Genomic DNA, 72089 nt, shown 5'->3' with positions numbered 1-72089 from the left:
AAAATGGATGACTATTTACAAAAATATAAATATCCCAGATTAACCAAAAAGAAATAAATTACTTATGTAGACCCATTTCAGAAAAAAAAAATTAAGAAGTCATTAATGAACTCCTTAAGAAAAAATCTCCAGAGCCAAATGGATTCACAAGTGAATTCTACCAAACATTTAAAAAAATAATAAATTTCAATACTATATAAACTATTTGGAAAAATAGGTAAAGTAGGAATACTGCCAAATTCCTTCTATGACACAAATGTGGCACTGATATCTAAACTAGGAAGAGCCAAAACAGAGAAAGAAAATTGCAATGTCCCTGATGAATATTGATGTAAACATTTTAAATAAAATATTAACAAAAAATATTACAGTAACTTATCAGCAGCATAAAAACATTATGACCAAGTAGGATTGATACCAGGAATGCAGGGTTGGATTAATGTCAGGAAAACTATTACCATCAATAACAAAACTAACAGAAATCATGTGATAATTTCACTGGATGCAGAAAAAGCTTTTGACAAAATACAGCACCCATTCCTTTTAAAAGCACTAGAGAATGTAGGAATAACAGGAATTTTCCTTAAAATAACAAGCAGTATCTCTGTAAGACTAACAGCGAGCATTAAAGCTGGATGCTTTTCCAGAAGATTATGGGTGAAATAAGAATGCCCATTATCATCATTATTATTCAACTTTGTACTAGAAATGTTGGTGTTAGAAATAGAAAAGAAAAATAAATTAAAGAAATTAAAATAGGCAATGAGGAAATAAACTATCACTCTTTGCAGATGATATGATGACATATTTAGAGAATCCTAGAAAGTAATCCAAAAACCTACTGAAAACAATTAACAGCTTTAGCAAAGTTGCAGGATATAAAATAAGTTCACAGCAAATCATCAGCATTTCTATATATTACTGACAAAGCCCATCATAAAGAGCTAGAAGGATAAATTCCATTTAAAATCACTGTAGAGAAAATAAAATACTTGGGGGTCTAGATGCCAAGATAAACCCAAGAACAATATGAACACAATTATCAACCAGTTCTCAAACAAATAAAGTCAGATCTAAAACAATGGATAAATTGATCATGGATAGGTAAAGTTAATATGATAAAAATGACAATTCAGTCTAAGTTATTCAGTGCCATACCAATAATACTGCCAGAAATATTATATAGAACCAGAAAAAATAATAACAAATTTCTTCAAGAAGAACAAAATGTCAAGAATATTAAGGTAATTAATGAAAAAAAAATATAAAGGATGATGGGCTTAGCAATACCAAAGATAAATCTATACTACAAAGCCACAGTCATCAAAATCATTTGATAATGGTTCAGAAATAGAGTGATGGATCAGTGGAATAGAATAGATACATATAACTCAATAATGAAGACCTGTAGAAATGTAGAATTTAATAAAAGCCCAACTCCAGTTTCTGGAATAAGAAGTCACATTTGACAAAAATTTCTGGGAAGGCAGAAAAATAATGTCAGAAACTTAGCACAGACCTACATCACATACCCCTTACCAAAATAAGTTCAAAATGCATTCATAATTTGGGCAAAAGTGATGGTATTATAAACAGTTTAAGATAGCAAAGGATAATTTACCTATCAGATCTTTGGAGAAAGGAAGAATTTATGGCCAAAGAAGAACTAGAGAACATTATGAAAGGCAAAATGGATAACTTTGATTAGATTAAATCAAAAAGATTTTGCACAAACAAAACCAACAAGCAAGATTTAAAAAGAAAGTACAAAGCTGGGGAAAAATATTTTCAGCCAGTATTTCTGATAAAGGTTTCATTTCTAAAATATTTGAATAATTGTTTCAAATTTATAAAGAATACAAGTCATTTCCCACTTGATAAATGGTCAAAGGAAATCAACAATTTTCTATTGTTGTAATGATGAAATTAAATCCATCTTTAGATATATGAAAAAATGATTTCAATCACTATTGATTAGAGAAACGTAAATACAAATAAGTTACTACCTCATGAGATGATTGGGATATTAATGCAGTGTTGGTGTACATTGTTGGTGGAGTTGTGATAGGATCCAATTATTCTAGAGAGCTTTTTGGAACTATGACCAAAAGGCTATATATAATAATGTGCACACCTTTTTAACCCAGAAGTGACACTACTAAGTCTGTATCCCCAAGAAAATCATAAAGGAAAGAAAAATAGTTTTGCCCACATGTGCAAAAATATTCATAGCAGTTCTTCTTGTGGTAACAAAGAATTGGAAAATTAGTAGATTCCTATCTATTGGGGAATGGCTGAGTATGTTGTGGTATATGAATGTAGTATATTTTTGTTCTATAAAAATTATGAACAAGCTGATTTTACAAAGACCTGGAAAGATTTACACAAATTGATACTTACTTAAACAAACAGGACCAGGAATATATTGTACACAATAACAAATAGTATTTGCAAAGATCAACTATGAAGACTTGGTTCTTCTCAGTGGGTCAGTGATCCAAAGCAATACCAATAGATTTTGAACATAAAACTCCATCTGCATACAGAAAAAGAACTATGGAGACTGAATATAAATCAACATGTTACATTCACTTCTTTTTTTTCTGTTTTTTCTTTTCATCTCTCCCAGTTTTTTCTTTTGTTCTGACTTTTCTCTCCCAACAAGACGCATAAAGCAATATGTATTTAAAATAAAATTTTTAAGAAAAAAATTGAAAATAAATAAAAACCCAAAAAAGAATTTTGAAAATTATCTTTACATGTAATTGGAAAATGAAATCCTATTTATTATATCCTATAAAAAGGGTGTATTCTGAGCAATCACCACATTCACCTTCCATTAAGATGCATGCCAAAGGATTTCTCAATAGCAAAATGGTCAGTGAAGGCAAAAAAAGAAGTAGAAAAAGAAAGAATCATAGTTTTATGAATGAATTACAAAATCAGGGGTAAGAATGAAGACTAGTTGATGAAGATCAAATTATAATTCAAGGACATCTGTGGATAAGTAAGTAACACAGACATAAAATGATGTGCTAGAATAGAGGAAAGGAAGAAAGAAGATAAGAAATCTAGAGAGAATAGAACTAGAGGCCCAAGGGTCCATCAAGCAAAAGTTTATTGTCATAGGGAATTAGAGATCTTCCCTTCCCTCAACCCAATCCACCCACTCCGCAGATGCAACTTATGCCTCATTTCTATTAGGCACTAGATAATGCTCCACAACACATACTTTTCTCTGAGGAAACTCAGGGTTCCAAACCACTGAAACTCTTGAAACTATTATCTCCTTAAAAGTCACTGATCAGGACTAAACTTCTATTAATGCATCCTAAAAGTTTGTTACAACTCTTTTTGGATTGCACAAATCACAGCTGACTCATATTTTGTTATAGAATCCTTAGTCTTTGGGTTTTCTCATAAATAATTCTTTTTGTCTTTATGCAAATATGAAACCTTGAATTCAAAAGCATCTGGGTGACATAGACCTGGAATTCTGGACAGGGACATTTGTTCCTAAGTTCCATAGGGACTTGTATATCCTTTTTGCTTTGTCCTCTGGATTCCATAGGCCTCTTCATTTGCCCCAAAGCAAATCCTACTAAATTATTACAAATAGTATCCATGCCTTTTCTGTTTCAGTGTGAACTAAATATACAGAGAGTTAACTATAAAATCAGAATGTAAATCCTAGTACATTTGGGAAATCACATAGAAAGAGAATTCCTGTTGCTACTGCTAGACAGAAGTAGCAGATCATGTACCTATCTGGGGGAAGCTCTTTACATGAAATACTACTTTTTGATAAGTTTTATTTATTAGGCTACAGAAAAAAATCCATTATAAACAAACCTAGAATCATGATGTCATATACTTATACTCAGAAGGGACCAATGCAGTCAATTAATCTAATTTCTATTAATGTAATGAATCCTCTATGATGTCATCAATCCATGGTCATGCAACCTTAACTTCAAGAATGCTAGGGATTGGAAAATACACTATTGTTCAAGGAATCTATTCAACTTTTGGATAAATCTCATTGCTGAAAAATCTTTATGTGAAGCTTAAATCTGAAATTCTTATTTATTAATCCTTGTTCTAGCCTATAAGACAAAATAGAACAAATCTAATTCCTTTTCTATATGGCAATTTCTAAGTATTTTTAGATTACCAGAATATCTCCAGGAAGTTTTCTCTTATTCAAGGTAAATATTTCTCATCCTTTCAACAAATTCTCATGAAGTAGCTTTGAGTGCACCTAAAACCAAATTCATTATTTTATCTTTATTCTGATTAGTGGTATTTTGGCTCTTAATCAGGATACTAAACTTCTATTAATGCACCTAAAAGTTTGTTACAATTCTTTTTGTATATCACAAATACGAATCACAGCTGACTCATATTTTGCTTACAGAATCCTTACTTGTTGAGTTATTTTCCCATAAATATCCTTCTTTCTATCTTTATGTAAATATGAAACCTTGAATCCAAAAACAACCAGGTGACATATTGGTAAGTTATTTGGACCTGGAATCAAGAAGACTGAATTCAACTCTGGCATCAGATACTAACTAGTTGTATGACCTTAGATAAACCACTTAACCTCTATCAGTCTCAGTTTTCACAACTATAAAATGGGAATAATAATAGCAACTACCTCTCACAATTATGAGATCAAAAGAGATGATAATTATAAAGTGTTTAGAATAGTGATTAATGCATAGTAGACATTTAATAAATGTTTCCTTCCTTGCTTTCCTTCCTTTCTCGTTCTCTCTCTTTTTTGTTCTTTCCTTTCTATGTACCTCCCTCATTTTCTTCCTTCCTTCCTTCCTTCCTTCCTTCCTTCCTTCCTTCCTTCCTTCCTTCCTTCCTTCCTTCCTTCCTTCCTTCCCTTTTTGTAGAGGGTCACAGATAATGGGGGAACTCTGGGTAAGGTATATGACCCTTCAGCCCAGAGTGAACCTGCTGACAACGTCCTATTCGGCTACTCATCTCCCTTTGGTGATTCTCACCCTTCCTGAGAAGTCAAGGAGGGCCTGACTAACTGTGTTTTACTTGAATCAGTAAGGAGAATTTACATATCTGTATCAGAGTGCTTATAGTTAACACATGTTAAGTATGCTGTGGTAATGTGGTGATGTAATGGTTCTACCATTGATACATGCTCAGTGTAGTGATGTAATCCTACTAAGGTATTTATTGGTTGAGTGGACTTGAAATAAAAGGACTCCATCTTTGACCATCCTTGTGGGTCCCTGTTTCATCATTCCTCCACTAAGACCAAGAACTTGGGCTGGTCCCAAGATCCTCCAGAGAACTAGTCTGGATGGTATATTTTGGCACCCCAATCTGGGGGCTCTAGAAAGCATACTATATTTTGGCACCCCAATCTGGGGGCTCTAGAAAGACTCTACACCTCCTTCCTCTTTTTCTTTCTTTCTTCCTTCCTTACATACTTTTTACTTTCCTTCCTACCAGGTATAGGACTATACATATAAGTGACATAATGGAGTTCATGATTTGGGACTGAGTTCAAAACATGCCTTAGATACTTGCTAAGTAAGTGTTTAAAAGCTAATATAAAAGATACTTAGATACTCCATTAAAGTCTTCATTTCAGATAAAAATTGGTCTGTTAATTTAGTTTTCTTGTTTCAAATGGTTTGAAAGATTGTCAAAGGATTTCTTGAAATCCAGTTATATTTACTGCCTTAGTAATTCTGTTGAAAGTGAGAAGTATATGAGTTTAACCAAACTAATTCTCCTCCCCCTCAATATTTTATCCATCTCATAATGTATTCAAGTTCTTCTTTGGCCACAGATTCCTTCATTTTCTGCAGATATGAGATATAGACTAAAATATATTTTCCAATAAACTTTCTAAGTTTTTTTCCATCCTCCTCCATCCTTCCTCCATGAGACAGAAGTCTGATATAAATTAAATATGTGCAATCCTTGTAAACATATTTCCATATTTGTCATGTTGTACAAGAAAAATCAGACCAAAAAAAGGGAAACACTCCAAATTGCTCGGCAGAATGGTTGGATCAGTTCACAACTACACCAACAATATATTAGTGTCCCAGTTTTCCCACATTCCCTCCAACATTTATTATTATCTTTTCTTGTCATCTTAGCCAATCTGAGAGGTATTTAGTGGTACCTCAGAGTTGTCTTAATTTGCATTTCTCTCATCAATAGTAATTTAGAGCATTTTTTCATAAGACTAGAAATGGTATTAATTTCTTTATCTGAAAATTGTCTGTTCATATCCTTTGACCATTTATCAACTGGACAATGGGTTGTATTCTTACAACTTTGAGTCCATTCTTTATATATTTTAGAAATGAGATTTTTATCAAACTCCTAGAATGCAAAATTTTTTCTCCACTTTTCTGTTTCCCTCCTAAACTTGTCTACATTGTTTTTGTTTGCACAAACTTTTTATTTTGATTTAATCAAGATTATTCAAATTGTGTTTCATAATTATCATTAATTATACTTTGGCCTTAAAAGCCTCCCTTCTCTACAGATCCAATAGGTACACTATCCCTTACTCTACTACCTTACTTTCAATATCACTCTTTATGGCATGACTTATTCTTAATAAAGTCATGCTAGCCTAGTGATCACTGTAGATGCTCAAAGATAATCTGTTTTTTAAAATACTAGAAATAGACACAAACCTCAGAAACCAATGGTTTGAAGCATCCACATTTTTACTTGTTTTGGAGACCATGGCAATATTTATCTACCCTACTATTTTGACATTTTTCCTGCCTTAAGATTCTTTTAAAATAAAAGTGTCTTGGTTATTTGAAAAGCCCAAAAGGATTTTGCATTTCAAAATACTTCATAAATTATAATATTTATAAGGCATAGTAAATAGTATCCTTTTATTGTAATGAAATTTTCCTTAATGAGTAGGATTCTGAGCATCAATTTTTTTGGGTTTCAAGAGTGAACTTAATTTTTTTAATCTAAAGCCTTTTATGTTCAAAACATATGTGTAGATAATTGTCTACATTCAACCTTGCAAAACATTGTGTTACAATTTTTTTATAGCTTTTCTTTTTATTAAAGATTTTTATTTACAAAATATATGCATGGGTAATTTTTCAACAGTGATCCTTGCAAAATCTTATGTTTCAAATTTTCCTCTCCTTCCCCATCCCATCACCTAGATGGCAGGTAATCTAATACATGTTAAATATGTTAAAATATATGTTAAATGTAATATATGCATACATATTTATACAGGTATCTTGCTGTACCAGAAAAATCAGATCAAGAAGAAAAAAAACTGAAAAAAAATGGAAGCAAACAACAACAGAAAGAGTGAAAATGCTATGTTGTTGACCCTCAGTTCCCGCAGTCCTCTCCCTGAGTATAGATGGCTCTCTCATCACAAGATTATTAGAACTGGTCTGAATTATCTCATTGTTGGAAAGAGCTACATCCATCAGAATTAATCATCATATAATCTTGTTATTGCTGTGTACAATGATCTTCTGGTTCTTCTCATCTTATATAACTCAGTTTATGTAAGTCTCTGCAGGCCTCTTTGAAATCATCCTGCTGATCATTTCTTATAGAACAATAATATTCCACAACATTCATATACCATAACTTATTCAGCCATTCCCCAACTGATGGGCATCCACTCACTTTCTAGTTTTTTGCTACTACAAAAAGGGCTGCCACAAACATTTTTCCACAAGTGGGTCCCTTTCCCTCCTTCAAGCGCTTTCTGGGATATAAGCTGAAAAGAAACACTGCTAGGTCAAAGGGTATGTACGGTTTGAGAACTTTTTGAGTGTAGTTCCAAATTGCTCTATAAAATGGCTGGATCCATTCACAATTCCATCAACAATGTATTAATGTCCCAGTTTTCCCACATCCCCTCCAATATTCACCACTAACTCTTCCTGTCATGTTAGCCAATCTGAGAGGTGCATAGTGATATCTAAGAGTTATCTTAATTTGCATTTTTCTGATCAATAGTGATTTATAGCACCTTTTCATTTAACTAGAAATGGTTTTAATTTCTTCATCTGAAAATTGTCTATTTATCCTTTGACTCTTGAGCAATTGGAGAATGGCTTGAATTCTTATAAATTTGAGTCAATTCTCTATATATTTTAGAAATGAGGTCTTTTTCAGTACCCTTAAATGTTAAAATGTTTTCCCAATTTATTGCTTCCCTTCTAATCTTGTCTGCATTAGTTTTGATTGTACAAAAACCTTTTTAACTTAATATAATCAAAATTTTCTATTTTGTGATCAATAATGATCTCCAATTCTTCTTGCTCACAAATTCCTTCCTTCTCCACAGATCCAAGAGGTAAACTCTCCTATGTTCTAATTTGGTTATAACATCACTCTTTATGTCTAAATCATGGACTCATTTCGACCTTATCTTTGTATATGGTGTGAGGTGTGTGTCAATGTCTAGTTTCTGCCACGCTAATTTTCAATTTTCTCAGCAGTTTTTGGTCAAATAATGAATTCTTATCCCCAAAGTTGGGGTCTTTGGATTTGTCAAATACTAGATTTCTGTAGTTATTGACTAATTTGTCTGGACATAACTATTCCAATGATAGACTACTCTATTTCTTAGCCAGTACCAAATGGTTTTGGTGACCTCTGCTTTATAATATAGTTTTAGGTCTGGCACAGCTAGGCCACCTTCACTGGAATTTTTTTCATTAATTCCCTTGAAATTCTTGACCTTTTGTACTTTCAGATGATCTTTTTGTTATTATTTTTCTAGCTCTCTAAAATAATTTCTTGGGAATTTAATTGATATAGTACTAAATAAGTAGATTAATTTAGGTAATGTTGTCATTTTTATTATATTCACTTGGCATACTCATGAACACTTGATATCTTTCCAATTCTTTAGATCTGCCTTTATTTGTGTAGAAAGTGTTTTGTAGTTATGTTCATAGACTTCCTGACTTTCCCTTGGCAGATAACCTCCCAAATATTTTATATTATTGACAGTTATTTTAAATGGAATTTCTCTTTATATGTCTTGCTGCTGGACTTTGTTAGTAATATATAAAAATGCTGATGATTTATGTGGATTTATTTTGCATCCTACAAGTTAATTAAAGTTGTGGATTATTTCTAATAGTTTTTAGTAGATTCTCTGAGGTTATACCATCATGCTATCTTTAAAAAGTAATAATTTGGTTTTCTTATTACCTACTCCAATTCCTTTAATCTCTTTTTCTTCTCTTATTGCCAAAGCTAGCATTTCTAATACAATATTGGGTGGTAATAGTGATAGTGGGAAACCTTGTTTCACTCCTGATCTTATTGGGAATGGTTCCCAGTTTGTCCCCAGTACATATGATGCTTGCTGGTGGTTTTAAATAGACACTACTTATTATTTTAAGGAAAAGCTCATTTTTAATAGGAATGAATGTTAGATCTTATCAAATGCTTTTTCTTCATCCATTGAGATAATCATATAATTTGTGTTAGTTTAGTTATTGGAACACAGAAGCAGCAACTCTCTGCCTCCCCACAACAGCTCCTTGCCCTGGGCTGCCTGTGCTGCAGTCTGGGCTTGGCAGACTGTCCCCTTGCCTGATTAAACAGACCTGTTCTGTAGTTCTTTCATATCTTCTTCTAGAAATGTGTTATACTCCAAATTTTTGTATATTCTTATGCTTCAAAACCAGTTTAGAGGCTTAATCTGCTGTTGGTTTGAGAGGAAGGTCTGAGGGAAGTCACAGAAAGTCGTGTCTGCTCTCTGCCATCTTGGCTCCCAGGATCACTTTTTCTGTTGGTGGGAACTAGAAATCCAATAGAACTGATGATTGATGTCTCTGTACTGAATTAGTTTATGAAAAAAATGCCCCTTGTAAAAAAGAAAGTGAGGAACATTGTGCAAGCTCTTAACTCTGTCTCTTTCTTCTCCCAAATTTTGGGATCATCCTGAATATTGTATTTTTAGTTGGTAATTTCAGATCATGGGGTGTTTAAAATTGGAAGGGGCAAGGAAAGTGAAAGACTAATCACTACTTAATAGTAGGAAATATAGAACATGAACAATTTAACTCCTTTCTTCTCTTGGGAGTATAAACAGCACAGAATCAGGTACTTTCATTATATGTGACATTTACATGGATGTAGACCAAAGAAATAATTTGGTTTATAGGATTATTCATTGCAAAGAATCCATTCTAATCAAACCAACAGAACACTGTTACTAAGGGCCATCCACTGGAGCATGGAAATAATTTTCTCATATAGAACTCCTCTTTGTAATAGTATTCAGTGTAATCAGATTTTGCCAGCATTTACTTGGCACACACTGCCTAGGCTTCTGGGTAACCATTATGGCCTGTCATTTGACTATCTAGACAATTTTAATACTGCTTATTGTTTACTTGATAGATTAATGACATCCTTGGAACTGCTGAATTCTGTAGTGTGTTGAAAATTCATGGCGAGGCTTTGACAAAGATGCTACTACAGATAAGATGTTATTAAAAATGTTATGAAAAAAGTCAAAGATGGTACAGCAACCAATTTAAGAAAAAACAACACCCTTCAGCAGCTACATTGTTGATTTTTTAATAAGAATGCATTGCTTACATACAGATCTGACTCTCTAATCTACCATCCTTTGGACATATATGCTTTGATTTCCCTTTTCTGGTTGTAAGGATAGATTTCATAGGATCTGAACACTGGAAAAAGAACTTAAAAGTTATTTAATCAAACCTCTCTCTTAATGAAGAAAACCTCTCTATCCAATTGTACTGGTTCTACTATTGTACCCATCAGTAAATTGTAGACATTTTGAAAATGATCAAGAGAGGCTGGTTTAACATCGCCAAACTAAATTTTAAAAAATGAAATCCTTTTAAATTTGGTAAAACTCAATTCCAACCCCCAAATTTTAATTAGTCCTGATCCACTTTTTTATTCTGGAGAAGTAATCTTACTATTCTGGACCTCAATTTCTTTATCTGCAAAATATGAAATATTCATAGCTGCTTTATTTTTTAGAATAATTATAAAGATCAATGATATCTTGTATGAGCAAGTGTTTTTGAAAAGCTGTTATGCACTATGTAAATGTAAATTATTATTATTCTATATATCCATTTTTAAAGTCATAGATAGATAGATAGATGAATATCACTTTTTTATACAATCCTATTTATGCAACACCAAGGCCTCTAATCCCTTGACCTCTTAATTATCTACCAGGACATCTCCATTATACTAGCCATTCTTTCTTCTCCTCACTTTGATTCCTCAATGAACCATTTAACCAACCAATCTCCTGTCACTCAGATACCTTCCAACACTTTCTTCTCCTTTATCCTTTTCTTATCCAACAAAGAGGCCTTACTCTTTCTATTTGTTCAAGTGATTTAATATCATCTCATCTTCTCCAACAAATTTCCTCTTCTGTCATACACATTCTTTCACTTATTTTCAATCTTTACCTGTCTATGGTCTCATTTTTTACTGCCCATAAACATGTCTATTTTTGCTTTATCTTTTTTTTTTAAGCTTTTCATTTTCTTTTTTCCTTTATTTCCTTTTTTAAAAATTGAAGTTTGTGTTCCAATTTCCCCCTTCTCCTCTCCCCCTTCCCTAGATTCCCTAAGTAATCGAATATATGTTAAACATGATAAAATATATATGTAAATCCAATATAGGCATATGTATTTATAGGCTTATCTTGCTGCACAAGAAGAATCAGATCAAAAAGGGAAAAAATGAGAAAGAAAATAAAATTCAAACAAACTACAACAACAAAAGAAGTAAAAATGCTATGTTGTGATCCACACTCAGTTCCTACAGTCCTCTCTCTGGGTATAGATGGCTCTCTCCATCACAAGATCATTGAAATTGGCCCAAATTGTCTCATTGTTGAGAAAAGCCCCAGCCATCAGACTTGATCATTGTATAATATTATTGTTGTTGTGTACAATGATTTCCTAGTTCTGCTCATTTTACTTAGCATCAGTTCATGTAAGTCTCTCCAGGTATCTCTGAAATCATCCTGCTGATCATTTCTTATAGAATAATATTCCATGACATTCATTTCCAAAACTTATTCAGCACCAGCTGATGGGCATCCACTCAGTTTCCAGTTTCTTGCTACTACAAACAGGGCTGCCACAAACATTCTTACACATACAGGTCCATTTCCCTTCTTTAGTATCTCTTTGGGGTATAAGCCCAGTAGAAATACTGCTGGACCAAAGGATATGCACAGTTGATAACTTTTTGAGCATAGTTCCAAATTGCTCTCCAGAATGACTGGATCCATTCACAATTCCACCAACAATATAATATATTAGTGTGGTGTTTTTCTTCTTTAGAATAATAATGGTTCTCTCTGGGAGCAGGTTTCTTGGGGAAGTTTTCTGGAGGCAACCTTAGTTTCAGTTAAGCTCAATAATCACTCCAAATACAGCCAGTGGATAAAAGTTCAGATCTTTTATTGCTTTCTCCAAAATAGTCCCATTAGCTTAGAGGCCTATCTCTCTGCTTGGTTCCAAAAACTCCCTCCGAATGTCTCCAAATCCAAAGGTTTGTCCTTCAGCCTCCAGCCAGCACCAAAGTGGAAGATGCAATGAATCTCTCTTGCCTCAGAAAGAGGGCTTGTGGGCTTCCTCCCAGAGTGCTCCTCTCCGACCCCTGGGAATGTTCCAAAGTAACTCTCTTGAAGTTCTAAGAGTTTCATATATATATATATCTCCCAAAGATTGACTCCTCCCGAGGGAGAGCTTAAGGGAGGCATGAATCTGGATATCTCATACTAAACCCTGAAATCTCCCAAAAGCATGAACTCCAATGAGTACTTAAATACTTCTTGCTTATATGAGCTCTCTAAAGGTGTTAAATGTTAAGCATTGTTTCTACTAGTTCTACTTAGTATCTTGTTTCAGTTTCTGGCCCAAAACATCTTGTAAGATCAGATCAATCATACTGAACCATGCTAAATTAGATAATTATTGTCTCTATCAACTCTAATGACTTAACAGTTTGTAAAGATTCCAACATATTAGTGTCCCAGTTTTCCCACATCTCCAAAATTTGACATTATCTTTTTTTGTCATCTTAGTTGATCTGAGAGTTATGTTGTTGTGTTAATTTGCATTTTCCTGATCAATAGTGATTTAGAACACCTTTTCATATGAGTGGGAATGGTTTTAATTTCTTTGTTTTTTTTATTTTTTTTGTTTTTTGCTGAAGAAACTAGGTTGTGACTTGCCCAGGGTCACACAGCTAGGATGTATTAAGTGTCTGAGGCTGGATTTGAACTCAAGTTTTCCTGACTTCAGGACCTATGCTCTACCCATTATGCCATCTAGCTGTCCCTGGTTTCAATTTCTTCATGTGGAAATTGTCCCTTGGTATCCTTTGATCAATTATCAATCAGAGAATGTGTGCTCCATCCTTTAAAAAAATAAACCCTCACTTTATTCTTCTATCCCTACTAAACTTCTTCTGCCCTTTGTAGCCAAAGTCCTAGAAAATGTTATTTACATTAGATTCCTCCACTTTTTCTCCTCTCATTCTCTTCTTAATCCCTTATAATAATTATAATTGTTACCTTAAGATTCCACTGAAACCACTTACTGTAAAGCTAATGATCTCTTAGTTGCCAAATCCAATGGCATTTCTTAATCTTCATTCTCTTTGATTTCTCTTCAGCCTTTGACTATTGATAAATCTCTCCAGCTTAATACTCACTTCCCTTTAAGTTTTCAGGACACCCCTCTCTCCTGGTTTTCCTTTTACCATCTAACCATTCCTAATCTTTCTCCTTTCCTGGATCTCTCTTCAATCAGATTCTCCAACCATAAGTGTTGATCAGGGTTTGGTCTTGAACCCTCTACTTTTTTCCTTCATCTGATGATCTCATCAACTCCCACAGATTTAAGTACCATCTTTATGTTGATGAGTTTCAAATCTACCTTTCCTGATACTATCTCTCTGTGGACCTCCAATATTGCAATCCCAGATGTCTTTCTCATATTCCAAACTGGTTGTCTAGTAGACTTCTTGAAATCAATGTGTCCAAAACATAACTCCTTATATTTTACCCTAAACTCTCTCTCCTTCTATTTTCCTTGTTACTGTAGGAGGCAACACTATATGTCCAATACTCCAGGCCCATATCCTAGAAATTATCCTGGAATCTTCATTATCTCTCACCTTCTATATCCAAGCCATTTCTAGGACTGTCCATTTCACCTTTGTACCATATCTCAAACAATCCCCCTTCTCTCCTTTGACACTGCTTACACTACCACTCTGCTGCAGGCCCCCACATTCTCATGCCTGAATTTATAATAGCCATCTGATCAGTCTACCTCCCTGTCTCAAGTCTCTCCTCATTCCAATACACTCTCCATTCAGCCAGTTTCCAAAAATGCATGTTTGATTATGTCATCCCTGCCTCTACCCACTTAATCAACTCCATTGGCTTTTTATTATCTACAGGACCAAATAGAAAATGCTCTGTTTGGCATTCAAAATACTTTATAATCTACATCACACACATGCTTTTATCTTCTTACACCTTAATCTCTAACACATACTCTTCTAACCAGTGATACTACTATCTTGCCTGTTCAAACAATAAGACCCTCTATCTCTAAGTTCTGAAGATTTTTTTCTGGCTTTCCCCAGTGCCTGGAACTCTCTAACTTAACTCCAATTATTAACCTCCTTGATTTTCTTTAAATTCCAATTAAAATCCCATCTTCCAACTACTTTTAATTCCAGTACCTTTCCTCCTCTTTTAGTTATTTCTTCTATAAAGCTAATTTTGTATATATTTGTCTGCATGTTGTATCCTCCATTAGATTGTAAGATCCTTAAGGACAGAGATTTTCTTTTGCCTCTTTTTGTATTCTTAGTGTTTAGCGCAATGCCTGATATATAGTAAATGCTTAGTAAATGTAGGTAGATAAATAGAATATGAAGTAATTACTACACACTAGACATTGTGCCAAGTGCTGGAAAGAAAATTTTAAAGGAAATTGTGTTCTCAAGAAGCTCACATTCTAATTGGGGAAGTTCATATATAAAACTGGCCAGATATATCCTCACAGAGGTAACAGGTCAGTAAGTGATAAGATGAGAAAGGTTTGCAAATTTAAAGTTCCAAAAACAGAATCATCTGGAAGAAAAGGTTTGTTATTGAAATCAGTTGTCCAAGGTAAAGTAAATATAAGTTGTTAGAATGCTTACAAAGTGTTAACTTACTAGAATTGATAGAAACAATGCTTAAGTTTATATCTTTGAGATTTCACACATTAGCTCACACATTAGAGTTCACAAGTCTTGGAGATTCACAAAGTTACACCTCCCACAATCCCACTCTCTCAAAGGAGGAGTCAAGCTTTGGGTTCACATCTTTAAAAGATCATATATAAAGAAGCTCTTGGAGCCTCAGCGAGGAGCAGTCAGTGAAGGAGTGAGTTTGGGATATTGACAGCCAGAATCCAATCAGGAGATTCAGAGAGAGCTGGAGGCTGAAGCTGGCAGAGGCAAAAGACTAACAACGAGAGCTCTCGGAACCAAAGAAAGCTAACCGTTCTATATTTTGAAGGAGACAATAAAGATTTGGATTTTAACTCCTGGCTGCATTTGAGGTATTATTACTTGGCACTGAAATTAAGGCTGCTTCCAGAAGCCCCCGAGAAACCTCCTCCCAGAGAACAATTATATTTTAGAAAAGAAGAGAACACCACAATAAGTAAGTAATAATTGATGTGAAGCTGTGAGAACATTTTATCATATTTGTTTAGCATAGTTATGGTACAAAGGGAGTGTTTTCTGGAATAGCACAGTCAACTTTAAAAGGTACCCTCTAATGCTTTCATTTTCTTTAATAACCAAATTAAGCTAAAGTTGTTTTTGAAGAATCCAGGTTTTTATTTTAAGTCTTCCTATATATCATTTCAGTTACTTCAGCTGTACAGTTTTGAGCCTTCTCCAAAGCCAATATTTCTTAAGTCACCAGAATTGTATTTACAAAACCTGCTTGAATTCTACTTCAGCACTTGCTTTGTATTTAGTGATGATTGAGTCAGATTTTTGCTGACTTTGATTTTGATTCAGATATGATTTGGTGCTTTTTTTCCCCTCTAACTAAATCATTCACATCTATATAATCTATATATCTGACACCTACTCCAACAGAAGATAGATGCATACAAGTAATAAGACTTAAAGAATACACAAGTTTATTACAAATTAAGAAGTCAAGACATGTTGTTACCAATTTATTAATTTATTACAAGTTTCTTACAAGAAGTCAAGTTTATTACAATTCAAGAAAAGCAAAGAGATTTATTTAAGTCCCCAGAACATATCAACCAATGAGCAACTCCACACTTCTCATAATACCATGGAAGAAGTATCAGTACGATAAGATGCTATTCAATTCAGATGTTTTCCTAAGTCCTTGCATTCCAGAAGAATCTTCCATATGAAGCATATGGTAATGCTCATTTTCTCTTTTATCCCCATATTTTTCCATGCCTTGTTCTTTCTAATATCCCGACACCTATAATCATAGATGTCCAATATTGAAAAATCAAGTCTGATGAGTTTTAAAACTAATTATTCTAGGAAGGAGTCATTTTTTTTATCTAAAAACTTCATTTCTACATTCTGATAAAGTATCCAGCCAATCTCTGTGTGGCTAATTGAAGTCTTCCTACACGACCTAATTTTTCACCTTCCTAATTTTAACAAAATTAACTTGTTATCTTCCTAGACAAATAGTCTCTCATAGCTTTATTATCAACTGTGTCTGATCTAAGATGGAATCTTCACCTACAGAAATTTTGTAAACAGCCATATGATAATACTTGTATATGGAGTCCACCGAGTAGTTGCTATTTTTCTTCCCTCAAGTCCCAGATGTTCCAATTCAATAAGTATTTTCACATCATGATAAGCATTCCAATTCAGTCATTTTAGTAAAACTGCAAATAAAATGTCTAAATTTTTCTAACTATACTAAGTATATGCTTCTACTTTGCTTTTCTACAACTTTTCATGACTTCTAACACTCCAGCTGTCAGATTAATTAGGTTAATTAATTGTTCCTATTGTCTTTCCAGTTACCTAATTTGGGCTTTTGTAATTCCAAGGAACAAACTCTTCTAAAGAAGCAAATGAACCTAATAGTTCAATAATCTCAAAGACCCTAATTACTGGGCTCTGTACTGTCTATTCAACAAAAATGATTGGACATAAGTTTGGTAGAAATTGTTATGCCAACACTTCCTATCACACACCAAGAGAAGGTCCAAATGGAAATATGACTTAGATATTAAAGTTACAGTTGTCACCTTTCTCTAAGTTTTCATTTGAAATATCTTTGACTACTTCTTGAATGATTTAACACCAAAATCCTGATGCTATTTTGATTTGGGTAAAGTTCAGCCTTTACATGAAAGTTCTTCCATTCTAATTATTTCCTAATGGTTTTATTCTTTAATCTTTAAACCATCATATTTTCTTTCCATTGAAGAACTTGAAAGTATGTCTCTAAATTCTTTCTGAAAGAATTTATTGAACTATAAATCTCAAAATTCAATCTCTTGCAGAAGCTTATTTTCTGGGGTCTCTCTATTGGAATTCCCTGTTGCCTGGGTTTGTAATTGATGTTTACTTGCTCATGTAAGTGGTGTGAGTAGTCAGTATGTGAGTAGTCAGTATTTCCTCAAAAGGGGATGAAGGTAGATGGGGGAGTTGACCCAAAGGTTTGATTCATAAAAACTCTGGGAGTTTTCCCAGAGGAGTGGGGAGAGATCATCTTCTAGCTAGGACAGGGAAAGGAAGAAAAATGGATTGGCAGAAAGCTTAGAGTATGTAGAGGATTTTGCATAATATCTGCTATTCTTGGATGCTGGAGATAAGATCTGAGTGTACTTGGATAGGGGAAGAGAAAGATATTCCATCTTTTTCTGGGCTCTTTGGATTGGACCCTACCTTAACAGATTCTTACCGTTCAGCAACCTGGAATTTCTTCTTTCTCATTTCCTACATATATACATGTCTCCTACTGGAAATAAGACTCTTCCACAAAGACCCTTCCTTTAAAATCTCACCAATGAGCCTCTAAATTTCTCCACTTAGTTCATTCAGAGTTCCAAGAGTTCTTCTACACAGACTGCTCAAGTAAAGGGCATTTTATCTCCATTAACTCCATTTGTACATACATACATACATACAAACATATAAATGTGTGTGTACTTATATCTATATAATTTATATTTATATGTATATATGAAATACAATGTGTGTAGACTCACATGGTCATATAATCAGAGGCTATTGACTCTAACTCCTCCATTTTACAGGTGGAAAAACTGAGACATAGTAAATCAAGGTAACTTGATTAGGATCATATAAACTAGAAAGTGTTAAAATGAAATTTGAATTTAGGTTTTATTGACTGCAGGTTCAATATCTTATCTACTATGCCAAAGTATTCTCTATTTATTGCAAACAATTCAATTATTTAGTTTTCCATTCTTTGGTGTAGATGAGATTTCTACCTAACACCCTCTACCTAGTTTCCTGCAGAGTTATTACTGAGTCTATCAAAGTACTGGCAATATAGTAAATATTTATTTGTCTGTCACAAATCTCTGCACACAGCAGGCACTTAGTAAATGTGGATTACTTGAGTTGATCGATTGACTGTGATTAGTCTGACTTGCTAGTCTTTTGCTTTCTGTCAGTTTAAGAATCAATTTCAAGGAGAAAAATCAAGAGATAATGGACAGAAAATTTATCCTTGGTATAGTAAAGAGATAGTATAGAAGGCAAAATAAAATTTAAATTAGAGTACCTAGGTTCAAATCCCAACTATTACCTGTCACAAATTATTTAAAATTTCTGAGATTCAGTTACATAATTTGTAAAATGAGAGAGTTGAACTAGTTGACTTTTAAGGTCATTTTTATTTCTAAATCTATGATCTCAATTGAACATTTTCTTCATTTGTCAAATGGAGAGTTTGAACTGGATAATATTCAGGTTCCTTTTAACTTAAAAAAAATGATTAAAAGGCACAACCATGCAAACTTTACTTTTTATCTACACAGAAATTCCTAATTGCTTATTAGTGTTTCTTCATTACCACACACTCCCTGTAATATTTATATAAATTGTAGACTGTGTTCTAACCTGTGATGGTCCAGCCTCTGGGGGATTTCTACTTGCCTGTGGCAGGCTAAAACACACAAAAGGTCCTTCTGCTAAGGGATGCCTGTCCTCCCTGGGGCTAGACCAAACCATGTGGTGGCTCTCTGAGCTTGGCTTTCCTGGATATGGCAAGTCACAAGTGGTGGGGGATTGGGGGAGTTCCTAGTGCTGGCACTCACCCCTCCATCACACTCAGGTTCAGAAACTCCTGCTACTTTGCTCAAGTACAGCTTGCTGCTGGCTTTTTGGGAAATATCCTGTGCTGGACTGCACCCTTCTTACCAAATGAGACAGATCCTTCCAGCCGATCCTCCAAGTTTCCTTGGCTAACAATTTGTTTCACTCCTGACCCCTATCCCAATCTCATTGCTCATTTCGCTGGTCCAAGACTGGACTTTGCTATTTTATGCAAGTGAATATTGGAGAGGTACAGGTATTTTCTGCTTACTCTGTTAGATTGACTCCCAGAAGTATCCTTTTAATAGGTTAAATGTAGAAAGAAATATAGATGACTACCAGCTCAGAGAAGGAAGGAAAGGAAAAGGGAAAAAAAAAAGAAAGGAAAGGAAGAAAGAAAAAAAGAAGAAATAATTCTTTATTGTGGATAAAATGATATTAAATAATTCATACAGATATTTTTAGCATTCACACATGGCTCTTACACTTACACTCTCTACTTCATTGGCTTGTCTTTTTCTTTCTGTCTTGGAACTGTAAATTTCCCTTAAAGTTCAGTCCTTAGCACACTATTCTATACAAACAATAAGTCCTTTAGAAAGTCTATTCACCCTTATTGTCAGATACTGTGTTTCTGAATCCTTGCTAGGTTATGAGGACAGAAATCAAAATATGAAAAAGGTCCATCTCCCAAGAAACATTCTACTAAATGTATTCCTGTCTTATAAGACAATGGAATTGACTATTTTAAAGGAAGAAAATAAAGGTGAAAACTTATTTTTAAATGAAAATTGCTCTATAAGTTGACTTTGTTAGCAATTACCAAATTAATGCAGTGGCTACCTTACGTTAACTATTCCAATGATGCTCTAATCAGTCTAATCTAAGCAATCCATTCTGACTCATCTCTTCTCTAGGCTATATATTCACAATTTCTTTGATTCTTATATGAAATTAATTTGATGATAATAATTTGTACACTTCCTAAATTGCTATTGTCCTGTACTCTTGCTGCCATCCAATAAGAGTGGAGGAACAAATGACCATTATTTACCTAGTCATGGATATTGTGGCTCTTTTAACAGCTATTTAATACTGCATTATTTTTAAGTTGCTGAATCATTTTGATTCATAGTAAGATTGCATTGGTTGAAATAACAGAATCCTATTGATATAAATTTATCTGTATCTTTACTTTTTTCACATTATACCTGTGAAATTGATCATTGAAGCTCAAATTTAAAACTTTTACATTTATCTCAATTAAATTTTATCTTATCTAGTTGAGACCAATGTTTTAGCTTGTCAAGTGTTTGAATCGTTGCCGTCTATCATTTTAGCTATACTTGTTTTGTAAAAATCCAACATTTTTTATTAAAACAAAACAAAAATAGTCAATAATAAACTGCATAAGTATAGGGTAGAAAGAGCATTGCTATATAATTAGTAATGGAGAAAAAAGGATTTGAGAGTTTTGGTGGATTGCAAATTAATAAGAATCAATGATGAAACATTTCAATAAATAAGGATAATATAATCTTTGGTTGTATTGAAAAAGGTGTCTAGAAGAGAGATTATTGTCTTGATACTCTGGTGAGACCGAATCTGATAGACTGTGGTCAGTTTTGGATATTATGTTTTAAAAAGATACTGAAAAACTGTAGTGTATCCAGAAAAGTAATATGACTCAGAAATGTGATAGAATATAACATCTATTCAAAATATGGATTAATTAAAGAAATTGGGGGTTTTTAGCTTGGAGAAGAGATTTTTCAGGAAAAATAATAATTCTATTTAAATATTTGAAAGGCTGTCATGTGGAAGAGGTACTAGGTTTGTTCTTCTTGGCATCAGAGAGTGAAATTGGGAACAAAAGAACAGAAAACTGATCAGCACAAACAAAAACGAATGTGCAGAGTCAATTATCATATCAAGACATAAGAAAACAAAATTCAATGTGCCCCAAAGTAGGATAGATTGATTGGAGAAGGTAGTAAATTCTTCATCCCTAGAGATCAACAAGTGGAACAAATGACTAATTAGTGAGAATATTGTAAAGTAGATTCTTTTTTAATAGCCTAGATAACATATGAAGTCTCTTCCAACTCTGAAATTCTGTGATTCTGTCTACTATGAACTGAGGATATCCATATCCCTTCATATTCTTTCAGTGATAAACTCCCAATGAACTCTTCTTTTCATGGCATTTAATATAACAGGGAAACTAAATCAGATCTTCCATATACCTTCTTGGGAAGCTTCCTCTCATTTCTTCTTATTATTCCATCACATTGAAAACTTTTCTGATTAGACTTGACTTAGGGACACATGAATCTAAATAAAGGGAATTTATAGCATAATTTGTGTGTGTATGGTGTTGAAGATAAACTAGCAAAATGTAGAACTGAGGGCCATTATTTGCCTTTTTCTTTGAAAACTGTGGGTTTTAGACCTGGCTTTATTTTTATTTTTTGATAGTCTCAGAAGATTAGACCAAGGAGAAATCTTAAAAGTCATCTTGTATTACTTAGAATGTTAGTTTAGATGGGAACCTAGAAGTCCAGCCTACATGTGATACCTGTGATAAGTCTTAATTACATTACTAGAAATGATCTGGCCATTGAGTTGTTTCCAAGGGCAAAGAAGGGACCTCTTGAGATGAAATTCTGGAGTCCCCAACTTTTTAACTAAGTTATTTATTTTCGATACAAAGTGAAGGAGGTGACTAATTACAAAGCAAGTACAGTCACTCCAATCCAAATAATCTGAATAACTCATTTTAAAAGGAACCTCTTTTTTTCTTTAATTTTAGCCTTTGGCCAAAAAAAAATCTGAATAATTGCTTCAATTCTTCACTTGACCTGGATATAAGGACCCTATGAGACCAAATACACTGTGTTATTTGGCCTAAATGTCATTTAACAACTTCTAATTGATTGGCCACATGACTTGTGTGGCCAGTAATGAAATGTAATGACAGAGCAAACATGCCTTAAGTACACTGCTTTACTATTTAACTGATTTGGCCCAAGTTCATTAGCAGGAATGCCCCTAAGCAGGGAGCTCTAGGTCAATAGCTTTAAAAGGCTGGGTTGTTAACTAACGCAAGAAATCTCTCCCTGTTGGAAAGGAAGACTGAGGAAGAAAATGGGTAATCTGTAATTCAGTACAGGAATTGAACCTGAAAAAGACAGTGTGATATCACAAGTCTGGGTTGCAAAGGTGGTGGAGGATACTAGAGAGAATAACACTGATACCATTTAATCTCCCTCTCCTTTGTTTCTTTTCTTTTTTTGGGGGGGGGTCAGCTTCCTTAGCAGGCTAAATTTAGCTTTCAGAGTTCAACTTCTCAACTGTGGCTGTATATTTTTAGTGAAGGAAAAAAATTGGCAGCTCTTAAAGCTCCCCAGCTTTAGTTCTGGCTTGAGAATTCCACCCCAGTAGATTAGGGAGCTTTAGGTGATGAAGACCCCTGAGGCCATAGAGAGCAAGCACCCTGGCACTTTGTGTAGCAAGAATGATTATGTGAAGAGCTATTCTCCATAGTCAGGGTTAGCTGAATCATGGTGCTTTCTCTTGTCTCTGTCACTCTGTCTTGTTTCACTGTCTCTGTCTGTCTTTCTCTTTTCTCTCTGTCTCTCTGTCTCTGTCTCTATCTTTCTTTGTCTCTCTCTCTCTCTCTCTTTTTAAGGATACTTTATTAGAGGCAATTAGGAGGAAGATAATATAGACTGGTGAATTTGAAATAAGACACACATGAGTTCAAATCCATCCTCAGGCATTTAACTGACATATAAATTTTTGAAAATCATTTAAATTTGTATCTCAATTTCCTCACCAATAAAATTGGATTACCAATAGTACCAATCCCCCAGGATTGTTTTGAGTTAAAATGAAATATTTTTGAAGCATTTACAAATGTTAAAATGTTAAAAAAAAATTTAGCTATTTTTAGTATTATACTTCCCCAGCACAACTTAGCACTTAGAATAGTATTGTCACTCATCTGCTTTTTTGTAAACAGCATGTTCTGTTTGAGGAGCAGTTGGATTAGGTAGAATGCACAACCACCAACCTGATTGGACCCTGATTGAAAATTTTAAAATTATATATTAAGGAGCCCACCATTTTTGTGTAGTAGGTCAACAAGTTCCTCATTAGAGCTTACTGAAGATTGATTTATGTTGGCACTGAGATTATCTGGCGCTAAGCACTTCTGCTTTTGGTTTGTTTGAATTTAGAATTTACCATATTCTAGTCATCAAATTGCCTTATCCACCTCCAAAATTGTTGACCAGTACTTTAACTGCTTTTCCCATCATGAAATATAAGAAATAAAAAGGTCAGAGCCCTACTATGTTACTTTGGCTTTAGAGTGGATCCATGATTTAAATGGAAACAGACTTGGTTTGAATAACATTACTTTTTCTTCGAAGAGAGTAGGTATAGTGAAGAGATAGATGATAACAGTTGCTTTAAAACGATGCAGCAAAATTTCAGAGAAATATCTGATCATTTCAGATAAGAGAGAGGTATCATGGGATGATAAGTATTAGCAACTAGGTATGTATATAAATGTCTAATTTTGTTCCTGGTTTCCATTAGAGAAAATTATTCTCTCATTGAAGCTATTTCACAGTAGCAAACTAACCCATAAGGAACACTGGTGGAGTTTGTGAAAGTAAATGTTCAATTACAATAAAACAAAAGATATGGCATGCTTGAAAATACAAATATTTAAAAACAAATATTATGCATTGCCATTCTCACCTTTATCCATGTAAGAAAAGTAAATATTCTTTCTCCTTTTAAACCAGTTTGCAGAAATAAACATTGTCATATTTTTACAAAACTTTATATCTCAAATTTTGCTAAAATTTTATGCATTTATGCATTTATTTTATACAAATAGCTTTTTATTTATCAAAATTCATGCAAAGAGAGTTTTCAACATTAACCCTTGAAAAACATTGTGTTCCAAAATTTTCTACTTCCTTCCCTCCCTACCTCCCATCCCCTAGATAGCAAATAATCCAATATAGGTTAAACATGTGCAATTTTTCTAAATATATTTTCACATTTATCATGCTGCACAGGAAAAATCAGAGGAAAGGGGGGGAAATGAGAAAAAAGCAAGCAAACAACAACAATAAAAAAGGAGAAAATACTATGTTGTGATCCACATTCAGTCACCATAGACTCCTCTCTGGATGCAGATGGTTCTTTCCATGACAAGTTTATTGGAATTTGTTTGAATCACCTTATTGCTAAAAAGAGCCAAGTCCATCACAGTTGATCATCACACAATCTTGTTATTACTATGTATAGTGTTCTTTTGGCTCTACTCACTAACTTAACATCAGTTCATGTAAGTCTCTCCAAGGTTTTCTGAAATCAGCTTTCAGATAGTTTCTTACAGAACAATAATATTCCATAATATTCATAAACCATAACTTATTCAGGCATTTCCCCAACTGATTGGCATCTGCTCAGTTTCCAATTCCTTGCCACTACAGAAGGACAATTACAAACATTTTTTCACAAGTATGTATTACTCTTTTGTGATCTCATTGGGATACAGATCCAGTGGAGTCATTGTTGGGTAGAAGGGTATGCACAGTTTGATAGCCCTTTGGGCATAGTTCCTAATTGCGCTTCAGAATGGTTGGATTCGTTCACAATTCCACCAACAATGTATTAATGTTCCAGTTTTCCCACTTCCTCTCCAATATTTATCATTACCTTTTCTTGTCAGCTTAGCCAGTCTAAGAGGTATGAAGCAGTACTTCCAAGGTGTCTTAATTTACATTTCTTTAATCAGTAGTGATTTAGTACATTGTTTTATGTAACTAGAAATGGCTTTAATTTTTTCATCTGAATATTCTCTATTTGTATCCTTTGACCATTCAATTGGAGAATAGCTTATATTTTTCAAAATTTGAGTCAGTTTTTCATATATTTTAGAAGTGAGGGCTTTATCAGAAACCTTGGTTGTAAAACTTTTGCTTTAGTGTTCTGCTTCTCTTCTAATGTCGGATACAATGGTTTTGTTTGTACAACCCCTTTTTAATTTAATGTAATCAAAATGATCTATTTTGTATTCCATAATGTTTTCTAGTTCTTCTTTAACTATAAATTTGTTCCTTTTCTATAGATCTGAGAGGTAGACTTTCCCTTTTTCTCCTAATTTGCTTATATTATCACCCTCTATGTCTAAATAATGAACCCAACCCAACAGTGTTCCTACTGGGCTTATATCTCAAAGAGATCTTAAGGGAGAAAAAGGGACTTGTATGTGCAAAAATGTTTGTGGCAGCCCTCTTTGTAGTAGCAAGAAACTGGAAACTGAGTGGATGCCATCAAATGGAGAATGGCTGAATAAGTTTTGGTATATGAATGTTATGGAATATTATTGTTCTATAAGAAACCACCAGAAGAATGATTTTACAAAGGCCTGGAGAGACTTACAAGAACTGATGCTGAGTGAAACAAGCAGAACCAGGACATCGTTATACATGGCAACAACAAGACTATATGATGATCAATTCTGATAGATGTGGATCCCTTCAACGATGAATTGATTCACACCAGTTCCAATTGTTCAGTAATGGAGACAACTGTGGGAACTGAGTGTGGAGCATAACATAGCATTCTCACTCTCTTTGTTGTTGTTTGCTTGTATTTTGTTTTCCTTTTCAGGTTTTTTTTTCTTTCTAGATCTGATTTTCTTTGTGCAGCAAGATAACTGTATGGATATGTATACATATATTGGATTTAACATATATTTTAACATGTATTGGACTATCTGCTATCTAGGGGAGAGTGAAGGGAGAAGGAGGGAAAAATTTGGAACAGAAGGTTTTGCAAGGGACAGTGTTTAAAAATTGCCCATGCATATACTTTTTAAATAAAAATATATAAATAAAAAGGTATAATAAAAAATAAAAAGAAAAAAAAATCATGTACCCATTTCAACCTAATCTTGCTGTGTTATAGGTTATAAGGTGGTGGTCATTGCCTAGTTTCTGCCATACTATTTTTCAATTTTTCCAGCAATTTTTGTCAAACAATGAGTTCTTTTCCCAGAAGCTGGAGTCTTTGGGTTTATCAGACACTAGATTACTATAGTTATTACTATTGTGTCTTGTGGATCTAATCTGTTCCCCTGATTCACCGCTCTATTTCTTAGCCTTCTTTCTTCTTTTAAGCATCATTTTGTTAGTGAAAAAATCATGGTTGTTTGGAGAATAACCACCAAAATTGAAGAATGAAGAATAAATGATAATACACACACACATGTAATTGTAAAAAAAAAAATTAACTTAGAGATTTCTACCCAACTTGTTATGCATGAGCATAATCCACTGACACAAAGGGTTGTTCAGTGAATATATGTTAGGGTGAGCATTGAGACACAACATCCTATTGTATTCTGCACTAATAACAACAGTTCATATTTATACAGAGCTTTAAGGTAACCAAGTGTTTTATACATGTTTTCTCATTTGATCCTTACAAAAACCAAGTCAGTTAAATACTATTGTCATAACCATTTTACTGATGAAAAAACTGAGGTTCAGAGAGGACATAAAATCACCTATGGTACAACTATGAAAAGTTGATGGAATTATTATCCCTATTTTATATATAGGATACCTAACACTCAGAGAAAATACCCAAAGTCATATCGCTGGTAAGTATTTGAGACAGATCTTCATTGTTCCAAGTCCAGAACTCTATTCAAAGCTTCACATTCCCCAAGACTAACAGTTGCTTGTCTTAGTGATCTTGATAACTAAATCATATGTAACAAGATCAACTAAGTCCTGTATTATCTTTACATTTTTGCCATACTAGTACTATGTTCTTTCCTTTGCCTATGTCAAGTGGACTAGCTTTTTTAAGAGCCTACTACATGTCAAGCACTATGCTAAGAGCTGGGGTTACAAAGGAGAAAAAAGACAATCCCTGCTCTTAAAGAATCCACAATTTACAAACAAGATTTAAACAGTATAATTTGGAGATAATAAAGGAAAAGCATTAAGAATTAAGAAGGACCAGAAAGGACTTCTTGTCAAAGGTAATTTGTTTCAAAGAAGGTTAGATTCCTAAAAGATTCCAGTTTTTCAGGATTGCTATTACATCAGACAAAAGATTTAAATTCTCTTATCCTTGTTCATTAGCCAAAAATAGAACACATGAAGAAGAATGTATTAATCAGATGCTAGTCTTATTTTCAAGGGGATTTTCCACCAAGGAATAGACAAATTTGACCATTATTGCATTTTAACAGCTATAGTTGTAATTTTGAAATGTGGGCCATATGCTGACGTAGAATAGCATGGGAATTTCCAATTCAGGCCAATCAGTTAATTAGCAAAATTATGTGAGGAGTAAAATAATCACAACTAGGAGCTAAAACAGGAATTGTACTTAAAAGGTTAGTATAGAATGAAAGCAACAACAATCTCTCTCTTTCTAGATCAGTAATTCTCTGTAAATACCTTTATACTATACTACAAATGATGTTTGAAAAATCAATTCTTTTCACTAGAGAAAAAAAAAAATTAAGAAAAGCAATGACATTTTGGTTTGCTTTGGTGTGAGAAAAATCACTTAGTTCTCCCAGGTAATTGAAGATGTAGTGAAACCTCAGGGTAATGCATTTGAAAAAAAAAATTTGTACTTTAGCAAACTATCACAAAAAACACACATAAAGCATTTCTCTTCCTTATAAAAGGAAAATTGGAATCCTATGCAGTAGAATGGAAAAAATGTTAGATGAAGCTTCAAAGGTTCTGATGTTAAGTTCAAGGGTCACTACTACAGAGCCAAATGACATTGGATTAGTCTCTTTACATTTATGAATCTTGGAAACTTCTCCATATCATTTCCATAGAGATGATAACACTTACATTACAATTTCACAGTGCTGTTGTGAAGAAAATCCTTTGTGGACAGGAACAGGAATCATTTTGAGAGATGATGTGATACAGAAGAAAGGGCATTTAATCTGGAATCATGGAACTTCAGTGTGAATCCTTCATTGTGATTTTAGGCAAGGAACCTAACATTTCTGGGCTTTAGGTTCTTTTTCTATAAAGTGAGGGGGTATGAGTAGATGACTTTGGATAAATCTTTCAACTCTGCTCCCATGATAATATCTTCCATCTCTCTTCATGGCAAATCATCTGTGACATCCTGGCTTAAAGTACTCGATGTGGAAACCTTCACTAACGAAGGTTAGCTGGACCTGGGGTCAGGAAGACCTCAGTTGAAATTCATTTATTACTTGGATGGCCCTGAGGAAGTTATTTAAACTTTGCCTCAGTCTCTTCATCTAGGAAATTAGGATAATTAGGATAGCATTAAATTTCCCAATGTTACATAATGAAATAATATTTGTAAAGTGTTTTGCAATCTTAAAACACTATATAAATTGAATCTGTTATTATTATTATCATTACTATTTTAATAGTAATTATTGTAATTATTCTACCTCTTATTGACTTAGTACAGAAATCCTTAGGAACTGCTAGAAAGTATTTGTTGTTTAGTCATTTCAGTAATATCTGACTTTCTATGTCCTCATGGGGGTTTTCTCATCAGAGATACTGGAATGGTTTGCCACTTAATTCTCTAGCTCATTTTACAATTAGAAAAACTGAAACAAATAGTCTTAAGTGCCTTTCTCAGAGTCACTTAGCTAATAAGTAATTCAAAGTAATTCAAATTCAAATTCAAATTCTGAGGCTGAATTTGAACTCAGGTCTTCCTGATTGTAATTCCACAGTCCATCTACTATGTCACATGGTTGATACACACACACATACACACAACATATATACCTGCATGATCATATGTGTATGTATATGTATACATGCATATATGTATATGTAATTGTTTCACATATTATTTTTACTATTTTACTTTATTGTTATTGTTATTCCATATCTCATTGATTTTGTACATTAAGTTCTTAGAAGCTGCCAGAAAGACAGATTAGAGAGCTCACATAGGATTTTAAAATATCTGAGGGAGGATTTTGAATTCAGATCTTCTTTCATCTAAGTCAAGTTCTTTTCTTACTAGATTTGGCTTGCATTGCATAATTAATTTTTTTAAAGCACATGTTTTTATTTAATAGACTATAAGTTTCCACAATAGCGTTGAATATTTTTCAGCTACACTTTATACCTTTGCCATCAACCCGTACACTGCTCTGCACAGAGGAGTTACTTAATTTATTCAATTGAATTGAATGCTTAGCTTTCCTAGACATTTAAAAGAGGAGCTTTAGTGTGAGTCAATATAGAACAATTTTAAATGCTAAGTAAAAACAGTATCAAATTAATCATTAAGTTTAGGAAAGTAGGAGGAAAAAAAGAACAGCATTTTAACTATAGTAGAGCAGTACAATACAAATTTCATTCATTATGTCTTATAAATCCCATTACCAAGTTCCATGCTTTCGTTTACTTCACTAATACTGAATGAAGGCTGGGTTGCTAGGCATTCAACCTGAAAATGCATCATTATACTAATTCTGGTCTAAAGCCTGTGGGCAAGATCCGTTAAGTCATTATGCAGGAATAAACCAGATATTCATGGTGTTGAACATAAGGATTTACATCATTTTCCCATCGTCCATGTCTTGATTAACGGCTCCGTTTGGGAGAATGCTTAGTAAAGTATCAAGGAGAATTAGGTTGTCATAGGGAGATGTAATACTAATACTAGACTATTTACAAGAAATTGGAAAATGACTCCAATTACTGAATGTGGATTTTTCTCTGCCAGAAGGAAACAGGAGGGGTTTATTTTATAAAATAGAGAAATCACAAAATTGATTTTTTTTTCCTTTGGATATTTCATCCTCTCTGCTTTTGGTAAAAGAATCTGAAAATAAATTAATGATTTATTATGAAGTATTCTCAGTAGTGCTTAATGATATTAATTTTGTTTTAATTAATTATATTTTTCTAATTGGTATAGTTATTATGAATCAATTTCATATCTGGCTTCTTGTTTACCTGATTGAGTTTTTTTCTGAGGGAGAGGGTGATCAGGATCATACATCTGTGTCTTTCTCTAGAACTTGAAGAAGTCTTAGTGATCCCTTATTGTCCTTTTCCCCTATTTTGGCCAGGATCACTTAGATACTAAATAAGCACTGAGTAAAACATTAGAATGAAGGTGAGGAAGGAAGGGAAAATCAGTTTCATCACTGACTTTGTGATCCTGAGAGATTCTGCCAGCCATCTTATGCTTCTGTTTTTGAACAAATGTTGGGAAGCCAACCATCACAATTCTGATCTTCATTGGAGGATATTGTGGAACTTACTGGTAAAGACCAACACAAGTATTTTGTTTTTGGTTCTATAAGATTAAAGGAATTTTGGGCAGCAGTTTTAGTAAATGAGTGGTATATAGAGAAGTGAAAGTATTAAGTGGATTAAAATTTTGGAAAAGTTTATTAATGGTCAGCATTAAACAGTAGAATATAAAATAAAAAGCAGATGGTATTTTCTCCCCTTATGATAATCAGTAAGGAGACTGGTGAGTGCCAGCTATACTCAGAACTGGGTAGATAAAAGAAAAAATGTTTTGTGTCTCCTAAATTCTCTTTGTTATCAGAAAAAAATCCTATTTAGATTCTTGCTGAAAAAGAGGACAGATTATTAAACTATCCAAAACACAATTCCTTTTCAGAGTAAGAGTTAAAAGAAAAATTAGTAAATGCATATATAGGGCACATCAGAAATTAAATGACTAAGGATGGCTTGATTTATCAATTATATTCTTTATCTTTCTTCCTCAAGCCCCTCTTCACTACAATATGGAGTCCTTGTGGCTATCAAAGTGATTTTCCTAAGTTATAAATCTGATCATGTTATTGACCTGCTGAGTAAACTTTAGTGGCTCCCTAGTACATCCAGGATTGAATGTAAAATCCCGTATTTGGCATTTACAGTTTTTCAGGCTGCCTTTCCCTTTCTGTGCTGCAGTTGTAGCCAGGAGTGTGCTCAGGCTTTAGAAGAGACTTGCTTCTAGTATCCTTCAATGTGGAAAGAAAGTCTGCCTTGACCCAGTGAGACCAATGAAATAGGCAAGGCCAATTCTCATCAACAGGTCTGGAAGCTGATTAAAGATGCGCCGATCATCCAGTAGCTTGTTACTGTGCCTTCTTGTGTCAGATGCCAGAAAAATACTCTCGCTCAGTGGAAGGGCAGTCACATGGGCAGGGGTAAGAGAAAGGGCACTGTCAAGGCGCCTGTGCCCAAGAGGGTGACCTGGATGAGGGGAAGGAGGGTTTTGTACCATCTACTCCAGAGATATCATGAATCCAGAAAGATTGCCCAGCTTAGGTGCCACAGTCTGTCCTCGAAGGTGAAGGGAAGTGTGTCCAAGAACAAGCAAATCTTCATGGAGCACATTCATAAAGTGAAGGCAGACAAAGCCCAGGAGAAGCTCTTGGCTGGCCAGGCTGATACTTGCTGGTTCAAGATTAAGGAAGTATGAAATTGTAGGGAATAACATTTGCAAGTTTAAAAGAGAGATCTTTAAGATTTTGTCCAAGACAGAAAAGACTAAGAAATGATCATTCCCTATCTCCTCTGTATATAATACCCTTCTGTTTGTCTCATACAATAAAATTTGACAGAATGTTAAAATAAAAAGCTCTTCAGTTTTTGCCTCTTTTTGATTTTTGAATCTTCTTACATTCTCCTACTTTATACTTACTCTGTGATCTAACTCTACTACTCTACCTGCTATTTCTCTTACATCACCTCCACAGTCCCTCTCTGTACTGGCATTGAGCTTGAAATCCGGGGGAACTGAGTTAAAATTTGGCTTTTACTACTTATTAGTTATATGATCCTAGGTAAGCCAATTAATCTTTATCTGTCTCATTTTCTTAATTTATAGAATGGGGGTGATACTACTACTGCCATCCAGGATTGTTATGAGAATAAAATGAGATTTGTTTATGAAATATTTTGCAAAACTTAAATTATACACATTATAGTTATTGTTATTGTTTTTATTATCATTAATTATTATTTCCATTGACTGTTCTTTATACCTAGAATGCTCTTATTTCCAACTTTAAATTATTAGAATTTCTACTTTTGTTTCAGTTCCAGTGATGTCCTCTGATATGCCTTTCCTAATCCTCTCAGCTATCTATCTCCTCTCAGGTTAGTTTCCATTTAGTGTATGTCTATCTTGTCTATGTTCCAATTTTCATATATATGTATGTGTGTATGTATATACCCAGTTATTATAAATATGTGTATATACATATTATATATATGTAAATATAGATATAGATATAGATAGACACATAGGTAGGTAGATATATATAAACATATATGTAGTCTCCCCTCCATTAGGGTAGGTATTATTTTTGTTTTTTCTTTGCATCATCATTGCTTAGAACAATGTCTGATACATAGCAAATGCATGATAAATACTTGTCAATTGATTGACTTTTTCACATGCAATCCCTCCTTTCCAACTAATTAGAACATAAGGTATGGCTATATTCATAAAGAAATCAGTGGAGAAATCAGGCTATGTCTTGTTACTGAGGGAAATAGAAAAAAAAAAAGGTCACTAGTAATTTTAGGCTTCTGAGGTTAAAACATAGTTTCCTCATTATAGTTTCATAAGATTCCCTTTTCATTTGAGAAAGTAGAACCCTTTGAAGCTTGCCTTTGTTAGGGGAGTGAGTTTGATAAGGAAAAAAAAAAACTAAAATTAAAATACTTTTAGAAAAGTTGAATGGTGGGAGTTAGGAGAGGCAATAGGTTCCTAACCTTTATATTATTTCCTTCTGGTGCATCCCATTTGAGAGAAAGTTCATCATAAGTGAGTTATTATAAGTCAGACACTGATTTAATAGAGCTGTAGTCCTGACGGGAAAAAGTTTACTGACCAAAAAATTCACATGATGGGGGAGTAGCTGAAAAACTGTCTGATAGAGTTATAGGCTTCTGCTATCAGGATAAGACTTAACCCAGCATCTCCAGTAGGTAATGAACAATTGGTAAGATCACAATAACATAAACTGCAGACATTAATAACTTTACAGTATCTGGAGTGTGTGTGTGTGTGTGTGTGTGTGTATCTGAGTGCATATATCCCATTCACAGTCCCTTTGAATGTTAATTATTCCCACTGAGGAGACTCATTTCTGAGATTGTCAACTCCATGTTCTCATCAGGGACAAGGTTTTTATTGCCCTTTTAATTATCATGTGCTAGTCAGGCTACTACAAGCACTTTTTTGGAGAATCTGATCAAAAACAGCCAAAGCCTTGGGAACGGTTCTGATTCTAACTCAGTGCCTTCAGCCATCATCCTAGGAAGCAGACCTCGTGCAGAGGCAACTGTTCCTGCCAAGTACTACAGCCAGATTACTGGAGACCTAGAAAAGAAAATTCTCTGAACCAAGTCTTTGACACTGTCTAATAGTTCAGTATCAGAAACGGATATGACTTTATCAGTGGGAATTACAATAAAGAAGCATTATGATTAACTTTATCTTTGCACTTTAAGGTCACAGGTACCTTACCTATAGCTACAATTTTCCATATACATTATCTTCCCTAGAATGAGAGCTCCTTGAAAGCAGGGGATTTTTTAAAATAATTTTTTATAATTATTTTGATCCTTAAAACATAACAAAAATGTTACTTATTCATTCAGAACCCAGGTACAGCCAGGGGAACCAGCAGACTCTGGCTTGGAGAACCACCACGTGTGTCGGTGTAGCATCAGTCAGACAGGCAACCTCCAGTGGTCAGCCCTCTACATGCTTCAGTGCATCCCAGAGCACACAGACAAATCCCACCAGCTTCAGCATGCACCAAACATCCCCACTTGCACCCAGTCCAGATTCCTAATGCCATCGGCAGCTTCAGGCAATTCCATCACACCCATTTAACTAAAGCACCAGACATGAGAGTCCCCCATGGACACTAGGGCAACATCAGTGCAGCAATAGGAAAACAGCCAACACTGTGGCTGCTTGCACAAAAAAGCCTGAAACAGTGCCCCTTGGCTCCTGAGAGTAGAGCTCAAATTTAAGAAAAAAGGAAAAGGCCCAAAAGGATGAGCAGTAACAACAAAAAGAATCTGAACATAGAAAGTTTTTGAGGTGATAGGGAAGACCAAGGCATAAATTCAGAAGAGGACAAAAAATGTCAAAACACCTATGGAAAAAATCCCAAAGTAAAATAGGAAGTCATCATAAGTCCAAAAAAATCTCATAAAAGAGCTCACAAAGATTGAGAGAAACTTACCTGAATCGATACTAAGTAAAGTGAGTAGAACCAAGAAAATCAAGAAGATTATGTGATGATCCACTGTGATGGATGTGGCTTTTTTCAACAATGAGAGGATTCAGGCCATTTCTATTTGACTTATGAGGGAGAGAGCCATCTGCACCCAGAAAGAGGGCTATGGGGACTAAATGTGGAACACAACAGAGTATTTTCACCTTTTTTGTTGTTGCTTGCTTATTTTTCTTCTTTGTTATTTTCTCCTCCCCTTTTTGATCTGATTTTTCTTGTATAGGATGATAAATGTGGAAATATATATATAGAAGAATTGCATATGTTTAACATATATTGTATTATTTGCTCTCTAGGGAAGGAGGTTGAAGTTCAGAAAGGGAGAACATTTTGAAATACAAGGTTTTGCAAGGTTAAATATTGATAATTATCTGTCCATATATTTTGAAAATAAATAGCAATTATTTAAAAAGATTCAAAACTGTATTAGAAAGGTAAAAGAAAAATTAGGGAAAGAAATGAAAGTGATGCAAAAGAATTATGAAAAAAAGTTGACAATGTGGAAAAAGAAAACAATTGCTTAAAAAGTAAAATTGGCCAAATGAAAAAGAAGATACAAAAAACCCACTGAAGGAAACAATTCTGTAAAAAGTGCAATTAGTCAAATATAAAGGAAAGCACAAAAATAATTTAAGGAAAAATTACTTAAAATTTAGAATTGGGCCTTTAGAAGCTAGTGATTATATGAGATATCAAGAATCAATTATATTTTTAAAAATGACAAAATAGAAGAAAATGTAAAATACTTCATGAGAAAAAACAATTGCTGAGGAAAATAGATCCTGGAAAAAACAATTTCAGGATCAATGGACTATCTGAAAGTCATAATCAAAAGCAGGATCTGGACAGCATCTTTCAAGAAATTATCAAGGAAACCACCTGATATCATGGAACTAGAGGGCAAAATAGGCATTAAAAAAATTCATTTATCACACTTCAGGAAAGAGGTCCCAAAATAAAAACTCCAAGGAATATTACAACAAAATTTCAGAACTACCAGGCCAAGGAAAATGTACTGCAAGAAGTTAGAAAGAAACAATTGAAATATCAAAGTCACAATCAGCATTACACAGCACTGAGCAGCTGCAGCATTGAAAGATTGTAAGTTATGGAATGCAATATTCTGGAAGGCAAAGGAGCTAGGACTATAACCAAGAATCACTTATCCTGCAAACTAAGCATAACACAATAAGGGGAAAAATGATCATTCAATGAAATAGAAGGATTTCAAGCTTTCAGAAGGAGAAGAGCAGAATTAAACCAAAAATTTGATCTCTAATTTTAAGACTCAAGAGAAGCATCAATAGGTAATAAGGGAAAAGAAAATATAAGGAACTCAATAGAGCTAAATTTGTTTATATGCCAACATGGAAAAATGATAGTTGTAATTCTTAAAAATTATATAGGTATAAGGCAAATTTGAGAGAATGATGTAAAAATAATTAAGTGATTGAAGAAGAGGAATACACTGGGTGCAGAAAGAAAAGAGAGGTAGAATGAGGTAGATTATTTTATATGAAAAGACATGAAAGACCTATTACAGTGCAGGGGAAAATGGGAGAGTGTACAATTGGCAGAGTTTGAACCTTACTCCCCTCAGTATTGGCTCAAAGAGGGAATACACACAACCATGGAATATAGAAATCTATCTTACCAGATCAGAAAGTAGCAAGGGAGGAGATTAAGTAAAGGGGTGAGGAGGTCTGAAAAAAGGGAGGGCAGATGAGAAGAGATGGTAGCAGAAACAAAACATTTGTGAGGATGGAAATGTGAAAAGAGAGAAAAAACAAATAGGAGGAAAATTAACTGTGAACATGAATGGATGAACTCTCATCACATGGAAGTAGATATCAGAGTGGAGCAAAAAACAGCATCCTACAATATGGTGTTTGTTTATAAGAAGCATATTTCAAGTACGAGGAATATACAGAGTAAAGGTAAAGGACTAGCACAGAAACTCTTATGCTTAACTGAAGTAAAGAAACCCAGGGTAGCTGATTCTGATCTCACACAAAGTGAAAACAAAAACATATCTAAAGAAAAAAGAAACCACATCTTTTTTTAATTATTCTTTTTTTAAAATAACTTTTTATTGACAGAGCCCATGCCAGGGTAATTTTTTACAACATTATCCCTTGCACTCACTTCTGTTCCGATTTTTCCCCTCCCTCCCTCCACCCCCTCCGCCAGATGGCAAGCAGTCCTATACATGTTAAATATGTCACAGTATATCCTAGATACAATATATGTTTGCAGAACTGAACAGTTCTCTTGTTGCACAGGAAGAATTGGATTCAGAAGGTATAAATAACCCGGGAAGAAAAACAAAAATGCAAGCAGTTCACAATCATTTCCCAGTATTCCTTCTCTGGGTGTAGCTGATTCTGTCCATCATTGATCAGTTGGAACTGAATTAGATCTTCTCTTTGTCAAAGAAATTCACTTCCATCAGAATACATCCTCATACAGTTTCATTGTTGCCGTGTATAATGATCTCCTGGTTCTGCTCATTTCATTTAGTATCAGTTCATGTAAGTCTCGCCAGTCCTTTCTGTATTCATCCTGCTGGTCATTTCTTAAAGAACAATAATATTCCATAACTTTCATATACCACAATTTACTCAACCATTCTCCAATTGTTGGACATCCATTCAATTTCCAGTTTCTAGCCACTACAAACAGGGCTGCCACAAACATTTTGGCACATACAAGTCCCTTTCCCTTCTTTAAGATCTCTTTGGGATATAAGCCCAGTAGAAACACTGCTGGATCAAAAGGTATGCACAGTTTGATAACTTTTTGGGCATAGTTCCAAATTGCTCTCCAGAATGGCTGGATGTGTTCACAATTCCACCAACAATGCATCAGTGTCCCAGTTTTCCCGCATCCCCTCCAACATTCATCATTATCTTTTCCTGTCATCTTAGCCAACCTGACAGGTATGTAGTGGTATCTCAGAGTTGTCTTAATTTGCATTTCTCTGATCAAAAGTGATTTGCAACACTCTTCCATATGAATGGAAATAGTTTAAATTTTATTATCTGCAAATTGTCTGAAGAAACTACATCTTGCTAAAAAGATACCACATACAAAGAAGCAATATCAATAACAAACATATATGCATAAAGTAGTATAAAAATTGGTGCATGCATTAGATATAAAGGGTGAAACCATAAGCAAATTAGAACAAGGAACAGTCCACCTGTCAGATTCCTGTCAGAAGAGAAGCATTCATGACTTAATAAGAGATAAAGAGCATTACAAAACATAAAAGTGATAATTTTGATTATATTAAAATAAAAATATTTTTGTACATACAAAACTAATGCAATCAAAATTAGAAGGAAAGCAAAAAGCTGGGAAATAATCTTTATAGCAAGTGTCTCTGATAAAGGCCTCATTTCTCAAATCCTTAAAGAAATGAATCAAATTTATGAGAATACAAATCATTCCCCAATTGAAAAATGGTCAAAGAATGTGAAGTCATTTTTCAGATGAAGAAAGCAAAGCTATCTATAAGTATATAAAAAAAGTAATTAAAGCAATAATTAGGATCTATTTTGCCTAACTATGGCAGCAAGTGTGAAATGGATGAATATTTACAAAAGTATAAATTGCCCAGGGGAACAGAAAAGGAAATAATTGACTTAAGTAGGTGCATGTTAGAAAAAGAAATTGAACAAGTCATTAATGAACTCTGTAAGAAAAAATCTGCAGGACCAGATGGATTCACAGGTGAATTATACCAGACATTTAAAGAACATTTAATTCCAATACTATGTAAACTATTTGGAAAAATAGGTAAAGAAGGAGTACTGCAAAATTCCTTCTATGACACAACTATGGTACTGATAACTAAACCAGGAAAGGACAAAACATAGAAAGAAAATTACAGAGCACTCTCCCTAATGGATATTGATGCAAAAAATTATATAAGATATTAGGAAAGATATTTCAGCAGTTTATCAATAGAGTAATACACTGTGACTAAGTGGGATTTATACCAGGAATAAAGGATTGGTTCTATATCAGGGAAATTATTACCATAATCAGCCATATCAATAACAAAACCAACAGAAATCATATGATAATCTCAATAGATGATGAAAAAGCTTTTGAAAAAAATATAGTACCCATTCCTATTAAAAATATTAGAGAGCATATAACTAAAGTAAGCTTTCCTTAAAGAAGTATCTATCTAAAACCTACAGTAAGCATTATTTGTAATGGAGAGAAGCTTTCCCAATAAAATCAGGGGGTGAAACAATTATGCCTGTTGTCATTACTATTATTCAACATTGTACTAGAAATGTTGGCTTTAGCAATAAGAAAAGAAAAAGACATTAATGGAATTAGAATAGGCAATGAGAAAATTAAACTATCACTCTTTGCAGATGATAAGATGATATATTTAGATAATTCCAAATAATATTTCCAAATAATAAATCCAAAAACCTACTGCAGACAATCACAGCTTTGGGAAAGTTGCAAGGTATACAATTAATCCACAAAAATCAGCATTTCTATATATTACTGACAAAGCTCATCAGCAATAAATATGAAGAGAAATTACATTTTAATTATTGTAGACAAAATAAAATAGTTGGGGGTCTATCTGCCAAGATAAACCCAAGAACTATATGAACATAATTACAAAACACTTTTCACCCAAATAAAATCAGATCTAAACAATTGGAAAAATATCAGTTGTTCATGAACAGGCCAAGCTATTATAATAAAAATGACAATTCTGTTTAAATTAGTCTACTTGTTCAGTGCCATATCGCTCAAATTGCCAAAACTTTATTTTACAGAGCTAGAAAAAATAATAACAAAATTCATCTAGAAGAACAAAAGTTCAAGAATATCAAGGGACTTAATGAAAAAAAATACAAAGTTTGAGGCTTAGCAGTACCAAACCTAAAACTATGTTATAAAGCAACAGTGATCAAAACCATTTGGTACTGCTAAGAAGTAGAATGGTGGCTCAGTGGAATATATTAGATACACACAACACAATAATCAAGGCCTAGAGCAATTTTGTATTTGATAAACCCCTCAAACCCTAGCTTCTGGAACATGAACTCAATATTTGACAAAAATTGTTGGGAAAACTGGAAAATAATGTCAATTCTGAGGTACTGCTTTACACCTATCAGACTGGAAATACAACAAAAAAGAAAAATGAGAAATATTGAAGTGGAAAAATTGGGATGGTACTGCACAGTTGGTAGAGTTTTGAATTGATCCAACCATTATAGAGAGCAATTTGGGACTGTGCCCAGAGGATAACCAAATTAAGTATGCCTTTTGATATAGCAAAAACATTACTAGGTCTGTATCCCAAAGAGATTGCATAAATAGGAAAAGGACCTTCATTTACAAAAATATTTATAACAGCCCTTTTTTGTGGTGTCAAAGATTTGGAAACTGAGGGTATGCTCATCAATGCCCATCAACTGAGAGAATGGCTGAACAAGTTATCATATATGAATATAAGGAATACTGATATGGAATAAAAATGATGGATAGGTAAATTTCAAGAAAGACTTGTATAAACTAATGTAAAGTTAAAGGATCAGAACTAGGAAAGCAGTAAATGCAGTATTAGCAACATTGTGTGATAACCAACTATGAACGATTCAAATCTTCTTAACACAATGATCTAAGATAAGTAGAAAGTACACATGAAGGAAAATGCCATACACAAAAATGCTATACACATCCAGATAAAGAATTGATAGGCTCTGAATGTAGATGGAAGCATATTTTTTCACTTTCTTTATTATTTTTCATGTTTTGCCTCCTTTTGATTTGTTTTCCCCCACAAATGTGACTAATATGGAAATGTTTAAGTGGTATAACCTATATCAAGTTGTCTACCATTTTGGAAGAGAGGAATTCAAAATCTTGTACAAATTAATACTAAAATTTGTAATGAGAGAAATAATACTATTTAATTTTCTAAAAATAAAGTCAAATCTAAACAAGAACTATTCAATACCTGTTTTGTACTACACAAAGATAGAAGTACTCATTTATTATCTGGTCACATTCTTAGATTTTTTTTGGAAAAAAAAATCTTTTCAAAAGATTTTGTGGTTATTACAATGCATTAATAATGCTGATCTCTGATGAGCAGAAAAAGAAACAATTGGCATGTGGTGTCCTTATTCCAAAACTTCCTGAAAATTTAGGACCTATAGCCAGAAAGGAAAAAGGGCCTTAGCACTTCTACTCCAATAGCTTCCTATTAATATCCAGAAATCAACAATTTTCCTTCCAAAATACGCCTCTAAAATTTCCTCCCCAAAACCATGTGGCCTGCCATTTGACTTAGAGATGCATTCTTAGTACAAGCAAGTCTTTCTATCTACTTTTCAGTTGAACATTTGTATGTATTGTTTCATCCACTTAGAATGTGAGAAGGGAGATTCTTGTTTTTCTATTGATATCCTAAATACTTAACATAGCACTTAGTATATAATGTGTATTTAATGATTTTTTAAAATTTCTTTCTTAAAATTTATCTTATTTGAAAAAAAAACAGAGTTAAGAAAAACAAAAAAGATATACAAAACAAAATAAAGGAAAAACAAAAGATAGCATTGTCATGTGCCCAACAGAATAGCTGGAGAATTAGAACAAAAAACAGTCCACCTGTCAGATCCCTATCATAACGGAAAAATTCAAAATATATAACAACAAATTTCCACATTAAGAAAATATTTATATTAGTAGAAAAAATTATATTTATGAATATCCATTTTTTTAAACTTCCTTATAAATTGTTCTTTGGTTATCTTCTGTGCCCCACCCCAAGCAAGCTACAGCTAAGAAAATATATCTATGTATTCATATACAGATATATACATACATAAACTCACCCCACATACGTAGACATGTCTTCTCTATCACTGCTGACTCTTTAATTAAATTCTGCTCCACAATTTCCCTTGCAACTTAACATTGCCCCACTCAAGGACCCCTCTTTTGTCTTTTTCTCTCACCCTTTGCTTCTCCACCAGCCCATTCCTCCCCTTTTATTTCTATATAGATTTTGGAGGGTGCTATAACCTTCATGGTGTAAATGTAGTGTTTCCCATTTAACCTATTCCTGATATGAGTAAATTTTCAGAACTATGAGCCTTCCGCCCATCTCTAATGGCTCTGTGTCTGTTGTTCCCCTTCACGTCATTTATATAACATAATTACTGTTTTTGTCTTAACTCTGCCAATTTTTCTTTTGAGCTACCCTAATGTTGATGTCAATTTTTAAAATACAGTATACATTTCTCATATAAAAAAAACAAGTTTTCCATGTTTAAACAGTTGGTCCATGTTAAAATTGATTTTTGATGCTGATTCTTGTATTTCAAATTTTCTATTAAGTTCAGTTTTGGTTGACAGAGTTACTGAAAATATGTAAGTTTGTTGAATGTGCATTTTTTCCTCATTTAAATTATAGATAATTTTGCTGGATGTGATATTTTTGACCACAGGCCTAGTCCTTTTCATTGTCTTTTTCATTGTAGTTGCTGATAAGTTTTATACAATTCTAAATGTAACCCCGTTGTATTTGAATTGTTTCTTTGCTTGCAAAATTTTCTCTTTAATCTGTGGATTTCAAAATTTGGCAAATATATTCCTATTATTTTCTACAAAGAATCTCTTTGAGGTGGAGATGGATGTTTTTTGTTTGTTTGTTTGTTTGTTTTTCTATTTCTACTTTACTCTCCTGTTCTATCACTCCAGGACAATTGAATTATTTCATGCATTATTGTGTCAAGATTCTCTTTTTGGTCACAATGTTCTGGCAGTTCATTTATTTTTATACTTTCTCTTAGGTTTTTGTTACTTCTTTTATTTTCTTTGATCTTTTTTTTTTTTTGATTTGCTTTGTTTTTGTTTTTGTTTTTTTTTTTCATTGCAGTAAGTTTATATATTTTTAAGATAATATTGCCATAAGAATCATGTTGGGAGAGAAAAATCAGAATAAAAAGGAAAAACCATGGGAGAGAAAAAAAAAACCTGAAAAAAGGAAGTGACCAAAGTTGATTTGCATTCAGTCTCTTTAGTCCTTTTTCTGGATGATTTTTTACTTTTAGCATAAGCTTTGATTCTGGAGTAAAGGGAGCGCTGACCCAAGCTTCCTGTGCAGCTCTGAGCTTTGGCTTTGAGCACCCTTGTGTTTGCAGTGGATAGCTTTGTTTGCTCTGTTAAGGAAAGAGCTTGGTTTCCCGGAGTTTGCTGTCTGAGCTGGGACTGGAAGCTGCCTCCCTGCTGTGCTCCTCTGCTGAGCCCAGACTGAGGGTCTCAGCTACTGATTTACTGTGATTAAGACTCTCTCACTGGCCTTCCAAGAGTCTAGCTGAGCTAGCCAAGTACCTTTTCACTGCAGTGAAACTGACCTTTCTTGAAGTTTTTTCAGTCTATCTTGAGCTGGAGATTGATTTCATTCAGTCAGACTGGTTAGAGGATTGATTTCATGTGGTTTTCAAGGGAAACTGGGAGAGCTCGAGCAGCTTCCTGACTTTACTCTGCTATCTTTGTTCCACTCCCCAAACTCTCTATGTATTTTCTTTTCTTCATATGTTCTCCAGATCTGTTGTTTTTCTTATAAGATGTTTCACATTCTGTTCTATTTTCTCATTCTTTATAATCTGTTTTACTATTTCTTGGTCTCTCATAGCTTCACTGACTTTTCTTTGTCCAATTCTAATTTTTAAAGAATTATTTTCCTCTTTGAGACACTATACCTCTTTTTATAATTGGTAAACTTTTTTCATAATCTTATTTTTTTTGATAGCTTTTATTTTTATTTATTTATTTTTTACTTTTTTCTCAGTGTCTCTCATTTGATTTTTAAATTATTATTTGAGTTCTATAAATTGTCTCTGGGCAGGGAGCCATTTCACATAAATTTTGGGGATAGAACTTTTTTTTTTTTTATACTAAAGCATCTTTCTCTGAAGATGAACCCAGTCTTCCACATTCTCATAATGTTTTGCAATAGTAGGTTTCTTTTTTCTTTGCTGGTTCACTTTTTTTAAATGAGGTATTAGTGTAAGAAACTCCAATCATGTGGTATGGGATGATGGTGCCTCAAGCTTTCCTTTAGCTCTCCATTCTGATCAGAAACCCCAAATCAAGAGCTCCACCCACTGCTATCAGTGTCCCTGGCAGTCTGGTTTCTTCTCATCCAGATCTACATTTTAATAGCCTGGCTGGGTCTGGTGTTCCTAATCAGCCTACGTTCATTCAATCCTGTCAGACTCAGAGCCTGAATTGACAAACAGTCCAGGAGGTGAAAGTCCCTGTGGTTCTTGCTGAGACTAGCCACATCCATCTAGTCTGAGGAGTCCCCACATGACATTTCTACAGAACTAGCCCAGAGGTGTTTGCACTTCAGACAGGTTAATCCCCAGCCCCAGGTCTTCAGATTTTCTTGAATTGTATCAGGAGGATTCCGTTCTGCCCCTTGTTTTCTTGATTTCTCACCAGTCTATGTTAGCCCTGAGGCATAAATTTGTTCTATTTGTGGGGAAAATTGGGAGCACTTGAAATTTACCAACCTATCTCACTGTCTTCCCAGAAACCTACCCCTTTTTAAATTTCTTCATTTTGTCATTCAAACATTATTTGACTGTTACTAAGATACTCAATGATCATATCTATAGATACAAGATTAAAGAATAAATGGCAGAGAGCAAAAGAAAGCACATTTGGATTGACCCTGTCAGTACCATTTGTAAATCACTGAGATGGAAATCAGGATGAGATTTTAACCAATTTGTCAACTGCCTGTCATATGTAACAATACTGGATTATACAGACATTTTGTATTATTTATCAACTTCAGCCAGGGAGGTTTGGAGCAGCTTCCTACCAAAAAAGTTGTCGCCAGTACTTTGCTCTTTTTAAAAACTTTTAATATTTTGTTATTCTTACCTTGATAATCACCAAAATATCATAAACATATATAAGAAATACAAATAGAAAAATTATATATGGAAGTATGAATGTTTATTCATATATACATACTTTGTATTAAAAAGAGAACAATATAAAATTCAAAATTAATTTCAAAGCTGTTCCCCTAATCTGTGTCTTCCACTGAACTTTTTTCTATTTTATTATATGCACTTTTAAATGCTTTCATGGTAATTTTCTCTTTTTTTGACTTTATTAATACTAACCTCATTTCCTGTCTCAAATATCACCCAGATTTTTAAACTCTCCTATGTAACAAATAAGCATAATCAAAGAAAACAAATCCACACATTGGCTAGGTCCAAACAAATATAACTTATGCTACTTCTTTGATCAATCAGTTGTGAGTCAGAAGATGAATATCATACTTCATTATCTGCTCTCCAGAGTCATGTATTTTTTAAATTAGTTTTTAAACTTTTTAATGTTTTTTTTCTTTAAAATGTTATAGGCAGTGTACTGATTATGCTTGTTTTGATCATATTAATCATCAACATGCAATTCCCTCCAAAGTTTTTTTTTTATTAATCCATCCTTTTCATCATTTCTAAGAGCTTAACAGTGATTTATTTTAGCCATTTCCATAATTTATCCAATCACACTCCATTTGGGGACTATTCTCTTTGTTTCCATTTCTTTGCTACAAGAATTGCTAGGAATATTTTTAATACATATAAATTCTTTCCCTCTCTCTTCTATCTTCTTGAGTATATGTGTTATAGAGGTTATTGAGTCAATGGATATGTGCAGCTCACTGTTGTTTTTTGAGGTGTAGCTCCAGGTTATTTTCCAAAAAGACTGAGTCACTTAGCAGATTTACCAACAGTGCATTAGTACGCCTATCCTCCCAGATTCTCTATAGCAATTATAATTTTCCTTTTTTTGGTCATCTTTACTAATCTAATGGATGTGAAGTAAAACCTCAGAATTACTTTGATTTGCATTTTTATTATTGGTTTAGAGCATTTGTTGATATTTGGGTTATTGAAAGCTTGAATTTCCTTTGGGAACTTTCTGCTCGTATTCTTTGACCATTTGTCTACTCTGGAAAACCTATGCTTTTGCCAGTAGAATACTAACTGATGATAAGGATCATTACTTCATATACAAAATTGGAGTTTTTGACTTTCAAGTAGATAAAACTGATACATTCTTAGACTTTGTGTGTGGAACTTAATTTCAAGCATGAACTGACAAAAATCTATAGACAAATTCTGGCTAGCACTATGTTGGATGCTGTCTGCCGGAGAAGAGTAATAACGAATAAATAAATAATAATAAATAATAAATAATAACGAATAAAGAGTAATAAGAATAATAACGCCAGTTATAATTGTATTGTTATCCAGGAAAACTAGTGTGGGTAAAAATCTCATTTCCTGTGGGCCATATGAGGACTATCCTATAGCAATATCCACAGAAGGGACGAAGGTTATCTGTACAAATCAGGGAGAAGGAAAATGAAAGTGTAGTTGAGATTTGAGGACTTTTAATGCTAGGTTAAGTTGTCAGTAAAATGAAAATTTTGTTGAAACAATACTCATTGTCTTGCAATGAGAAGATGAAAAACAAACAAATATCATGGAAGCTAGGAAGTGAGAAAATGATTATTAGGATTCAAATTTCTTTTTCAAGAGAGAAACTTGCTGTTAAAAGAATGGCAGAATTCAACGTTATTCACAGCAGCATTTTACTATATTGTAAATGATCTCATACATACTACTAGCAAGATATTAGTGCAACCCAAGGCAGCTTAAGCCTTTAATAGGATAGTACTACATGATAATTGTGAACACCTAGATCAGGAAAGAAACCTACTGATTTTATGAAACAGATTGTACTGACCCAAAAGGACAACAGAGGTCCTTAAGAACTAGTTCCAGGGAGAATGGCACTAACTCATAGTGTATCTTTGGAACATAGAGGTACTAGGAAGTTTGGGGAATTTATGTATATAAACATGCTTTTATTGTTGGATAGAGACAGGAAAATGTATCTAGTAGACATAAGTATATCTCATTGGGAAAAAGAAAGCTTTTTTACTTCTTAAGTCACATGGTAAATATTTATTTGCATCGGAGTTTTTCAGGAGATGTGCAGGTAAGGGGGATTGATCCACTCGGACAAAGATAGCATTTAGAGAATAAAGACTGCTCAAAGGGATATTGACTTTGAAAGGAATCTAGAGGTCTAGAACAATCTAGACAGGTATCTTCCACTTTCAGGATAACTTGCCACCTTGTTTTAACTTCTTGTTATTAAGCATGCTGAGCACTCACTCGTCTGTGTAGAAGATTCAGTGGAATCAATTTCAAGTACATATGTATCATACAACAATATCATGAGGACCAAATGAGTTCAAATGAGACAACACCTTCAAAGGGCTTTAAAAATTTTAAAGGACAATAAAAATGTTAGCTAATGTTAGAATGAGTACCAATAGTATTATTGTGCTTGTGGTGTGATTCATTTATCATATTCACAGTTGCTAATATCCAACTGCCACATATACATATAACACTTGGTTTATAAATGTTTATATATAAATATATTTAAAAGTGTTATGTATTGTATGACACACTGTTTTGGTTTAAGCACATGCACTTTTATCAGATATTCTTTTGAATTTAAGGATTCTGTCTGCAGCAAATACTTATGTTATTCTATAATGTGACTATATACAGTTGAAATAATTATCTGCCACATTCAGCCCTTTTCATAGTGGCAAGAAATTGGAAACTGAGTGGATGCCCATCAGTTGGGTAATGGCTGAATAAATTATGGTGTATGAATGTTATGGGATATTATTGTTCTGTAAGAAGCGAACAGCAGGATGATTCCAGAGAAGCCTGGAGAGACTTATATGAACTGATGCTGATTTGAATGAGCAGGACCAGGAGATCATTGTACATGGCAACAACAAGATTATACAATGATCAATTCTGATGGACGTGACTCTTCAATAATGAGATGATTCAGACCACTTCCAATGATGGAGAGAGCCATCTACACCCAGAGAGAGGGCTGTGGGGACTAAGTGTGGATCACAACATAGCATTCTCAGTCTTTTTGTTGTTGTTTGCTTGCATTTTATTTTCTTTCTCATTTTTTTCCTTTTTGATCTGATTCTTCTTGTGCAGCAAGATAATTGTATAAATATGTAAGCCTATATTGGATTTACATATATCTTTACCATGTTTAACATATATTGGGTTACTTGCCAAATAGGGGAGGAAGTGAGAGAAAGGAAGGAAATTGGAACAAAATTTTATAAGGGTCAATGGTGAAAAATTACCCTTACATATGTTTTGAAAATAAAAAAGCTTCAATAAAAAATTAAAAATAAATTATCTGCCACATTGACTTATGGTAATTACTGCTGTTTAACATGATACTATTGATTTTTGTTGCTTAAGCTTAAGGATATGCCATATAATTTTTCAACAGTTTGTTTATTTCAGGAAGAATGTAGATTTGTTGATGATTTGTTGATAATTTGTTGTCATGGCACAGTGGGCAAAGGTCACTAGACATTTTTCAGTTTTCTCTAAACAACTCAGATACTTGTCATTTGCATGGAAGTATGGAGTCCAATGGGGGAATTTTTAATACAGCTGTATCATTGGAGTTTCACAGGAATAACTGGGAAAGCAGACTGCAAAGTTATAGAAAAATAAAGTCCTAAGTACACAAGGCATCTTATGCATCATTCATTGCAATCCCCTTCCTGATGCATGAATTTGCTGTACCATACCCGTGGCAGGTACTTAGCAATTAATTACATAATTACATATAGTAATAAATAATAATAGGAAGTATTTAATATATCAACGACTATATGCTAGGAACTGTGCTAAGAACTTTAGAAATACTAATTCATTCAGCCTCACAATCCTGCTAGGTAAATGCTATTATTATCGCCACTTCATAGTGGAGGAAACTTAGGTAAACAGATCAAGTCACTTGCCCAACGTCACATAGCTAGTAAATGTCTGTGGAGCAATTTGAGCACAGGGTTTCCTGACTCCAGCCCAGTACTCTACTCTGCTATCTAACTGTCTCAACATTTCTAGTGATGGGGAGTTCACAATTGACCATAACAAGCCATGCAACTTTTGAATTGCTCTGAGGACAATTTATACCAGAGTAAGCCCAAATATGCTTTCCTTTAATTTCTACCCTTGGGCCCCAATTCTGTCTAAAGTCTTTAGAACTGTCTTAAAGATTGATCCAAGTAGAAGAATGAATAAAAAATAAGCAGCAGCTTCCATTAAAATCTTTTCTTTTCTAGGCTGAATATCCCCAGATCTTTCAGCTAGCTTTCATGAGAGAGCTTCAAATTCTCTCACTATCTTGTGGAAACATTCCAGTTTATAATTTTTTCTCATAAAATGTGTTGCCAATAAATGAATATAATAGTACAGATGTGATCTGACTAGTCCAAAGTAGAGCAAGATTTGGACATCATTTTTTAAAAATTCAATTTGACAGTTTTTAAAGATTTATGTCATTGTTCAAAACTTCATCTCTATTTAAAAGTGCCTTCAGCATCAAAAACTCAATGTGCTCAAAATGAAATATACTATCTTCTTCTAAATTTATTCCTCTAAATTTCTCTTTTTCTGCTAAAGATATGGTCATCTTTCCATCCACCCAGGATTGCAACTTGAGTCATCTTTGACTATTACCTTTCCATCATTTCATATATTTTATCAGTTTCCAAAGTTCTGTCAATTCTAACTCCATAAAAACTATCATTTTCCCCTATCTTTCTACTTATATAACCAACACCCTGATTTCGGGATTCTGTAACCTCTTGGTTGAATTATTAATAGCCATCTATTTGGTCTCAATCATTCAACCAACTGCCCTCTACATTATTAAAAGTTTACCATGTATGCATAGTGGGGATAGAAAGAAAAGTCTAAAAGGAAAGAAGTTCCTCCCTTCAAAGAGTTCACATTTTAATGGGAGAAGACACTATACAAATAACTGTGTACATATAAGATATGGACAGAGTAGGTACGAACTAATTTTAGTAGATACTCCCAATTAAGGGAACCTAGGAAAATCTCTTGTAAAAAATAGAAATTTAACTTAAAGGAAGTCAAAAAAATTAAGAAGCAAAAGTAAAAAGAGAGAATACTTCAAGCATGGGAAGCATCCAATACAAAGGCATTAAAGAGGAGATGGAGTGTTATGTTTATATAACAGGAAGTAGGTCAGCTTGCTCACATACTATTGGGAGAAAGTAGAGTGTAAGAAGATGCTTCTTTTAATATTTCCTCTTCTCAATTCATCCTCTATAAACTAGACAAGATAATCTTCCACAAAACAGATATGGCCATGACAGCTCAAAATTCTCCCTTTCTAAAAAGTACTCTTGGTATTAATTTTTTTTATTATTATATAATTTCTTCTTGTTGTTATATTATGTCATTTATTAAATTCCAAATTCTTTCTCCTACTCCAAATATTGCATAAAGCATAGAGTGGCACGCCCTGAAGAAAGGCCCTTTATTCAGGGGAGGATCAATAGTCATGCTTGCCCAGGGGTAAGCCAACAATAGTCAATAGTCAAATATTGCAATAGTCAAAATCACCTGGAATATAGCTGTTGTTCAAACATTTTCAGTTGTATCCAACTCTTTGCAACCCCATTTGGTATTTGCTTGGCAAATATTCTGAAGTGCTTTGCTATTTCCTTCTCCAGCTCATTTTACAAATGAAGAAATTGAGGCAAATGAGATTAAGTGACTTGTCCAGGATTCCATGGCTAGGAAGTGTCTGAAGTCAGATTTGAACTCAGGAAGATGATTCCAGGTCTGGCATCCAACCTACTGTGTCACCTAATTGTCTCCACCTACATTTTGCATAAAATTACTACTTAATAAACATATTTGAATTGAATTAAATTAATTTATGATAAGATTGAAATACAACAGTGTATTTAATTTGAAATTTTCACTTGCATTTATCTCTTTTCAGAATTATCCACCTTTGGAAAGGAGACTGCCACCACAGATGCAGGTTTTTTTTTTTTTTTTTTAATAAAGCTTTTTATTTTCAAAACACACACATGAAAATTTTTCAACATTAACCCTTGTAAAACCTTGTGTTCCAATCCCCTCTTCTCACTCCCTCCCCTACATGGTAAATAGTACAATATATGTTAAACATGACAGAAATATGTTAAATCCAATATATGTGTACATATTTATACAATTATCTTGCTGCACAAGAAAAATCAAATCAGACAGGAAAAAAATGAGAAAGAAAATAAAATGCAAGCAAATAGAAAAAAAATTGTGAAAATGCTATGTTGTGAGTCACATTCAGTTCCCACAGTCCTCTCTTTGGGTGCAGATGTCACTCTTCATCACAGGATCATTGGAACTAACCTGAATCATCATGATGTTGAAGAGAGTCATGCCCATTAGAATGGATCATCCTATAGTCTTGTTGTTGCCATGTACAATGATCTCTTGGTTCTGCTCATTTCACTCAGCATCAGTTCCTGTAAGTCTCTCCAGGTTTCTCTGGAATCATCCTGCTGGTTGTTTCTTCTAGAACAATAATATATCATAATATTCATATACCACAATTTATTCAGGCATTCTCTAACTGATGGGCGTCAACCCCGTTTCCAGTTTTTTGCCACTACAAACAGGGCTGCCACAAACTGTTTTGCACATGTGGATCCCTTTCCCTCCTTTAATATCTCTTTTGGGATATAAGCCCAGTAGAAACACTGCTGGATTAAAGGATATGCACAGTTTGATAATTCTTTGGATATAGTTCCAAATTGCTCTTCAGAATATTTGGATTCATTCACAATTCCATCAACAATGCATCAGTGTCCCAATTTTTCCACATCCTCTCAAACATTTGTCAATATCTTTTTCTGTCACCTTAGCCAATCTGAGATATGTGTAATGATATCTCAGAGTTGACTTAATTTGAATTTCTCTAATCAATAATGATTTAGAGTACTTTTTCATATGATTAGAAATGGTTTCAGTTTCATCTGAAAAATGTCTGTTCATATCCTTTGACCATTTATCAATTAGAAAATGGCTTGAATTCTTATAATTTGAGTTAATTCTCTATATATTTTAGAAATGAGGTCTTTATCAGAACATTTATCTATAAAAATGTTTTCCCAGTTTATTGCTTCCCTTCTAATCTTGTCTGCATTAGTTTTGTTTGGACAAAAGCTTTTTAACTTAATATAATCAAAATTATTTATTTTATGATCAATAATAATCTCCAGATCTTTGGTCACAAATTCTTTCTTCCTCCACAGATCTGAGAGATAAACTATCCTATGTTCTTTTAATTTGCTTATAATATCATTCTTTATGTCTAGATCATGAAACTATTTCGAGCTTATCTTGGTATATGGTGTTAGATGTGAGTCAGTGCCTAGTTTCTGCCATACTGATTTCCAGTTCTTGGATATGACTCTCTTCAACAATGAGATGAAATCAGTTCCAGTAGAGCAGTAATGAATTGAACCAGCTATACCCAGAGAAAAATCTCTGGGAGATGACTATGAACCACTACATGGAATTCCCAATCCCCCTATTTTTGTCCACCTTCACTTTTGATTTTCTTCATAGGCTAATTATACACTATTTCAAAGTCCGATTTTTTTTTTTTTGGTACAGCAAAATAACTGTTTTCCCAGCAGTTTTTGTCAAATAGTGAATTCTTATCCCAAAAGCTGGGGTCTTTGTGTTTGTCAAATACGAGATTACTATAGTCATTGACTATTTTGTCCTAAGAGTCTAATCTATTCCACCAATTGACTGCTCTATTTTTTAGCCAGTACCAAATGGTTTTATTGACTGCTGTTTTATAATATAACTTTTTATTTGGCACAACTAAGGCACCTTTGTTGACATTTTTTTCAATAATTCCTTTGAAATTCTTGATCTTTTGTTCTTCTAAATTAACTTTGATATTTTTCCAATCTGTAAAATAATTTCTTGGGAGTTTGTTGGGCATGGCACTGAACAAGTAGATTACTTTAGGTAGTATTGTCATTTTTATTATATTCCCTTTGCCTATCCAAGAGTACTTTATATTTTTCCAGTTGTTGAGATCTGACTTTATTTGTATAGAAAGTGTTTTGTAATCATGTTCATATACTTCTGTTTGCCTTGGCATGTAGACTTCCAAATATTTTATATTATTGATAGTAATTTTAAATGGAATTTCTTTTGATATCTCTTGCTGCTGGACTTTGTTTGGGGGAGGGGTTGGGTATGTTATCGAGCTTCCTCTACAGACTGCAGGGGGCAGCAGTGAGGCACTAGCAGGACTGTGCTGCGCGTGGGCTCTGAGATCCCAGAGCATGCTGAGTCACTGTGGGGGGGGGGGGAAGGGGGGGGCGGCCAGGTCCGGAGAGACTCCAGCTGTTTGGGGTTGTATTCTTCAGCCCCGGTGTTTTTAGCTTCTCTGCTGGGCTGCTGACTTGCTGCCGGAGCAAAGTATCCAAACCTGTAGCGAAGCTCTCCCCGCAGAGACGGCTGCGATCACTCCCCACCCTCTCTCCGGTCTGCTCCTGTGCTCTCACTGCCTCTGCCCGCCGCCTGCACCCGATCTAAAACCGCCCCAGCCCTCCAGTAAAGACAGACCTTTCTTGGCGAATCTCAAGGATGGCTTCTCTTGGTAACTATTTGTGGGTTTTTTTCAGTCAAGCATTAATTCAGAGGCTTGTAATGAAATGGATAGTGAGAGAAAGTGCGGAGCTTATGCAGCTGTGTGCCTCTTCTCCGCCATCTTAACTGGAAGTCTAATTTACATATTTTCGATGTTTATTTTTTATCTCATTATATTTTCCTCAAATGGGGTATATCTTTAGAAGTCATATTGACACTATTGACTACTCTGACCTCCTAGATTTTCTCCTCTGAGTTTTCATGAACTTGTTTCCTCTTAGTTCTCCCCTATTGTGCTTATTGTTCCTATTCAGTCTCTTTTGCTGGCTCATCTATATCACATCCCTATTGAAGTGATATAAGTGGATATTCCCAATGTTCTATCCTGGGACTTTTCTTTTCTTTCTCTGTTCTCTCTTTATGGTTTTATCAACTTTAATAGATTCAATTATTGGTTCTTTGCATATTGACAGATCTATATAGTTTATATAGACTCCACACAGTCTCCATATAGACTCAAAAATTTATACATTCTTCTCTGCTTTCTCTTCAAACTTCTATTGGCTTCCTCAAATGACTATTAAATATTTCATACATTCAAATGATATCTCAAAATTGGTTTGTCTAAAATATGTTTCCCTTCAAACCAATTTCACTTCTAAATTTTTCCGTTTCTGTCTATGGCAGAACCATATTTTCAATTGCTGGAATTTGCATGCTCAATATTATTCTTGACTATTCTTTCTCTAAATTTTTGATAATTGCCACTTCTTTCTGCCTCTTCAACATCTCTTATACTTGACTTTTTCTCTCTAACAGTAGCCATCATTTTAATTTCAAGTCTCACCACTTCTCAAACTATTGTAGTGCCCATCTAACTGGTATCTCTGCTTCAACTCTCTCAAATTCTATTCTAATTCATTCTTCACAGTTATCCAGCTATTTTTCTTTAAATGACATCTATGCCATTCCTCTACTCAATAAAGGTGAGTCACTAACTATTTCCTCTAGGATAAAATATAAATTTCACTTTAGTTTTTAGAGTATTTCATAGCCTTACTCCAATTTATATTCCTCACCTCATTATATAGTATTTCCCTTCCCATATTCCACTCTCAAGCAAAACTAACCTTTCTCTCTGTTCCTAAAAGATAGCAATCTATTCATAATTTTATGCCTTTGTACTGGAAGCTTCCATGCTTTGACTGTACTCTCTCTTCACTTCAGTTTCATAGGATCCATCTTGTACATCAAGGTACGGCTCAGGCACCACCTCCTAATTGAAGCTTTTTTGGAACACATACTCCCTTTCCAGCTTCTAGTCCCTTGCCCTTAATTATATTGTAAGAAATTACTTTACATTTATTCTATAGTGTGTGTGGATATATATATATATATATAATATATATATATTATATATATATATATATATATATACATGTATTACCTACATACATACATATATATTCAATAGAATTTATTTATATTATTTATTATTTAGTGTATATATATATATATATATGGAAATCTAGTTATTTTTATATCAGGAAGACTTGGTTTTAGTCTTTTTGATTCATACAGGTTGTATGCCACAGAACAAGCCATCTCTAAGCAACTGTCTAAGGACCTAAGTTGTAGAGAAGATTCTGACCTGCATTAATAGTTTCTTAATTAAGAGTTCTCTATATTAGTGAAATTCTCTATCTGGTCCTATCCTAATCTTTATGTTTATGTATCTAACTTTTATTTACCCCAAATAAAATGTAAACTCCTAAAGTGCAGGGTTGATTGAATAGTTTCATTATTTGACTCTCCATCTCCTATTATAATATATGATACATAGTAGACACATAATAAATTCTTATTTAATGATTGATGATTGATTTGGAAATAGTAAATTAAAGTTGTTTTGGTTTTGTTAATTTAACAAATGATCTAAGATGAAGTTGACATTCTAATTCTTCCATCTGGCAGATGCAACTTTTACTATTGTCTCTTTATCAATTACAAGGACATATTTTTCTTATGGCATAGGAGAGTCACAGTGAGAGTTGGAAGTCCTTCTCATCCAACCCATATAGAACACTGTTTATGTAGTCTAAGGAACTGAATTCAAATCCCATCTTTGACATATATCACCTAATGATCTTGAGCAAGTCCTCAAACTTTCCTGAGTCTTATTTCTCTCCTTTTCAAAATAAAGGTTTTGGATTAGAATAGCCTTTGAAGTTTCCTCTAAATGTGTGATCCTATGACTTTTGTGAATCTAATCTGATCATAATGAAAGAATCATTGGGATTAGTATCTGCATTTAGACATTTTGTAACCTCTTAGTTCGTCAATTTGTAAGGGTCAGGATTATTGATTTTCTTATACATAGCATGTATCTCACACAGCTTTTGTGAAAAATTAAATGACACAATATAAGTGCTAAGTAAATCTTAAAACAACTAGCTAGCTAGCTGGCTACATGCTATTTCCTTTTCCTTCTCTTTTTCTTCCTTCCCCCTTCTATTCTAGTTCTGTATTTTCTTTGCTATTCCCTCCTACTTTTTTCTTGTCTTTTACCCCTCCTTAACTTCTCCTTTTCCTCTTTTTTTCCTCTTCTTTTTGTTTTTTTTCCTTCCTCCCACACTTTTCTTCTTTCTTTTTCTGCTTCTACTGCATCTCCTCCCTTTCTTTCTTCATTATTATTAATATTTTATTTTCTCCTTCCTATTCTATTTCTGCTACTTGCATAGTAAAGGAGAAATAGACATAGAATCAGAAGGCCTGAGTTCTAGTTCCTTTTTCTATCGCTAAATTCTTTGACCATGGGCAAATATCTCTTTCTCTCTAGACTTCAGTTTCTTTATTGGCAAAAGGAGAGCGTAGAATTGGACTACCTTGAAAAACCCTCCAGGTTTAATATCCCATAGCTCCAGATTCAGGTAAAGACAGATTGCCAAAGTGCAAAACTTGAAAAGATTCCATGGAGACAAGTACAGAGTAATTAAGGCTGAAGGCTGACGGGAGAAAGGGCTGAGTGAATGAAAAGTAAAACAACAAGATGTCTTTGAATGATAATGTTAAGAGAAGGGGGAGAAGAGAAAGAAGATGAAAGGAAGATTTGAGAGTTAGGTATTAACTCTTCTTGCAATAAAAGGAAGTAATGATAAGCACAATGAGACTAAAATTAATTGTTATTAAGTGAATTCAGAATGATGACTTTTGAAGTTTTGGGGAAAAAAAAAGCAGACTAAGGTTAAAATGTGCAATATATGGGGCCCAAATTGTGCTCACTTCCCTGGGAAAAATAGTGCTTGTATATGCCTTTTTATCTCTTCTACATGCAATGCAAAGGCCTTTACATTCTCTAAAACTCTAGCTGAAAGTATTAAGAGGCTCACCTAGATTCTAAATCAGAATAAGTCACATTTTGACATTAAGTAATGTCTGCCCCTCTTTCTCTCTTTCTTTTTCTCTTCTCTCTCTCTTTCTGTTTCTCATATAGACATGTGAACATATATACATACACATGAACATGTATACATATACATGGATACACACATAACCCATATACATACACTATAAATAAACGTATAGATACATCCTTATAATATAGTATAACATAGCATAACTAAGTGGTAGAGTAGATAAAGTGCTAGGCCTGGAGTCAAGGAGATTCATCTTCTTAAATTCAAATCGGGCTTCAGACTAGGTATCACTCAATCCTGTTTGCCTTAGTTCCTCATTTGTAAAATTCACTGGAGAAAGAAATAGCAAACTACTTCAGCATTTTTGTCAAGAAAATTCCAAAAGGAACCAGCAAGGATTGGACATTGATGAAATGACTGAATAACAACAAAAATAATACAATATAATGTATTATACTTCAGTATATAATGGCACATTATATCTATAGTACAGTATAATAGTAACATTATAAAAGTATATAATAAAATATTATGCTGTACTATATCACATTTCATGTATAATATATGACATTTATAATAAGTATTTTAGGTGTAGTATCTATGTATGTATATAATGGATAATAGTATCTATGTATGTATATAATGGATAATACTATCCCATATTACACTGTCTTATAATATACCATATATAATTTAGCATGTATTATATATAATATATTATAAAATATACTATATACTATATTGTGCTACATTTATTTTATTATGTTATATATTATTACTGCATGTTATTTTATATCATATCATATCACATTATATTTATGATATTGTATTGTGAATATAGCATAGTTTAAAACTCATTCTTTCGGGATATATAGTATGATTATATAATTATATATTCTATAATATAAATGATATATATGTTTATATTTTGTTTAATCATATTATATGTTCCTAAATGTTGGAATATTGCATATATATTATGTAAACTGTCTACAAACACATACATACCTACAAATGTACATAAACATGGATAACATGTGTGTATATATATATATGTATATATATATATACACACACATATATATGTATATTGTAGATGTGTTCATATATATACACACACATATACATCACACTATCTGTTCTTTCCAGTTTTAGTATATGTGCTGCCGAAGCAAACACCACACTAAGAATGGACATAGACCAAAGATGAGAGGGCTACATAAAGGCTATAGGCCCATATCTTTAGGAGTGAAAGAGAAACTTTTTATACATAGAGTGTCCCAGCCTCTGAAACTTCAGGCAACACTTCTGACCCAGAGATATTAGTCTTGAAGAGGAAGTAGCAGAATGGTGAAGAAATTGCATGAAGGATAGTTTTGCAAAGAAGAATGCACCTTAGATAAATATATCAGGAGAAAAGGATATTCATCTAGTCTCTTGTTCCTGTCTCTATGCCAAAGATCAATTTTTTAAACCCCTACCTCATGGGAAGGGGAAGCAAGCCTTGAGAGAGGGATGGATTGTTTAGGGGTGGTACTACATGGTTTAGGGGTGTGCAGCTATTTAACAGTTATGGGAGTGAAAAAGTAGCTTTCTTTGCCAATATTTAGGCACTCTGGGACAAAGCCCCAGGCTTTCTGACTTAGTTATGGCTCAGTATAACACTTTTTAATTGAATTGAACTGCTGTAAAATCTAATTGCCCTAAAAGGTAGAAGGACATTTTTCATTCCTGTCACTGGCTTCCTTCTGGGCACAAAGGGAGAATGGAATCATAAGTTCATAGTATTCAGAGGAGAAATTGACATTAGAGATAATCTAATCCAATCTTCTTATTTCACATAGGAGGAAACTGAGTTCCAAAAAGATTAAGTTACCCAGATAATAAGTGTCCAAAGTCACTGAGATAATAAGTGCCCAAGTCAGCATTCCAACCCAAGTCTTAGAGTTTCAAATCCATTGCTCTGTTACACTGTGAATTCTTTATGGAAAAGGTAAAGGGAGCTCTTTGTCTATTCTAAAGAAATAACTTGTAAAACTTTTAATACTTCAAAACATAAGTAGTATTGTTGAAGTGGATCTCTGTTGATGGAAAGTTCAACACATCCATTCCTTTTCATCTCATGCAATTTGTCTATTCCTTTTAAAATTATGTACAGGGCATCATCAGTCTAGCATTTGGAGGGTCTTACTCTAATTATCTTGGTGTTTCATTGATATCATTGAATGAAGGAATTATCCTTTGGCTATATGGCCACTCCACATTTGGGCATGCTTTCCCTCCCTTCCTCCCTTTCTCCCTCTCACTCTCTCTCCCTGTCTCTCCCTCTCTTTTCCTCTCTGTCTCTCTCTCTGTCTCTGTGTCTCTGTTTCTGTGTCTTTCTCTGTCTCTCCCCCCGATCCCCAACCCCTTATTCCCATTATCTTTCTTCCTCTCACTTTTATTGTCTTCCCTGGATGTGCCTCAAATTAGAAATGTACCTGACAAATCCTTGAAGTTCAGGAAACACCTATATACAATTTACTCCTCTCTCCTTTTCTGCATATATAAGACAGGGCCATGATTTATTTGTTGTTGCTTATTTTATTATTTGCTTCCCCCCCCACCCCAGTTTTCCTTCCCTCCGGACCTTGTTATATGGTTACGAAAAATCTTCCTATTCTTTTCTCTTGATAAGACCAGGTGTTAGTTTTTTTCAAGGCAAATGAATAGAAGAGTAATGGAAATCTCTGTTAAGGCTGGTAAGCATGAGTAAAGAGAGATGTATTTGGATATAATAGACCATATGAAGAGAAAAGAATTACTTAGGACAACTTAAGCTGGGTTCTGCTCAGGGGAGCAGGAGTGAATAGGCAGAAGGTACTAACAGGGGAATTTTTTCAAGTAATATCAAGGGTGTTTATGTTGAAATTTTCAACTCCTTTTTTCTAGTTACACTTTAATACTTTGCTCAGAATTAATATCAAAAAGTCCCATATTTTCTAACTGAATGAGAAATAAAGATAGGCTTTCAAAAAGAGGCTGTCATTAAAAACTCCCATAATTTGAATCTATCTTTGAAAGTACCAAGATGAGAGTTATGAGCTATAAGTATATGGAGGTTCTTAGTCTGGGGTCACTGGACTTGGTTTTTCTTTTAAAAATATTTTGACAACTATATTTCTTTATAATTGGTTTCTTTCATAATCATATATCTTCTTTTATGAATTTTAAAACATTATTCTAAGAAGTTCATAGACTTCACAAGACTTTCAAAGGGATCTATGACATACAAAACTTAAGAATCCCTCTTCTAGGGAGATTGCATGAATAATATTAATAATATAATTAGATAAACTTGAATAGGAGAAGCAAAGTTAATGTAAATCAAGATCCATTAACCTTAGATGCAGAGAAAGATAAGGGAATAATGTGTTTTAATCAACATGAAAAACAACTCTTCATGGAGAATACACATATTCACAGATTAAATTTCTGACATCATAATATATACCTATGGACCCCTGATCTCACAAAAAAGAACTGTGTATAGGGAAAGAGCTGTTAAAAGACTTAAAATAAAAACTACAAGTTATTCCTCAGATAGGAATGCCAGTCCTTCCGGTCTGCTTATTCTCTTTTATACACCATTCTAGGAGATTTATTTATCTGATTTTTCTGGTACACAACAGATGTAAGTAATGAGTTAGAAGCTTTCAGTAGCTAACAGCAAGAGGCATTGATGAGAAGTTAACAGCTGATAATTTGACAACAAGGACAAGAAAGAGGAAAAAAATCATCCAAAAATTAAATATTAAATATATATCAATGTTGGTCCACTTGCTTTAAGGGCAAACAGCACAAATGCTTAAAAAATCCAGAAGGGGTGACTACATTAAAGTACAAAAAGTAAGCAGTGTTCATAATGACTCCCAGTTATCAGGCAATGGTTAAATTATATTGAGTACATTTTGCTTGCAAAAGCTAATAAGCACATAGAACACTTTTGGAACAATATCCATCAAACCATTATATTAGAATTTTGGTTCCTGTAGCTGATACCTAGAAATTTTACTTCTGAGGGATTTCATTCTTCACTAATATTTATCAGATGAGATGTCACAGTATGATGTTTTAGAAACTAGAGAACCACTTGGAAAATAAAGAGAGACAAAGATAGATAAAACACTCAATAGGAAGAAACTGAGGAAACAACTGAGAATTTTGAAATCTTGTCTGTCAAAGGACAATAATTATAAGGGAAAAAAACAGATCTCAAAAACTGATAATAGGAGAGGCAGGCAGGCATCAATATTCTAGAAATAAGCCTTCTAGATAGGTAGAGTTGGGAATATGTTTTTAGTTTTTCCTTCTTAAAACAACATAAACATTACAAAAAAGATTCAGCTGACATAGAATTCAGGAAAAAAAAGAAGAGAAATGAGATCTGGAAAAAAAATGATGAAGAAACCTGTTCAGTTCTTTGACATTGTGGTATTGAAACTTGATTTTTATGATAAAATTGCCAGAAATATATCTAAACAAGAATGTGGGGAAGCTGGAATGTATGTTCTTACTTCATCTTCTTGGAAAGATGTTACTGTATTCATATTCTACCCTATAACTTTTTTCTAATAAAAAATGTTATGATGAATGAGGTAATATGTTAGATGATTTGAACTGTTCTAAACCAAGTCACTATATAAATCTTATGTATTGTTTCCTAAATTAGGCTTCCTCTGAGTTCATTTTGAATTGCTGTGACTGTCTGAAAGTTTGGCAACACAGTTATTTCTATGAACAGGTTATTGGAAAAATTGAGGATTTGAGGAAAGCTGCACCCTAGCACTAGAATGGCCTTAAGCACAAGGTTGTCTCACTCAACTGGCTTTTCAAGGCCTTGTGGCATACCAACTTTATTTGGCAGATGTAAGCCAAGAGAATAGTTTCTATCATTGTGCTGTTCTTCTCCCTATCTTAGATAGCTGGACAACTGTTTAACCACAACACTATATCCTTTCCCTCATCTCTCCTTCTCTTTCCTTCTCTCTCTACCCCCCCTTTTTTTTCTTCCTCCCTCCTTCCCCCTCTCTCCTTCTCTCTCTCTCTCTTCTTCTTCTTCTCTCTCTCTCTCTCTTTCTTTCTCTCTCTCACACATACACACACATACACACATACATACACACACAGAAATACACTCATATACAAAGCAGCTATTATTGTAGTTAATACACATTTGGCTAATTGGAAGGACCTTGGGCTACTTCATAATCAAAGAATGAGTTCCCCACTGATTTTACAACCAGAAATTAGTGAGATCATTTTCCTAATATGTGACAAGAATCATTTTTCCACTTTCATGATGTGAAGATAAATACTATGACCAGCTGGACTCATATGCATTCGTTTTTATACTGCCTATAATTTCTGATATTTTTAGGGTTTTTGTTGTTTGAATGAAAGTTTCCTGTATTATTTCTTTCACAGTGCCAGGCTAGGGCAAATAGGGACAATTTCCCTTTAAATAGATGAAACATAAGGGAGAAAAATTAGACAGTATGTGGTGACAGATTTATATTTTCTGGTTTTATGGAATCAATCTCCAGGGATTCTTTAGGCTCTACATGTGGTACTTGGTTGTAGCATTTTGAATGATGTTGAAACCATTAACAAATGAGATAAGAAGAATTACTAATATTAAATCTATTTTAATAAGTGGCTGTGATGCCAAAACCTGCTTTGTTCCTAGTCTCATCAGGTTAGTTAATTCAGGTTAATTGTCCAAGTATACCCTTTGTACTCCAGCCTGACCATTATATATTCATTTAATAAACATCTATCAATTATCTACTATATGACAGGTACTATGCCAAACCGTTGGGATAGAAATACCAAAATATAGGGAAGAGGGAAAAGAACATGCATTTATTAAATGCCAGGCATTGTGCTAAGCCTTTTACAAATATTATCTCCTTTGGTCTTCAGAACAATCCTGTGACATAAATAGTAGAAAGATCCCCATTTTATAGTTGAGGAAATGAATCGACAAATGTTAAATGACTTGTCCAAGATCACACAGCTAGTAAGTGTCTGAAGATGGATTTGAACTAAGGGGCTTATTGATTCAGAATTGTACAAACAAATCTGTGCAGTATGGCACTACCTAGCTTTAGAGTAGTCTGATTTTCTAAGAAGCTTAAGTTTTATTAGATGAGTAATAACTCACATACAGGAAAGAAAATACAAAACATATACTAGGCAATATTTTTGATGAGGAGTTATTAAGAATTTGGAGGATCAAGAAAGACATGTTTCCTCACAAAAAGGAACCATATAGCCACTAGGACCTCCAGATTTGATTTGTGACTTCAATTTCCGCTATTCTGGGTTCTGTGAGAAATAAGCAGCAATTTGTTCATTCTTTTATTCAGGAACCTTTTACTATATGGCTATTACACAACAGAAACTCCAAAAGATAATGGAGATATAAACACAAAAAAGAATCACAGTCGTTCTGATTGATCTAGAACTGGAGGGGACCGCAGAAATCATACATTTTAAACTGCTTCCCATTTCATAGAGAAGAAATTGAAGGTCAAGGAGGACAAGGGACTTGTCCAATAAATTACTAAGCACCCTAAAGGTGGGATTTCACTCCTGAGCTCCTGATTTTAGAGCTAGTCATCTTCCCACTATACTTGGTAATTTCCTTCCTACTAAGGAACTCATAATCTATATAGAAACCATATACTTGGAGCTATAATCAATGATAAATTATTGAGTTTACATCAGGAAGACATCAATGAAGATGAAAATAATCAGATGAGTCTAAAAGGATAGAGAGAATTATGATAGAGAGAAAAATAAGACGGTTCACTATCTTTAGCAAAATCCTGAAATACCAATGGAAATATCATTGTGATACCTGTGGGACAATGTGGAAACTGACTCAGTCTATTAGAAGATGGGGTTGTGAATGAATTGAGGAGAAAGCAAAACTTGAATCTGTAGGTGGGGTGAGTCATAGAGTGTCTTGAAAAAACAAGTAGAGGATTTGATAGTTATTATGGTAGGAAATAAAATACAAGCTATGCAATGATTTGTAAGTGTGGTGTCTGAGGAACAGCCTAACTAATTTCAGAGAGATTTACTGTCAGGATGGCTATAAGGTGATTAAATTTTCTACCACAACAAGTGGCTGTGATCATTTTGTGAAGTGCCTACTATGCTTTAGGCATTATGTTAACTGATGGGTGTACAAATTAATAAATGAAATAATACTTACAAGAAGTTGGCATTCTCATGGGAGATGAGCCGGGACAATAATGTGTGTATTTATAAATGAATATACCCAGAATTTAAAGCAAAATTACATAATTGTAATTTGGTAGGAAGGGCATTAGTGATTGGGAGCATAAAGAAAGGCTTCATATAGAAAGTGATACCTGAGCTGCCCTTGGAAGGAGGAGAGAGATTCTACAACTACCACTCTCTGAACACCCAGCACAACAGGGGTAAATACAATGGACCACTCCTCCCCTCCAGTGCAATGGGCAAGCCACCAGCATCTCAAATATCAGTTCAGAAAGCTATTGACTTAGTTCTTACCTCCTAGCACAAGAAACTTGAGACAGTTCCCCCTGTGCTCCAGGAACAGAAATGAACTTTGAAAGTCACAAAAAAGACTGAAAAAATGAGCAAAACCAGAAAAGAACCCTGATCATAGAAAATCTAGAAACAGAAAAGATTAAAACATGGACTCAGAAGAGGACAATTTTCAAAATGTCTACATGTAAAGCTTCAAAGAGGATTATAAATTGGTCTCAAGATCAAAATGTCCACCAAAAAGATCTCAAAAAGAATTTCAAAAATCAAGTAAGAGAGGTAGAACAACAATTGGGAAAAGAGAGAGAGAGAGAACGGGGAAAGGGAAGAGGAAAAAAAATCAGTAAAGAAAACAAATCCTTAAAAAAATACAATTGGCCAAATTGGGGGGAAATCATTGAAAAAACAACTCCTTTAAAGTAGAATTGACCAAATGAAAAGGAGATACAAAAACTTAGTGAAGAAAATAATTCAGAGAGGATTCTGGAAAGATGTCAGAAAATTCCCCCCACAAACAAGACAAAATAGCACCTCAGTGTAAACATAGAACTTTGGACAGGATAGTGGTCTTTCTGGGACAACTGGAAAAGATCTGAAGAAAAATCCTAGGACAGAGGTTTAGCCCATATGAAATGTAAACACCTCCAGGCTAGTTTCCTTGAAACAACAATTGGCAAGGCTTGGGGATACCTGGGCTAGGAGGTAGCCTTGATCCCTGCCATAGGAATTTTTACCTCTCAGTGTGGGGAGTCCAGCATCCAAGTAGGGAAAGATTGAGGGAACCTCTGCTGAAAAAGCATGCTAGTATTGACAAAAATTGGCACTAGGCAAGAAGGAACCAGTATTTGCCTGATGGTACAGAAGCAGTGAGGAAGAGATGCTGTTGTTTGTGCAAATTTGCAGAAGGGTGGAGTTCTTGGTTTCTATTCCAAGACAGAGGAGAAAACTGAAAGAGGACCTGAGGCTAGAAACACCATCTCCCACAACCTGAGAATAGAATATTGATTAGAAATAGAATAGTGATTATACTAACATCCTCCTATTTAAAAATGAAAATGCATAGGAAAAAGAACCCCACCATAGAAAGTTACTTCAGAGGTTCATCTTCACAGTAGAATATTGAAGCACAAAACACCTCTCATATCCCAAAGTAATGTTAAGTTGTCACCTGACCAAAAAAGAATTTGTAGAACTCAATAAAAGAATTTAAAAATAAAATGGTAGAGACTGAGGGAAAAAAAAAACTAACTATTCAAGAAAAGCAAAAAGAATATGCAAAGTCAAATAACTGGAAATCCAAATTTTTAAGGAAGAAAGAACTTAAAAATTAAAATTGAGCAAGGGAAATCCAGTGAAATTATTAGAAGCCAAAAAGTGAATGTCAATAAATATCTTTATAGGTAATTGGAAATAAAATGATAATATTGCTAAATGCGAAAAAATAAAAACATTCTGCTAAGAGATCCATAGGTCACACACCAGAATTTTATACATGTTAATGACAACAAAAAGCTTAAGACTCTACAATAAAGCAGAAAAGGGTCAAGACTGACATTAATGGAAAGAATATCACAATGAAGCAAGCATGGATCTTTGCAGTACAGTAGACTGGTAGGAAACAAGGAGTCCTTGGAGCTATTTAAACAGGGAATAATACAACATGATGAAAGAAATGTTTAAAGCTAAGATGATGGATAACAGAAACAAGATTCAAATTAACTGGACTGATTTGAAAATCTAATAGAGTTAAGATCTAATAGAGAAATATAAATTCCTGCATTTAAGTATTTTTTTTTAAAAATCAATTGCACAAGTTGGGGTTGAAAATAATCTGTCTTGACACCAGTTAATATGAAAAAACTACCTGAACACTTTAGTTGACCATAATCCCAATGCAAACCAATTGTGTGACATATCTGAAAACAAGCTAATATAATTACAGTCTGCATTGATAGGAATACAATATTTAAAACAATGGAATTATTTAACTTACTGCATTAAGCCTTGGTCAGGCAACATATGGCACACTATGCTAAGTCCTGATGCCATATATTAAAACCCTCATTGAAAAAGCAGAGTATATAGAGCTTTGCTTACAAGCTCTTGATGGGTTTCAGGACACAGGAAATAACTAAAACCACTGAGTATGAAAAGAGAGATGTAGTAGTGGGGCATGAGATAGCTGTCTAAAAAGCTTCAGGGTGGGACATGGAATAAACTCATTCTGTGGTGTTATAAAAATTAGAACTAATACCAATGGGAGACTGTGGCAGAAAATAACATTACAACAGTAAGATGTGCTCAATAGTAAAAAGGTACAGTGCTTGCCTTCGAGGAAACAAAGTTTCTCAATACATGGAAGCACATTCAGAGTGAGAATAAGATATGTCTTGGATTTTGCCCAAAGGTAAGAAGAGATGAGTTTTAAAAGAAGGGGACATTTGATGAAGGCTTTAATATGATGTTGATTAGATGATGAAGGCCTTAAATATTAGGCTCTTCTTTGAATTGCCAGTTAGTTGTCTTTTGGACACATTGAATGAGATGGTATCTTAAACTCAACATGTTTTTTAAAAGAATTAATTAGCTAACCCACCTATATACATAAAACTCTCCATTTTTCTGAATTTTTCTTTTATTGTTGAGGGCATTATCATGCTTCCAATCACCCAAACTTGCTTCTTGTTCATCATCCTCACTTTTATTGTCCCCACCCAGACCCACCACAAAAACCTTTGGCTTTCTATATCTTATCTTGAATACTTGTAATATATTTTACCTTCTCTCCAATAACATAACTACTGACTTATTTCTTATATTATTATTACTACCCTCTGTTTGCTGTATTGTGATAGGTTAATAATTATTTTATCAAGTCCCTTCTCTATTCAGGGCATCTTCCATTATGTTGCAAAGGTGATTTTTTCCTCCTAAAGTATGTGTTGGAATAGGTCATTTAACTCACCTTCCTTCACCTCCTTGTTAAATAAACTTTTGTATTTCTTTTACTTCCTGAACCAAATATAAATTTCTATGTAATTTAAATCTATTCATAGAGTAGCCCCTTCCAACCTTTCTAAGTCTTTGTTATTGTATTTTTTTTCCCTGTGCCTCTCTAATGCAACAACATTAGTCTGCTTGCTCATCATGGAACAGACACTACCTCTTCTATCTCCAAATCTTTAAATCTATTGGCCCTCATACTTGAAATGCTCTGCCCCTTATTCTATCTCTTAGCTTCTTTTCTTCTTAGCTTCTCCACTCTGCTTTCCTCTGATGCCCTGTGTTTTCCTCTCATGGTGTCTTCCATCTATTCCATACAAACACATGGCATATGATATGTATATAAAATATACATATTATATTTCTAGTTATTTACATCTAAGTTTTTAATTAGTGAAAACAACATAATGTCAAATTAAGCACAGTTCATAAAAGATCCTAAGTGTGATTAATTTTAAATAATTCTTATGTTTAATTACTTGTAATGACCAATCATAAAGTAGGAAGTATTGTTTTAATTTTGATGGAAACTCAACATTGACACAATCTCAGACACATTCACAAACAAGGATGGATTTGGGAGTGAACTGAACATATATTGGTACCTACCTAACTATATTATACCATATCATAATATAAACTTCTGTTTCATTATCCCAATTTTTTCCTTAATCTGAATTTTGTCTCAACAACAAATAGTGGAGGGGGTTAACTAAGGTTAGATGTAAATGTAAATTAAGGCAAAGACATTGACTTCAGCCTAAATGTTAGGAATTTTCCTAATGAGAAACTAGGCACAATTGTCAGTAGATTTATAACATTTTGTAAAACTATAGAGTAGCTGCAAAGGAAGGAACTATATCTACTTTGGGTGGGAGGGGAGTTATATTCTCCCAGGCTTAAAAAAGCTAATTATTGTGATGAGGTAATCATCCTTACTTTTATTGTCCTCCTACATACACACACATGAATTCTTATTAATGTTTTGGTAAAACTGATCCTACTGCAGTGAGTATACAACTTTGTAGGATGAAACTCATTTGGCTATATGAGTTCCAACATGATTGTTTAAAATAAAATCAGCCTCATTATCTTATAGAAATCATTAGAGGAGATGAGTTGCCCAGGGGTGCTTATATTGAGAGAGAAATTCAGAGTATTAAGGAGTGATTCTTATGGGAAGTACTCAGTTAAAAAGAAGAGTCAATGAGAGTGAACTGAGAGTGGAGAATAAAGATTCCAGCATTGCTTCTGAAATTTTTACCAATTCTCTCTCATAAAAGTCAGCGTAACTAGAAATTCTTTCATAACTAATTACAGAAATTTAGCTCCTAAATTTTTTTTTTTATTAATAGGAGAAGATTTTCCTCACTGCTATTTCCTGGGACTGAGAGCTTATGGTCAGAGGCACTAATACAATAAGGATCAATCAATCTGGTAGTTGTATTCAATGACAAGAACACTTATTTATTTATTTATTTTTTATTCATTTTCGCTTTGGAAACCTGTCTCCATGGAAAATTCATGATTCTCTATTTCTCTCCTTCTGTCTTCCCCATTCCCCCAGAAATAGATACAGCATTAGATGATCCCCATTTCTAGGCAACTAATAAAAAATAAAAAGCTAATAAAAACAACATATCTGTTCTCCCTTTGACCATGACTCTTAAGAACTTTTTTTTTTCCTCTCTCAAAAATTTTTGTTAAAGAAATCCCTTCGAGACTGTATTTCTCAAGATAATAGACTAAAGGAGCAATTTACTTTATCTGGCTTCTTTCTTTCCACTGCTTTTGAAATTTTGGTTTGTTTTTAAAAGGCTTTCCAGCCACCATAAGAAAGTTTAACCCTCTTTCTTGTGTCATCCACTGTGATTTAGGGCCTAAAGATGCTCAGCCTTTACCATAATATTATGGAGGCTGATGACTTTGAGGTGTTTTATTCACCTCATTTCTGCATATAACTAAAGTAATTGAAGCAATAGTGTAAACTGGCCAGACAGCCTATCTCAATAGTGAAACTCTACCCTCCTTATTTATTTATATAATCCTAAATTCATATCCCATATTTAAAAGGTACTTTAGTCATAACCTAGTTCAACTTATATCTAAACAAAAATTTCCCTCTTTCATATACTTAACAGTAGGCCACCCATCCTTTTCTGAAAAGCCTCCATTAATGAGGAATATACCATCATCCAAAAGCAGCCCATTCTATGTAAACTTTAATTTTTTAATCATAAAAAACTAACTTATCCAAATCAATAGCAAAACAGAAATCAGACAAAATATACATATAAGATGATATTACAAAGAATATGTAGAGTGAATGAGCTCTCATTTTGGGTGAAAAGAAACTCAACTAAAAGAAAGAGCTAGAGTGTCCCAGATCTCACAAGAGAAATTCCCTGAAATCTCTAGTATGTCAAGATAGAGCTAGAGATATGATAGAGATTACCAGCTCCTCTATCTGTCTATAACTACTCAGAATTTCTCCCTTCCTTTAAACCTGAAAGTTAGAAGTCAAAAAATCTTTCTTCTCTTTGTTCTCAGCAGTTGCATCCCTTACACAGACATGGGGCTTTGAGTAATCAATGTGAAATCAATTCTTCAAATGAGGAAAGAATCCTATATAATTAGTCCTTTGAATCAAAGATTACATTCCTCCCCTGGGCCAAAACTCTTTGTACTCCCTTGTAAAAATCAGCTAGAGCAAGCTTGATACCTGAAACTATACTGTATAAATACAAAGACTTAAAACACTTAAAAAATAAGATTGATTTTAATTAAATCTCAGGTAACCAGCTCATGGTGCCACTGAAAAATAAAATAAATGCTCATTAACAGTATATAAGATAAACATGATTTTACACAGAGTTTCACCAGGGAGAATACTATGGTGACAACATGGTTAACTATATATAGGACATAACACTTGCATATTTCAAGAATACATGTATATTCATAGTTCACAGCAATCCATTAAAATTGACAGGTATGACTAACAAAGCAAAAATAGTTGACTACAATAATAACACTATTAATGGGCCTATATATAGAATATACCTTATCTTTAAAAATGAGTACATAAACAAAAATGAATAGACTTTGCTATAATGTGAACATAACACAAAGCATAGTCAAATATGTAGAGCAGAAAAATAAGAAACAAGTGAATTGAAGTGTAAATGTATAACTATAAACACATGAAATTACCTCCAAGAAAATTTCATATGGACACTCTCTAGTTTTTGTCACTTTAGATTACCTGTATCATTATAACTCAGGCTAATGGCTAGTTAGATAGAACTAGTTCTCATGTCACTAAATAATCTCTCTCTTCTATAGCACAGCTAGGAATGGGTATAGGCTGACTATCAAGATGATTAAAGACTTGTTTGTCTGCACCTGTTTGCCTATCAGTATATTGCTGGTCTGTGGATTGAATATGGACCTTAGGAGTCTCTATAGCAGTTGGGATAGGATAAAAATGACCTCTGAGTTCGATTCTCCTGCCCTGTAATAATATACATAAATTTCTTTAGTGGATGCATTACTCTCAGATCCCAGGTCTGAATCAGAAATTCTTACTTTATTGTTTTTTTCCCTGTTTCATCACCCCCACTTCCCCCAAGTAGATATAGTTAAGCACAGATAAATTTTATACACACACACACATACACACACACACACACATATACACGCATGTTGTACATTTCTCTCTTGATTGAATCATTTAAGTTTGACTTTGTTGTAGAACAATGATTATTAACTATATTTTTCTAATAAATTCTACTCCTGCTCCATGTTGTAGTGTTTGTGAATATCTTTTCTTTTCTATCCTTGCTAATTCTTTTGCATTAATTCTACTCCTTGACTTTTCTTACTGTTGCTTAATCTCCCTTTACCCATGGATCCTTTCTTTGTCTTCTTCCCTCCCCTTTGCATATCCTTCTACCCATCCCTCCCCCTTCATTTTTTAAATAGATTTTGGTTTGTTTTTAAAAGGCTTTCCAGCCACCATAAGAAAGTTTAACTCTCTTTCTTGTGTCATCCACCTAACTATATTATACCATACCATAATATAAACTTCTGTTTCATTATCCCAATGTGATGTGAGTAGATTTTCAGAACTACAAGCCTTCCTCCCCTCTCTAATGCCTCTGTCTATTCTTCCTCTGCATTTAATTTGAATAACAAAATTATTATTTTTATCTTTCCCTAAGTGGGAATGTTTCTTTTGAACTATCCAAGTGCTGATGTCAATGTTAAACATATAATATACATTTCCCCCATAAAAGACAAGCAGTTTAAGCTAATTTTACTAAAAAAAGAAAAATATGAATATTTTGTACTAGACAATAGTAATCTAGTGATTCTAAATTTTTCATAGAAAATGTAATGCCAGTATTTATATAGGACTCTATGATATAGAAAATAACAGTATGATAATTTTATATGTTGAATTCAATAATAAAAGAATTATCAACACAAATAGTCAAAAAATCAACAAATGAAAAGTTTGCAAAATTATGCCAGTGGCACTGATACTGACTTTAAGGAAAACTCAGTGGAGAAAAAAAATATATATATTAAAAATTGTATTTTCAATCCATGGAAAAAAACAAGAATTTCCATAACAGAGTAAAATAAAAAAAATATTGA

The 72089-nt window shown here is 33.8% G+C and overlaps 1 pseudogene; it reads left to right on the top strand.

Moving 5' to 3' along the window:
* The first annotated feature begins 28525 nt into the window (after nucleotides 1–28525).
* On the top strand, nucleotides 28526–32005 carry LOC127546871 (60S ribosomal protein L19-like; annotated as a pseudogene).
* Nucleotides 32006–72089: the final 40084 nt, after the last annotated feature.

This window comes from Antechinus flavipes, chromosome 2 (assembly GCF_016432865.1).
Source record: "Antechinus flavipes isolate AdamAnt ecotype Samford, QLD, Australia chromosome 2, AdamAnt_v2, whole genome shotgun sequence".
Taxonomy (NCBI): Eukaryota; Metazoa; Chordata; class Mammalia; order Dasyuromorphia; family Dasyuridae; genus Antechinus; species Antechinus flavipes.
The sequence above is the reverse complement of the archived record's forward strand: the minus strand, read 5'-3'. Positions and strand labels throughout refer to the sequence as shown.